Source organism: Ambystoma mexicanum, chromosome 5p, assembly GCF_040938575.1.
Source record: "Ambystoma mexicanum isolate Mex_15411 chromosome 5p, UKY_AmexF1_1, whole genome shotgun sequence".
Classification (NCBI taxonomy): Eukaryota; Metazoa; Chordata; class Amphibia; order Caudata; family Ambystomatidae; genus Ambystoma; species Ambystoma mexicanum.
In genome coordinates, this window is record NC_090930.1 from 13,711,467 (window position 1) to 13,783,555 (window position 72,089).

Consider the following 72,089-nt stretch of genomic DNA (forward strand, 5'->3'; position numbering starts at 1 on the left):
GATGATCAATGCAAGGAGTCTTGGGTGAGTGGTGTTCTCTATTAGCTGGAGAACGCTTTCCAGTGTCAAGGGAGATGAAACATGAGTGGGGGCTGTGGAAGGTGCAGATGATCAACGCAAGGAGTCTTGAGTGAGTGGTGTTCTCTATTAGCTGGAGAACGCTTTCCAGCATCCAGGAAGATGAAACCTGAGTCGGGGCTGGGGAAGGTTCAGATGATCAATGCAAGGAGTCTTGGGTGAGTGGTGTTCTCTATTAGCTGGAGAACGCTTTCCAGCATCCAGGAAGATGAAACCTGAGTCGGGGCTGGGGAAGGTTCAGATGATCAACGCAAGGAGTCTTGGGTGAGTGGTGTTCTCTATTAGCTGGAGAACGCTTTCCAGCGTCCATGGAGATGAGACATGAGTGGGGGCTGGGGAAGGAGCAGATGATCAACGCAAGGAGTCTTGGGTGAGTGGTGTTCTCTATTAGCTGGAGAACGCTTTCCAGCATCCAGGAAGATGAAACCTGAGTCAGGGCTGGGGAAGGTTCAGATGATCAACGCAAGGAGTCTTGGGTGAGTGGTGTTCTCTATTAGCTGGAGAACGCTTTCCAGCATCCATGGAGATGAAAGAGGAGTCGGAAGGTTAAGCTAAAGCAATGGGTTGGGACGGTGAGCTCAGCAAGGCCCCAGACCTGCTAAGGGCTGCATCAAAGGTTGTGACGAGGCCCTGTTCATTAGTATTCCACTTGATGTTGAGGTGCACACATGGCTTAGGAAGAGGGGGCTGCCTATTCAGGGCGGCACACATGCTTTCATTCCATATTGTGTGACCCTTAGGATAGGAAAAGAGAGGCTCGCGTTGTGGTGAGTAAAAAAGGCAGATATCAGACACAAAAGCGTTCTTATTAAGGGCGGTTCAAGCGGGCATTTTTGCTTTTCCAACTGCAATTTGGCTGTTGATGCTTTGGGAAGAACTGATTCCAGACGTGACAAGGGGGTCTTAACTTCTTACATTGGAGGTATGGCTTTTTTTACGAGAGTACATTCCCTGTTACTTGTTCAACAAATGAAGATAGCCTGTAAAAAAGAAAATGCATTTAAGCCAGGATTAACATAGTTAACGTTTTGCAAAAATTGCAAAAGAACCACGGACCTCAAGTGAGGTGGCTGATGGCTGCTCCCAGCTCAGCTAAGCAGCAAAGCGGCCTTCCACAACACTTCCGGATGCTCTCAAAGCTTAAGCTTCAAGCGGAATGCGCCGGAAAATATAGATATATCTGCAAGAGTAATAGACAAAACAATGTTGTAATGATAGATATAGTCTATAGTCCATATGTCGCAGATGCAATGGCAACAAAGTTGCAGAAAGTTTACTCGCGTACCGCCAAAAAGTAGTAGTCAGGATCAAAGTCCAGAGCAGCAAAGCTGCCTTCCACAGCACTTCCGGATGCACTTCGAGGAAGCCCTACCTCTTCTTTGTAGGTGTGGCAAAACGAATTTCCTCATTTTCTTTTCTTTCTCACATTGCATCTGTGATTCTAATCCCAAAACTGATTTTTCCACTGTGCTTTGACCAAAACCACAAAGTCCTGCCTGTTCTTTTTTAGGTGTTGCAACACACTTTTCCCATTGCTTTTCTTTCTTTCATATTGTCTCTGTGAGTAAAGCCCCAAATCCGATTTTCTCATTGTGTTCCCACTCTCTGCCACTGGCCTTCCATTCAGAGGAGTTAAGGATGCTTGGAGGTTGAGGGTTTCTGGGAAAATAGTATTCTGATCCAAATCAGCAATCACTGTGTGTGTTGAATTGTTCTTTTTCTGTATTGGTGGGTGATTTAAAAAGAAATAATTGTAACTGCATTTCTCAGTGTTATCTCTATGTTGGTGTCTTTATGGAGGTCATTTTGTTCTTGTGTTGCCCCAGCATTTGTGGCTTATGTTAATCTATTTGTGATATTTGGTTACAAACAATTAATAAATATATATATTTTGAATACACACAGGCCTGGTTCCTAGAACACTGTGGCACGGGTACTTGTTGGGGTTGGATACAAGATGGTAGAACCTTAACAAAAACAAAAAGTGCTTTATTGTGCGCGCCACATTCGTTGTGGGGAAAGGAACTCCCTGAGTTTGGTGTGACCGCGTAATAAACCACGACACAGCCTGCTTCCTTCTGGAAGGCCACAGCCTAACCAGCCTGTATCAGTCTGCTACCTTCTGGAGGGCCACAGCCTAACCAGCCTGTATCGCTCTGCTTCCTCCTGAAGGGCCATGGCCGAACCAGCCTGTATCAGTCTGCTTCGCTCTGGAGGGCCACAGCCTAACCAGCCTGTATCGGTCTGCTTCCTCTTGGAGGGCCACAGCCTAACCAGCCTGTATCTGTCTGCTTCCTTCTGGAGGGCCACAGCCTAACCAGCCTGCATCTTTCTGAAAGGCCACAGCCTAACCAGCCTGTATCGGTCTGCTACCTTCTGGAGGGGCACAGCCTAAGCAGCCTACTTCCTTCTGGAGGGCCACTAGTTTACCATCCTGTATCAGCCTGCTTCCTTCTGGAGGGCCACAGCCTAACCAGCCTGCATCCTTCTGGACGGCCATAGCCTAACCAGTCTGCTTCTTTCTGGAGGGCCACAGCCTCACCAGCCTGTATCGGTCTGCTGCCTTCTGGAGGGCCACAACCTAACCAACCTACTTCCTTCTGGAGGGCAACCGCTTTACCAGACTGTATCAGCCTGCTTCCTTCCGGAGGGTCACAGCCTAACCAGCCTGCATCCTTCTGGACGGCCACAGCCTAACCGGCCTGTATCAGCCTGTTTCTTACTGGAGGGCCACAGCCTAACCAGCCTGAATCAGCCAGCTTCCTTCTGGAGGGCCACAGCCTAACCAGCCTGCATCCTTCTGGACGGCCACAGCCTAACCAGCTTGCATCCTTCTGGAGGGCCACAGCCTAACCAGACTGCATCCTTCTGGAGGACCACAGCCTAACCAGACTGCATCAGCCTGCTTCTTTCTGGAGGGAGTGGAGCTGGAATCCACGTGAATAGCAAATCAATACACCTGCCCTGCTGCAAAGCAAGCATGCCTGTGTATGCGTCAATACATTCATAAGCTGCCTTCTCATTTAGAGCAGAAAATGCAGCATAAAGTGTGATTTATTGTTGTTTGCAGCTACAATTCCTTCATTGTGCACTAGAGAAATGTACGACTGTATACATTTATTGGTACGGCCTAAAATCCGGCGAGTGACAGTGATTACCCCAACCCCATAGGACTGTCGCTTTCTTTCCTGATTCTATGCCCCCCATTCCCCTTGGTTCTGCACATGTTGCATTGGTTGAGAACCCACATTGGATCAAGTTGAAATGATTGGTGTTAGGCAGAATCATGTGCAGTACCCTTTAGGAACACTACACACAATTAAGACTACAAGTGACAGCACACAATCACCTTTGGTACAAGCCTGTACTACAGAGTAAAGTGGTGGCAGTGGCTGAGCAGCCAGACTTATCTCAAGAGTAAACTGAGCAGTAGAACAAGTTACACAAAGGACCAACCAATACAGTGATTCAAACAAACACTATTCAAGGTTTCTTGGTAAAAGAATATACATTTATTTACGCAGTCAGTTGGGAAACATTCCACTAGTAAGAAGCAGCTCAATATCACACTATAATACACTACAGTACACAACCAATAGGTTTCTGAACAAGTTAGGCTCCCCTGAAGTGGGAGCAAAATGGCACATCAGTAACTTTTAAAAGGGGTAGAAAGACAAAGGTTAAAATAATTAAGCACAATTACTTTCATTTGCAGGGCAAATAGTTTCAGTTCACTACAACTAGCAATTCAATTCATTAGGCCTGGGCCAAAGTCAATGGTTCAGAGTCTTGCATAGGATAGCACAGTTCTGGTAGTAAACTGTAAAGTCTTTGCCAATGTTCGAGGAAGTAGTTTGCCAGAAAAATAGTTATATGTCGGTTTAGGAGCGAACAAGACTCCAAAGATGGGAAAGTTTCACAAACTTTCACTGCGGCAGAAAAGATTTCCACACCGCGTTTGCACAGTACCTTATTGATGAAGAAAAGCTGTAGCTGAGGCAGCTGTTCCTGGCAGTTCAAGCAGATTTCGCTGTTCCTGAGCTTCAGTCGTGGGGACAAGAAGGAGGACGTCAGGAGGCTCCTGCACTGCCCAGGGAAGAGGCCACAAGCTTGGCTAAGCGTCGGTTTTAAGATGTGAGTGCCTTAAATTCCACAAACTGGTATCCTTCTCACTGGCTTTCCGGTTTTCATCAGCACTCTGATGAAAATTCGACCAGTATGGAGACGGTGTCCAGGTGGCTTACGAGTTAGTTGTTCCAACCAGCTCAAGGGAAGAAGTCGTCCTTGAAGGACTTCTCTGTCAATGGAGTTTCAGGCAATTCGGACCTGCAGCAGGGCTTCACAGGGCAACCCAACGGTCCAGGAGTTGCAGCTGTCGTCTTCCTTCAACTTGTCTTTGGTTCTTTCATTCCAGTGGTCGACTCTGCCTTCCAAGTCCCAGAGACCTGCTTTTAAACAGTTTTCTCCCATTCATTCCAGCCTAGTTGTCAATCACCCAGCAGGGTGGCTGTCCTTGCCGGACAGTCAGCCAGCCAATCACGCTACAGTGCATTCAGGTCTCCTAGGAGACTAAGCATAGGGAATTTCAGGCACCTCCCTTACTTCCTTTCCACCTCAGACACTCAGGCGCCAGAGGAGGGCTTCAGCACCGAAGCTCGCCAAAGGGCATCGAACAAAGTGACCAAACCTGGTTTGGCGCACAGAGTTACACACAAGAAGGACTTTTCCTAAAAGAAACGGCGAAAAAAAGATGACCAGAGTCCGTTTTTACAGAGGGGTCTTGGGCGCCATATTGAAAAACATGGCTGACCCAATTTTTAGCTACCGGTGTTCGCGGTCAGGAACAATCATGGTAGTTTGTTCTAAAACCACTGCCACCAGCCATTTCAAGAAGAAAGGGTAACATTTGACACAAGCAGCCTGTAGCATTATTTCAAGCTCCCTCAACATTACATGTACAGAGCTCTCAAGCTTCCCTTTGTCATGCGTGAGAAGTGGCCAAGCAGTCCTGGTGTTGCCAGGAATTCTGAATTTGTAGCTTTCTTACATTTCAAATGGCAAATAAAAATTTCAAGTCCCAGAATCGAAATGGGCGAACAAACAGGACTGGATGGGCCTCTCACAGGCGTGGCAGGGGAAACTGGTGAGCTCTCGTTTTTAGATGTTTGATTCTCGCTGTGCCCACCCAGCCTTCCACGGCTCGGTTTCATCACCCACCTTCTTTCTTTTCATGCAACATCCACATGGTTTTCTTTCGATTGCATGGCATCATTTGGCGGTGGACGTCTGCTTGCATTCACAATTATTTGGTAATATGGGCCTATACGCACTGATATTAACGCTACATATATTGATCCATTCTTGTATGAAATGTATATCATATTACGGTGATATTGTAAACATATTTTTCTTAGCGTACTGAAGAACAATGTTATGTGATACCACGGCCTGATTTGTCAAGGGTTGAAAGGTTGCGTGCTACCGCTTCCCATGATGTTACTCGGGTGTGGGGTCAAATGACATCACTTCCTGGGATGTCACCAGAGGTCAAGGGTCATGTGATGTCACTTCCGCTACGTCTGGCATTTTGTTGATATGATGTCCCTGTGGTGGAGGCTCGCTGAGGTACTTGGCTGGACATGTCGCGTTCTGAACATGTAGACTAGCTGATTGTGGTCTTTGAGCTGTGTGTGGCAGTGGCCATAAAGTTCAGGTGAATGTGTGCTTCCAGCTCTTAGGTCTAGTAATGGGTCAAGTGAGGACCGAACATGGGTCAGTGCATACCATCTCCGGTGGCACAGGGCTTCGAAACATGGCATCTCACAGGCTCTAAACATTGGCTACTCTACAGCTGCATTTGACTAATAAAACAGTATTTGCAATATGTATCTTCTTTATTTTTAATGGATATTTCTGTTTGCATCGTTCCTCAGAGTAGGATCTCCCAAGTTCCCTTAGGTAACACCTCCTATTTCCAGAGGGTGCAGCTGGGCATTACCTCTCTATCCGCCCCTTCTATTAGCATCCTCTTAATTACAGTGTACAGTGCCCAGACATGCCCAGGCCTCTGGAGCGAAAAGATCAGTGCTGAAACCAGTCATTAATTCTCCATTTATATGGCAAGTTGTCTGGAGAGTTTTGTGGTGATACTGGAGAGTGACATTTGTCGGGTCAGAGAGAGATCAATGTGTGCCTGTAATTTAAGGTGTATGTCTTGCGAACCCAACATTGTGCATATCTTGCTCGAGTTAGACCCAGCGGCGACTGGTGATCTGCACTGATTCCGGTGTGTTCTACCATGACAGTGCTTTAATGTGACACAGGCTGTCCTGCTGCGACCCAGGCTGTCCTGCTGTGACCCAGGCTGTCCTGCTGTGACCCAGGCTGTCCTGCTGTGACCCAGGTTGTCCTGCTGTGACCCAGGCTGGACGGGGAGTTTCTGTGGTTCCTCCATTATTGGATCACGCAGTGCAAAGTGATTCACTGTTGGCGCTTTCAACCAATGTAGGATCTCTCTCTCTCTCTCCTAATATGGAGCTTCACAGGTACATGCTCCTTTTCCTCGCCATTTCTGCCCTGAAGGAGATGGTGAAGACCGCCTGCACTCTGGCATCGCTGGGACTCGAAGCACTCTTCAAGCCTGGAGATGTTCTCCTTGGAGGCCTGGTGGATGTCTACTCTGGAGTGGCGGTCATGGAGGCCAGTTTCAGGGACAGGCCTGTGCCACCCTCCTGTCAAAGGTAAGGACAGATCTCGGGAGGAGAACTGCATAACCTGTCTCTTCCTCAGGACAACTGCAGTTTCCTGCCCTTTCCTTGCACAGTATGGTTCCCTCAAACCCATGGCTTCTGAAAAATAGAAATGTCCACATGTGCACCATCTCAAGTGCAGGCCTTAGAAACATGTATGGCGCTTAGCCCTGCTCTTTATTCAGGCTTTGCAGAACACACATAATCTGAGAGCATGAACATAATGTATGCACCTCATCCCCAGAGCAAACCTGTACATCCTTCTGAGACAGGCACCGTAGAGTGCCTCCTCTATCAGAAAGCATGATTGGGATCCCGATATAGAACCAATGTATGCACCTCCTCCCCAACGCAAACCTGTACATCCTTCTGAGACAGGCACCGTAGAGTGCCTCCTCTATCAGAAAGCATGATTGGGATCCCGATACAGTACCAATGTATGCACCTCCTCCCCAACGCAAACCTGTGCATCGTTCCAGAACAGGCACCGTGCAGTGCCTCCTCTATCAGAAATCATGATTGGGATCCTGATACAGAACCAATGTATGCACCTCAACCCCAACGCAAACCTGTACATCCTTCCAAGACAGGCACCGTGCAATGCCTCCTCTATCTGGAATCATGATTGGGACCCCGATACAGAACCAATGTATGCACCACATCCCCAGCACAAACCTGTGCATCGTTCCAGAACAGGCACCATGCAGTGCCTCCTCTATCAGAAATCATGATTGGGATCCTGATACAGAACCAATGTATGCACCTCAACCCCAACGCAAACCTGTACATCCTTCTGACACATGCACCGTACAGTGCCTCCTCTATCAGAAATCATGATTGCGATCCTGATACAGAACCAATGTATGCACCTCAACCCCAACGCAAACCTATACATCCTTCTGAGACATGCACCGTACAGTGTCTCCTCTATCAGAAATCATGATTGGGATCCTGATACAGAACCAATGTATGCACCTCAACCCCAACGCAAACCTGTACATCCTTCCAAGACAGGCACATGCAGTACCTCCTCTATCAGAAAACATGATTGGGACCCCAATACAGAACCAATGTATGCACCACATCCCCAGCACAAACCTGTGCATCGTTCCAGAACAGGCACCGTGCAGTGCCTCCTCTATCAGAAATCATGATTGGGATCCTGATACAGAACCAATGTATGCACCTCAACCCCAACGCAAACCTGTACATCCTACCAAGACAGGCACCGTGCAGTGCCTCCTCTATCTGGAATCATGATTGGGACCCCGATACAGAACCAATGTATGCACCACATCCCCAGCACAAACCTGTGCATCGTTCCAGAACAGGCACCGTGCAGTGCCTCCTCTATCAGAAATCATGATTGGGATCCTGATACAGAACCAATGTATGCACCTCAACCCCAACGCAAACCTGTACATCCTTCTGAGACAGGCACCGTGCAGTGCCTCCTCTATCAGAAATCATGATTGGGATCCTGATACAGAACCAATGTATGCACCTCAACCCCAACGCAAACCTGTACATCCTTCTGAGACATGCACCGTACAGTGCCTCCTCTATCAGAAATCATGATTGGGATCCTGATACAGAACCAATGTATGCACCTCAACCCCCAACACAAACCTGTACATCCCCAACGCAAACCTGTACATCCTTCCAAGACAGGCACCGTGCAGTGCCTCCTCTATCAGAAATCAAGATTGGCATCCCGATACAGTACCAATGTATGCACCTCATCCCCAGCACAAACGTGTGCATCGTTCCAGAACAGGCACCGTGCAGTGCCTCCTCTATCAGAAATCATGATTGGGATCCCAAAACAGAACCAATGAATGCACCTCATCGCCAATGCAAACCTGTACATCCTTCCAAGACAGGCACAGTGCAGTGCCTCCTCCATCAGAAATCATGATTGGATCTCGATACAGAACCAATGTATGCACCTCAACCCCAACACAAACCTGTACATCCCCAACACGAACCTGTACATCCTAACAAGACATGCACCGTACAGTGCCTCCTCCATCAGCAATCAAGATTGGGATCCTGATAAGGAACCAATGTATGCACCTCATCCCCAACGCAAACCTGTACATCCCCAACGCAAACCTGTATATCCTTCCAAGACAGGCATCGTACAGTGCCTCCTCTATCAGAAATCATGATTGGGATCCCGAAACAGAACCAATGAATGCACCTCATCCCCAATGCAAACCTGTACATCCTTCCAAGACAGGCACCGTGCAGTGCTTCACTCTATCAGACATCTTGATTGGGATCTTGACACAGAACCAATGTATGCACCTCAACCCCAACGCAAACCATACATCTTTTCAAGACAGGCACCGTACAGTGCCTCTTATATCAGCAATCATGATTGGGATCCCGATACAGAATCAATGTATGCACCTCATCCCCAAGGCAAGCCTTTACATCCTTCCAAGACAGGCACCGTGCAGTGCCTCCTCTATCAGACATCAAGATTGGGATCCCGATACAGTACCAATGGGTGTGTGTGTAGGCGAAGTCTATTGCCCTCATGCAGGTAATGGCAGGAAATCTAGGGTCTCATCACTTTGTCGTTGGGCACAGGATATCAGAAGGCCAGAGCCCATTGCTCGGCGTAGGTTTGTTTAAGTGCCATGATGACAGGGAAGAAATCAATAGTACCAATGGTGAGTATTGCATTTACATGCCATTGATTGCATGACATGGGTTGCTAACTTCATGTCAAACTCAACCAGCATCCTTGGGTCGGTGGCGGCTTCAAGACAATACTGTAATGCATATTGCAGCATAGAGTGGCATAGTGGGTAACACTGCCACTGCATGTGACAGTCAGAAAGCTCAATGTCTGTCATTTACTCAAGCTTCCGGTGCTGGCTGCTGAACACTGATAGTCATCTACAGCTTCCCTGTTTCTCCGTGCGGCTAACCCATAGGCAACATGCCACGACAACAAAGCTCACCAGTTAACTTATGCTATTCAGCATTTGTAAAACACAATGCTGTTCAGTTGGTGTTGATGCCAGCCCCGGTCAGCAGAATGCGTTTTACCCAAGGTGGATTGCCCTCTTGGAAGAAACCAAGGGCTAAATGGGGCCAGGTTCTCCAACAACGTACACTGACTGGGGAGGGTGGCTTGTTGGCTCAAGGTAGGCACACTTTGGAGTATCAGTGTGAGGTGGTGTACCAGTGTTGTAGGCGACAGTGGGTCAGGGTGGACAGTCTGTGAGAACCCTCGCGATTTGAATGACAGTTTTAGTATCCAGTAGATAACAGTAGAGTCATAGGAAAGCCACATATTGTACAGAGCTATCTCCTCCAGACACCTGCTCCAAAGACAGCGCTTGGTGCACAAACATCCAAGAGGATCGCTTGGGAAAAATTACTACGCTCCAAACCAAAATCAATGAGAAAAAAAAACAGTCTACACTCCTTTATAGCACAGCTTGCCCCTCAGGCTAACTACAAACCGAATACTGCACCTCAGCAACCCTTCTGCTTCTCACCCCTCTCTATTTTTGAAGTTGAACTTATCATTAACAGTCTTAAGCCATCTAACTGTCAGGGAGACTACTGCCCTGCCAATATTATCAAGGAGGCCTCACAGCACCTGGCGCCTTTCATCACCACACTCATAAACTCCTCCTTCAAGTCGAGGATCGTCCCTGACAACCTCAAGGACGCCTGGGTATTCCCTTACTGAAAAAACCTACCTTGGATGCTAACACTCCTACCAACTACAGACCTATCACAACGGTGCCATTTCTTTTAAAATTTCTCGATCGAGCGGCATACCTGCAGATCCAAGATTATCTTGAATCCAACAACCTTCTGGGTCTTAGGCAATCGGGCTTCCACCCTCGCCATGGCACAGAAACTGTGTTACTAGATTCAAAAACACAAATAGAGGACTTAAAATATAAGGGAAAATTGTCTCTCTTACTCCTTCTAGACCTCTCCGCAGTATTCGATTTAGTCAATCATCAAATCCTCTGCCACCACCTTAAATCAGCAGCTAACTTCTCGGAGAAAGCCACAGCTTGGATTACATCATTCCTGGACAGTAGACCTATGAGGGTCTTCTCCCCCTCTGCCACTGCTGAACTTTCCCCTGTCACATGTGGTGTCCCCCAAGGGTCATGTGTGTCCCCGACACTCTACAACGTTTTCACAAAACCTCTATTTGACATACTGGACCGTATGGGCATCACGTACACCAACTACGCTGACAATACCCAAATACTTATTCCCATCACGGGTGACCACAAAATTGACTCCATAGCTATCAACGCCATTGATCAAGTCATCCAGGCCTGGATGTTGCAGCATGAACTGTGTTTAAATAAGACTGAGCTCCTCATCTTAGGTTCACCCCAAAAACTCAGTAAACTTGACTCCTCATTCAAGTCCTTCAGCATCGATGGTAACTCCATCAAAGTGGCCAAGGTCACCAAGACATTAGGTATTTATCTTGATTCCACCCTCTCCCTATCCCAACAAAAGAATGCAGTCTCCTCAGCCGCATCTTACACATGCAAGCTTATCACAACTTGCCGCCCTTTTCTGTCTCCTGCCAATTGCACAACTCTAGCCAGGACTCTTGTCATCTCCAAAATCGATTACTGCAATGCCCTCTATCTGGGCACTAATCAATGCAATATCAGAAAACTTCAAATCATCCAAAACAGCACTATTAGAGCAGCCCTCAACATTCCTAGAACTGCACATATCTCCAAATACAGACAGAGCCTTCGCTGGCTCTCAGTTACCCAAAGAGTCTCTCTTAAAGCCTTGGCACTCACACATAAAAGTATCGCTAACCTAGCCCCCAGCTACCTTTCCAACAGGTTCACCTCGCACTCAGCTGCAAGACCTCTCAGAAGCGCACACACTAATTGCCTTCTCATCCGACGGTTCAACCTCCAAAAATCTGGAGGCCGCGGTTTCCCCGTACTAGCAGCCAAGCTGTGGAACACACTACCTAACCCACTCAGAGCTGAACCTTCTCTCACTGCCTTCAAGCGTAATGCCAAAGCTTGGCTATCCACCCTCGACTAAGGATGACTATTGACTGTAACAATATTCTATGACACCACAGGCTATTTTTATGTCTCTGCCATTGCATTCTGCCCTATCCTGTAAACTGTATACCTTCGATTATGTCACTTGTATATTGTAAATTGTATACCTTTGATGTCACATGTATATTTTGTATATTCTAAATGTAAATACTTCTATGTAAGCTGACTGTAACTAAATAATGCGCCCGGTTGCCCTCGGGCATTGTGCGCTGTACAAATAAACAAAATAGAAAATACTATCAGGTCCAGCTTCGAAATTCCTGCGGGAGTGACGATAGCCCACCAGACCCCCCCAAAGCCTGCCGATCCAACAGTCTTTGAGTTATAACTATAGAGCTGGCAAACCCAAGGGGAAAGGGGAAGTGGAGAAAACAACAAACACAGGTTTTCTTCTGGCCTGGACTTCAGTATCTGACCTACTCACGACTGGATTGCTCAGAAGATACCCAAAAAGTCATTACAACAGGTTACTACTTCTCCTGTCCACTAGAGCTATAGTTTGCCCAAAACCTCTCCTGCATACCTGCTGCCTATGCTAAACTGCTGATATGCTATGTAATGTAGATGATTGAAGTTGTGCTTGATTACTGAAACTTCCTTTGAAATCCGCTTGGGTCTTTCTACTTTAAATCTGTTACACCTTTTTAATTCAAAGCTTCTGCTTGCCAAAGTCTAAGAATTGTTATCCTTGCTGCTGTGACAGCTTCTCAGCACTCATACTATTGCTTCAATTTAAAAGCTTACAGAAAAAGTCTGGAGATAAGAACGTCTCATCACTTTACTTACAATTTGAGTCTTCACGTTTTCTTGAACTATGTGGTCTCAAAATGCCCATAAGTAGCCTTGCACTTCCCTGGGAGGGTTTGCTTTGTTTAATGTCATAAACATTTGCTTGACAGCTGACTGTAATCCGAATATATCTTCGCGCCGCAGCCCGTACCGAGAAGGCGTATCTTCACAAGAAACTGACTCGAAAGACGTAGTCCGTGTCTCGAGCAGAAAACTGCATACCGCGCATGCGCTCGCCTCAAAAACACAGGTCCTTTTATCTAATGGCCAACGGTAAAAACTCCTCGCGCTCTCAACGACGAACGCGAAAAGCCTCGCAAATATACACAAGTTATTAACGCGTGCAATGTTACTTAGTTAAACACATTTAACAACGACCCAGCAACGCTTCGTTTTCCGCACGCTTGTATTAATAAAAGAATACGTGGCAACGCGCTGCAACTGCATTAACTCTTTGCCTGCTGGCAATCAAAACTGGTACAAAAAGAAAACTGTATTCACAAGTCCTTCACTGGCATTTCAATTTCACTTGCTAGAACTTTACTGTAAACATTCTCTGCAACACTGAACACTGATAGATTCACTTAGCGTGCTTCTTCTGTAGTTGGGATTTTTTAGTCTCCTCATGATCTCTGTTCTCGCCATCACTCGCCTCATCTGATGAAGTATTCTTTTGCTGATCGGATTCATGCTTTTACTGTTGGAGCTATTAAAACTCTAACCTGCTCTAGTGATATCTTGAATGAAAGGCAGTTTAGAATTCTAAAAAGAATTCCAAACTTCCTCACACCAAGCCACAGACAATCAATGCTGCTGCACAGAACCTCCATCTTGCCCTGGGGAAACAAAGGCCTCCTGAAGAATACATTAAGGAATCTTCATTGTCACTCATGTTAATTTCACAAACCCATTAACTTTCCCAAGGAGCAGTATAATTCTTAGACAATCCACCCCTCCAAACAGAATTTCTCAACCATGAATAGTATGGGACCTTGACAGATACACCCGTCACATCTTCTCTGATGGGTACACTTAATTTCGGGCTGAAAGAACACACCACAACAGAAAGCATGGGAAGGTGTGAGTTAGAGTCTTGAGTTAGGTGTGAGTTAGAGTCTTGAGTTCCCCTGCTCGTCAATTTTCTTGCCCCCTATCAGCACTACTCCCCCAACTGGTCTCTATGGACATCTCCCATTTTTACTGCCTCGCTCTTTCACTCTCTGTCTCTCTCCCGCTCTCTCTGAAACCCCACTCATAACTGCCAATCGGCCAACATAGTGTAACTGTTATGATGTAAGAGAGACCAGCCGGCATTGAATACCTGACGTCTTGACACTGGGGCTGTGACGCGTGTCTGTGTGTAGCGCATTATCGAACCCAAGTCAGAGAAATACAAATATGCACCACTGAACAAAGCTCTTCACCCCAATCTCTTCACAGATGCAACTCTTGCTGAAATGTGGGTGACCCACATTGAAGCAAGACTAAACAATGTTCCCGGACATTAAACCATCTGGGGAATTTGGAGCTTCAGGCTGTGAGCCATGAAAATATATTTTCAAACATATATTCAAAGGAAATTCAAGCCACAGGGTGTTACAAGGGAGAAGGTAAGAGACAATGGTAAAGAGATTAGCATAACATATGTTCAAACATCAGGTGATACTGTACTGCATATTATCATTACCACAAGACCACCCCCTAATCTTCTATAACTCTGCAGTGCCTGCCTCATATAGCACTGGAAATATTATTGCCAAAAATAGGAAGGCCGCAAAACCAAATAGAGGAACAGGTGTCACATCTATCTTACTCTCTCATCCAACTCTTGAGGCTGTCAGACAGAGAATATATCATTCAATTCGATTTAGGATTGGGAAGATTGGGTTACAGCTGTTTCCTTGTGGATGTGGAGAGAGAAGAACATACCGTCAGGCAGCAACGCCGCAACTGCTGCATCTCTAAATGAACAGCCTGAGAGCAATCCCATTAATAGCACTGAACTCTTTACCATTACGGCAACAAACGATGGCCGGTGTAAGGCCACGGGGTGGTGATAATGCTAGGTTAGGTAAAGGATTGGTTGAATGCTGGGATTGGCTGCCTAAAGTCTTACAGCTGCGGAGAATTCCATGTCCCTAATCGTAGCTCCCAGAAAAACAGGCATCATGCTGGAAAAATGTCTCTCTTCCCCCAACCCACCCCCTGGCCTTCTTCCCTAGCACCCCCACCCTCAGTCAGATGCATCCACTGCAGTCAAAAACCTGAGTTGCACCAGGGACACTGACCTGACGCTCTCTTGCCACACTGTGTCTAAATCCTGCAAATGACACCCTCAGATTTTCAGACGCATCTTCCCTTACCTCTTCTACCCCCACAGAGTCACAGTAATCTTGTCCATTGTCCTCTCCCACCTACACTATGCCAACTCTTTCTACCAGGGCACCCCTGCTTATCAACTCAGTAATCTCCAAATAGTCCACAACTCTGCAGGTAGGCCCCTTCTTGCCCTCAACCTCAGAGAGCACATCACCCCCACCCTCCATGTCGTCCACTGACTCCCGGTCAGACAGACCACTTTCAAAGCCATGTGCATCACTCACCGTGCCCTTCACAAGACAGGCCCAGAAGACCTTCAACAGAAAATCACCCGCTACCAACACAACAGAAATCTGCATCCAGACACTGCACTCCTCCTGGTGATCCTTCTTCAAATAATCCAGAATAAGAGGCTCCACCTTCTCCATCCAAGCCCCTACTATCTGTAACTGATGATGCCTAAAGTCTGATGCATAGAGGACAACTTGGCTTTCCAGAGGGCCCTGAAGATATGGCTATTCCCACTTGCACCCTGACAAACCCTGACCTCTTGAGCTACTCAATCACTCCAGGGAGACCGGGGCAGCAAGGAACCTCCATGTATTCACTGAATGACGGTGAGACTAATCTAATAAATCTCCAGCAGAACACAGGAGAGAGTCCCCAGCACATCCACGAAACCAAGAAGCCAACAACAGCAGATGGGTATGGATCACATTCCATGCTTATGGAAGATAGCCAAAGGCAAGGCCACTCACCCGCACCCATCTGCAACCATACTCAATTCCCAATGACATACTGCACAACACATCTGCCATTAGAATGTAGCTATCCCCCACAACAAAAGTTCGGTTTCGCTGGACACATAAGGAATCTACTACCCCTGCACTCTCTCGTGTCAACTTCAAAGCACGCATCCATTTGCCAGCTCAATATGGGAAGCTGGTAGGGACCTGATCGCTCCTACCCAACTTCGATTTGGCGAAAATGCACACACACATTCTACATTCGGACTAATTTCCCATATCTGGACATCGGTCCTGCGAGGGCGTTCAACCTACAGCGTGTTGGGGCCATACTAATGGTGAAAGGCGCTATACAGATGACAATCACCATACAATACAATATGATACATGACAATTGCCTTGAGTTCCTCACAAAACACAAGGCCCTTCTAACAACCAAGGGAACAAAGTTGGTCTTCAGAAACAAACACATGGCAAACACTATCAGTGTGCAGATAATCTGTGATGCCGAAATGCTCTCCATGGGGGGAGCCAGAATATCTGCCATACATGGGGATGTGTGCCACCTATCCTGGCTCCACCCATGACTCCATAATCTTGGAGGGGCAATGTGCATGCCGGGGTGATCATCAGATGCATGCCATCACACACCTGAGCTGCATGTTACCCTACTACATGTGACTGTGCACAAAGGGTGCACATGGCCTTCTCAGAGTATGTTCAGAGGTGTGAGGTCAAGGGAGAAATACCACATTGGAGCCAATTGTTCCATGTTGGCTGGGGTGGGTGCACGTGATGGACTGGTATTCAGAGTCTACCAAAGTCCTTGTGAGAGATTTTTGGGAGGTCAAAATATATCAGGATATATAGGCCAGTCCATATCTCAGGTGGATTGTAGGGGGGATGGGTGAGAGTATCTGGGAGCAGAGGCTTCAAGTCGAGTGGTAGAAAGCTGAAGGGTGGAAGCAGGGCAAGGGCATTGGCTTTATTGATTTCCATTTCTGCTTCCTGAGAAGAGGGAGGAGAGGATTTCCTGTGGATGGTTCTTAGGGCAGCAGGGATAGAGTCAAGAGAGGTGACCCAACGCTCGATGATGGCCATGGAACCCAAGTGTGAGAGCACAGGGGAGAGTACAGGGGGTAAAAACAATGGATAATATTTGAGAAAGTAGGTCGGCCTGGAGGTTATTTGTGAGTGGGGAGAAGGGCAAGCTCACGATAGGAGGTAGAGAGGAGTGAAGCAATAGATGATAGAGATGGGCAAAGAGAAGTAAGAAACGGGAGTGGTAAGGGAATGGTGAAGAGAGAGCAAGTAATAGCTGCAGGGGCAATGAAGGAGGGATTGCAGGAGAAGTGCTGTTGCAGTGGAGAGAACTGAGGGGACAGGGTTGTGGCCCTAAAAAGAAGAAAGAAGTAAAGTACTTTCACGAATTGGGGGGCTGAGAGTGTCATGTGCGCAGGTTAAATAGACAATGCACACCTATTGAAGGTAAATAAGGCATAATGAAGTAGGGCGCATATCAGCTGGATAAACGAGGTGGACATGTCCAGAAGAACAAGTTACTTACCCGTGGTAACGTTCTTTCGACTGGATGTTGCTCCCACGTATTCCTCATCTTTGATATTTGATATCCAGCTTCAGCTGCTTCTGAAAAGAAATTCGGCAGAGGGCATTCTGTGTTGATGGCGTTGACTCGATGTCCCTCGATGTCCCTCAAAGGACTTCATCTTGAGGATGATGTCATCGAAGGCATATATAGCAAGCGCAGCACCTGTTGGCTTCAGTTCTGTTTTTGCATAACCACGGGAATGACCGTACTCAGCCTTGATGGAATGAAAGCTGTAATAATATGGTAAAGTCTACTGTGGGGTATGTTGGGAGGGCAATGAGGAATATGAACTCTTATGGTCCTTTTTATTAAGGTAACACATCGTACGATGGACGGGATGAAGATTAACTCTTACACCAATGTTAATGTAAAGGATATTTGTACCGCCCGCTATCACCACCGGAGTGGTCCCCTGGCGCTCTGGTGGCTCTGAAAAAGGGAGGGGTGGATGAGTTAGTGGGAGTAAGCTGGAAAAGTGCAAGAGAGCAGTGATGTGCTGTTGGCAGCCTCAGCCCGGTGGGTCGTTGGCTGGGCTTGAGGTGTCTTAATATTTACGAATAATAAGACCGACTCAGGAAGTTGGCAAAATGTCTCTGTTTAATTATCAAAGATCTAAAACAGGGACTACAACGGACATCAACGGACGTCTCACAGCATGGTCTTAAAGAATTTCATAAAAAAACAGTACTTTTATATCAAAAACTCATCATACGTGATGTCATGCTACGTGGCAAACTAAGAAAACCTATGCAGGATTGTGATAGGACTAAGGCGAGTATTTAAGTATACTTTCTATAAGGGGTTGGATTGTGATTGGGTCTCTATAATCAGGTGGACAATGTATGCCCTCTCTTAGTGCAAGTCATCTTCAACAGTTATTAGAAACACAATACATCATTGGCTCTCAAACTACAAGGCCCTTAGTTATATGGCCCTCTACAGTTGGTTGGCATGCTTGTACATTTCTCGAACATTTGATTCTTTAGCAGCACGTAAGCCGGTAGCCCAGGTGCCGGTGGGTAGACTTGAGCTACCCTCCCACCCAATTAGCCCAACATCTCTCATCGCTCATGCCTTCTGCCATTCAGATAGTCTTTGAACTTGGCCTTGTAGTAGCTTTTTGTTGCTGGCAATATAAGGGAGTGTGAGCATGTTCTTATCAAGGTTTAAGTCTGCATGCCCACTTCTTTTCCCATACTGGACTCACGTGATCATTTAATTGTCTCGAATAAAGACACTTGGCACTCATGCAGTTCTCTCTTTGCAACTTAACAAGGGATGCCTCGGCGCCTCACATTCACTGTTCTTCAAGGACTGAGAGCCCGTTTTGGCTGCCTAAGCCTTTGACACAAGGCCAAGCAGTCTTCCTTTGGTCCATCTTTGAGCTTCAACTTATTTTTTTGCTGCGACACACACACACAGCTATCAAGCCTCCTTTCTTCATGGGTTGACCTTACTAAGATTGTAACATTGAATGTCCAGATTCTACATACATATATATATTGGCGGCACCGCCTGCAGTCTATTCACTACGTATAGCCAGCCTTTTAAGATTACTTAGTCTACTTGCGTTACAGCATCTGTACAGTTTATTTTTAGGTTTTTTTGCATTTATAAATCGCGCAGGCGCCCCTCGTGCATTGTGGCGCTGTTACAAGCCGGGCTTACTTAGTTACAAGAAAACAGAAGGAGAAAAAACAGAAAGGCAAGACAGCCTGTCTGTGGTTTGTGGTTACAGTGAACCCAATACCAGACAGGTGGTAGATAATCGAGACATTGTTACAAAGGGTGGGGGGCTTCAATGTTTACAGGGGAACCGGAAACAACTCATAACTTCTTGGACATGGAATCTGGGTGTATCTGGGGGTGTGGTACAGACTAGTTAAAGAGTTTCATTTTGAGTGCTTTGTTATGAAAACGGCTTGCATTTTCTGCAGTGCTCTTCACATGTGCAATTTTCACTCCGCACGTGAAAGTCTTCTTGATTCCTTACTTTGCCATTAGGGAGAAGGCCAGGAGAAAAGGCCTCCTGTGCTCTTTGCAGCTCCGCTACGAGCATGTTTCCCCACACGCCAGCTGGATGTTTCATCAGCTATTCTCCTTTCATTCGGAACAACCGCGTGTTCCAAGGAAATCCCTGCCGCGTGGAGAAGCCCCAAAATGGATGCCGTTGCCATGGAGGCATCCACATCAACAACTGCTGCCGCGCAGTTCACCGCCGCAGGCCCAGGTTCCCATTCGCTGTGTCCGCCTGCCCGCCCCTCGCCTCCTGCTTTAAATGGAGGGGGAGAGGGCCGAGAGGCGAAGCCGATGAGAGAAGGCCACGAGAAAAGGCCTCCTGTGCTCTTTGCAGCTCTTCGCTGCTCGTCTGCCGTCTGCCCAAAACCTATGCCGCACCCAGAAGGTAAGAAGCACTACCCTTGCAAGCTTCTCTCTAACCCATGCACTACCTCAAGGCGTTTCAGGTTGCGCGCCCGTACTTTGCAAGCCGCCATCAGTTCACAGCCCATTCCCACGAGCACCCGTAATACACGGCTATGCTCACGTACTGTCAAACCCTCTTTACTCGCTGATAAGGCCAGGCACCCCCGCAAAACCTCAAAGCCTGCATCCACTTCAAGTACTACCAACACAGCCACCAATAAAGTACTTAACTTTTCGTACAATTATACCGCCTCCATAACCAATGTGATTACAAATGTGTCCTCCACCACTGAAAATGAGCCCCCAGTGTAAAATCTGTGATGTGCAATTCTTCTACCACCATTTTGAATGCTAGTGTGCCAAATGCTATGCCACCTGTGTCCACCACCTCTGAAAATGAGCCCCCCAGTGTAAAATCTGTGATGTGCAATTCTTCTACCACCATTTTGAATGCTAGTGTGCCAAATGCTATGCCACCTGTGTCCACCACCTCTGAAAATGAGCCCCCCAGTGTAAAATCTGTGATGTGCAATTCTTCTACCACCATTTTGAATGCTAGTGTGCCAAATGCTATGCCACATGTGTCCACCACCTCTGAAAATGAGCTCCCCAGTTTAAAATCTGGGTTGTGCATCTCCCCTAACACCCAGAGCTCAACCCCCCCTCCACCAAACCCTCTCTCATCATGAACCCCCACCCAGCCACTACTGAACCCCTCCTTAAATGCGCCATGATTAACGCTAGGTCCATCAATGCCCACACCCTAGACATCCACGACCTCCTAACCTCCCACGACCTAGATCTACTCATGATCTCAGAAACATGGCTACATGAGGCCTCCGGCCCGGCGCTCTCCCTCGCCCTACCCCCTGGCTATTCCATAACTAGACAAGACCGCCTCTCCAAAGGTGGAGGTGTAGCAATTATTGCCAGAGACTCGCTCTCTATCAGAAAGGTAGAGAAATCCCTGACCAACAACAACAGCGACTACCTCCAAGTCAAAATAACCCTCTCTCCCCACTGCACTATTACTGTGCACACTGTCTACCGCCCTCCAGGCCCAACAGGAGACTTCCAAGCCTCTCTCATCCACCTCGTCTCTGACAACCTCAAAAAAGAGTCTAAAGCCATTCTCCTCGGGGATATCAACCTAGGGCTCCGGGATAGTAAGGACGTAGCAGCCAAATCCCTTGACTCTGCCCTCAATGCTCTAGGCTACAAGAACACCATCCTTTGCCCAACTCACACTCAGGGCAGAACGCTCGACTGGATAGCACAGCACAACTGCCCACTCATAATCACAGGTAACAATCCCACCCCGTGGTCTGACCACCACATCATCACCTTTAGCATCCTCACCACCAGCTCCCCTGCTGCTCCCTTACCTCAACCGCTCCCACCCTGCCTCCCCAGAAGCTCCCGCCAGCTCACTAAGGAAAGGCTACTGCCCTTCCTCCAAGGCCCAGCCTTCAGACCACCTTTTTCATCAGACCCAGAAACACTCGCAACAACCTATGATACTGCCATCAAGCAGCTATCAACTCCATTGCCCCTCTCAAACCTCGCAAATCCAAACCCACTACCCATTCCAACTCTTGGTTCACCCCTGAGCTCCTCACACTCCGCAACGAGAAATAAGCCGCACTCACACAGTGGCAAACGTCCCACTCTGAAAAAGACAAGATGATCTTTAAAGCCCTATCCACCAAATACAAAAAGGCAACCACCCAAGCAAAGGCCAAATCCTTTGAATCCAGAATCTCGGAAGCCCAATCTAACACAAAAGAAATCTTCGCCATTTTCAGAGAGCTCGAGACACCCACTCCCGCCCCCCAGAATTTCACCAAAGACAAAGACTGGTGTGACGAAATACAAACGGCCATGCAAACCAAATTAAGCCTCCTCAAAAGCAAAATACTAGCCACTAAACAAGCCCTACCCAGTATGCATATCCCTATCCCACCAACTGCCCCGGATCCCCCCTACCCTTCTCCTTCAAACCCATCCAAGAAAAAGACATCATCAACATTATGAGGAACATCAAGCCCTTTAACTGCAAAGGTGATGCATGCCCAGCCTCCATTATCAAAGACTGCACGGAAGCGCTAGCTCCCTTCCTAACAGCCTTCGTTAATGCCTCCTTTACCACAGGGAAAGTCCCCGCCTCCCTCAAGGAAGCTTGGGTCCGACCTCTCTTGAAAAAACCAACTCTCGATCCCACCTCCCCCAACAACTACAGACCCATCACCACTGTCCCATTCCTCCTCAAAATATTGGACAAAGCAGCCTACTTGCAGGTCCAGCACTTCATTGAAGAGAACAAACTCCTTGGACTCCGCCAATCTGGCTTCCGCCCCAGATACGGGACCGAAACCGCCCTACTTGACCTGAAAAACCAGATGGACGATGCTAGAGACATGGGTAAACCAGCACTTCTCCTACTCCTTGACCACTTCACCATTGACTCCATTAAAATCCCGGTCTCTGATTCTGTCAAAACTCTGGGAGTCTACCTGGACTCCAGCCTATCCATGGATAGACAAGTCAACGCAATAGCATCCGCAGCTGCATATCATGCCAAACTTATCAACGCAATCAGACCCTTTCTCGCCAAAGAGAATTGCAGCAACATAGCCAGAGCCATCACCGGCTCCAGGCTAGACTACTGCAACTTACTCTTTCTAGGAACCTCCAACAAAAACTAAGAGAGACTACAAGTAATACAGAACAATGCTCTCTGGGCAGCCCAAGGCATTGCTAAAAGAGAACACATCTCTGAAGCCAGAAAACCAGCCCACTGGCTCCCAATAAAGGAAAGGATCATATTCAAAGCCCTAACACTGACTCACAAGTGCATTCACTTCACTGCTCCAGCATACCTCTCTCAAAGGATCCACCCTGTCTCCACTACCAGGCCAACCAGATCACCGTACACCAACATGCTCTCTGTGCCACTAGAAAAAAGCGTAAAAGCGGGCGGATCCAGATTCCCCTATCTCGCGCCCACTCATTGGAATGACCTACCTTCCACTATCCATGGTGAGGACTCCCTCACATAAAACCCGACACATCAGCACAAATACTTATCATATATGTTGTAATATACGAGCAAATGCAATATCTGTAACAACAGTATGACTTCTTGTAGTATTCATAATGTGTCAACAATCACTATCATGTGTACCATGTAACTAAGTTATTGCAAGTAACAGTGCCTCAATGCCCCTGGGCTGCTTGCGCGCTATATAAATATAAATAAAAAAAAACCCAAAAAATATTAGATTCCATAAGGTCTGTGGGGGTCATTACGAGATTTGCGGTAAAAAACAGTTATTAAGGGCCTGGAGGCAATACCGTGCCCGTGTGGCAATGATGCCGCTAAAAGCGGCTGATTACGAGTATGCGTGCACGCGCGTAGCGGCATGCCGGTATCGACAGCACCGGCTTGCCGCAAAGGTCCCAAACACCTCCCTTAGCGGCATCATGGAAAGCGCAGACACCCCTTTCGTCTCCCTCCACCTCTAAATAACAGGCCCGGCATTAACGGGTCCGGCATTAGCAGCCACCGCTAATAGCGGCCAACACTAATAGCGGGCAACGCAAATAGCGGGCACCGCTAATGCCAGAACCGGAAATAACATCATCGCACCGGAACGGGAAACGGCAAACGGCACAGCGGCCATCTTGAAAAACACAAGCCATTGCCATCCTCGATACACAGGACCTGGAGCCTCAATCCAACATCAGAACATCTTCCACAACACCAGCACCATGCCGAAGGCTGTTAAGAAAGGGGCATCCCGGCGGCGGAAGGAGCGGTTCTCTGAAGATGAACTGACCATGCTTGCTGACACTCTTTGCCAATGATGTGAAAAGAGAAGCACAGCTAAAACAAAAAGAGATTTGGGAGCCAGTAGCCCAGAAAGTGAGTGCGGTTGGCAACACCCCCCGCACAGTAAAGGACGTCCGAAAACGTTGGGACGAACTGCACCTCAGAGTGCGGAACATCTTATCTGCCAACCGGAACCAGGGCCTGGCTCCTGGCGGTGGCTCTAACTCACCAATAAAACTCAGCCGCTGGGAATAAACCTGCACCAACACTATCGGTCTGGAATCAATAGAAGATGTGGGAGACATGGAATATGGAGCCACGTCATCGGCTGATGGAGGTGAGTGTCCTAAGAAAACACTGTATTGCAAAGTATGAAGATAGTCCACCAATGTAACTGTACCATGAGGTAATGCTTGGGCCATCACACACACATGGACACATCCCTGCCTAGATGCCGTCCCCAGCACTTACACATCCACATGCATGCAGCATTCCTATGCCATACCTGACACACACCACAGACAGGGAAACGGCATGTGTCACACTGCACGCAGTCCACAACACAAAGCCATGTCTCACAGCACACACCACCTCACACATGTGTGAACCTAACGTATGCCTGAGCAACACCAACAAATGGCAGATAACCTGTATGCCACAAGAGTAGGACAGCAAGTCATCAAATGTGTACAACTGCACTAATACCATTGTATGCATGATGCATGTAAAACCATCACTGATGCCGTCCCTCTTATGGTCCCCCACAGGCGGAGATACCGACAGCAATGCAGAGGACTCTGCAGCACAGGCCACCACACCTGCCAAGAGGGCCAAGCCCAGGGAAGAAACCAACAGGCCTTCCACCTCCAAGGGCACTGGCAAGGCAGATCGGCCCCAGAGGACAAGGCACCAATGGATGGCATGGAACAGGGGCTTCATAGCTCATCCACTACTGCACGAATTTGAACACCTGTGATATCTGCAGCTGTAGAGCCGGTGGCAGACGGGACCCTGTCTGCAGCCACCAGTTCTGTTGGTGAGGCAGCTGCCACTGCGCCACAGAGTGGCGATGAGGTCCTTTCAGGAGGCGAGGTCTGTGTCCCCGAGGAGGACTCACGCTCCCTGGAATTCCTTGGTACACCCAGCCCCACCCAAGAACTACAGTTCACACCTATCAGCACACCCGATGGCACGTCTCATGTCCAGTTGGGAAGAGAGGCGGAAGCAGAGGCCTGGAGCCCCACACAGGACACACAAGATATGGGCCCCTTGCCACACCAGCCATCCACCTCCACAGGGGTCCGGGACGGGGAGTTCAGGATGACACAGATGGAGGCGTGCCAGCAGGAGTTAACTGGCCTAGTGAAGCAATATGTCACTAATGGTGATGTGTCGAGGAGGGAGGCCAGAGACAACACTGCAACCATGAAAGGTGCCATAGAGGCGAGCACACAGAAGATCTGTGAGGAGCTGTCAGCAGTGCGGCAGGTCCTTGGCAGGATTGCGGATGCCATGGAGGCTCTGCGTCCTGCCCCGGCAGTTGAGCATGCGCCCACGGCGTCTTCCTCAAGCTTAGCAAAGACAAGCCCCCTGCGCAGGTTAGTGCGCACCATGCCCTGCTCCAACATGCCACCCACGGAGTCAGACACAGGCCATTAGTTGCAGGCTCAGCCTGCATGTGAACGCCTATGCAGACTGGAGTGGCATAACATTGCATGCCATGTGTGGAGGAGTTGTGGGGGGAGATGGAAGGGGGATGGGGTGTGTGGGGGAGTTGTGGGGGGAGTGGGAGGGGAAGGGGTGTGTGTGAGGTGGAGAGCATGAGCACTTTTTACTGTTTAATACACCCATTGTGTACCAGAAAAAAAACTTGACTGGACATTCCTTATTGTGTATGTGTCATTTATTGGTTTATAGTGCATAGTGTCCATGTACTCCCACACCTGGTGTCCTCAGTCCGACATTCATTGCACCCTCTGCACCCATGTGTCTTAGAAGTATTGGCCAATCACAGACTGGCGCACAGCACATCCCTCCTGTGCATCGCCACCACGATGATGTGCGCCCACATCTTCTTCATCTTCTTCATCATCACCTGGTGGTTGCTGTTCAATGTCAGGGAGCAGAGGCACATTCCGTCGGATGCACATGTTGTGCACCATGACACATGCCATGATGATCTTGGCCACCTTCTCATGCCTGTAGAGGAGTGCCCCACCCGACCGGCTAAGACAGCAAAAACGTGCCTTCAACAGGCCAAAGATCTGCTCGATGACCACACAGGTACGGGTATGGGTATGGGTATGGGTATGGGAACAATTGTAGTCCTCTTCGTGCCTGTTTTGTGGGTTCCGGACAGGGGTGAGGAGCCAAGTCTTCAAGGGATAGCCACTATCACCTGCATGGGTGCAAAATAAGGTATGTGTTAGTCAATTCCTGATGGACACCTGTACTTATCACACATGCCTGCAGATATTTGTTGTTCACATGCACATGTCCCTGGTTGTATGCACACATTTTACCTTGCCACAATGTGTGCTGTGCCATGGTCTTATGGTGTGGATTGCGTCTTCAAGATGCTACACGGTGTACAATCCCTTGATGTTGCTCATGCACTGTGGACTTATACCGCTGTGTTTGTTTTCAATATGTGATGTGTTGTGATCAGTATGATTTTATTACTGGCAGCGTTGGCAGTAGCCTCAGCATTATTTATCATTCAGCGCTTATTATTCCCATGGTGACGTGCAGCACTACTGTGGTGGTGGCCCCATGACAAGCAGTGTATTCCCTTGGTGGTTTTGATTTCTGCACTCTCATGGATGCTTGTCCTGTGTAGTGAATTGCTGCGGACATTTACATTGTACATGTTGCTAGATTGTGTTACGGAGGGTGAGGTCTGATGATGGGTGGTGGACCTATTATGGGATGAGGGGTGGTTGAAAGTTTGGCATGTTGTAATTGGTGTGCAGCTTCCATCATTGCTATGGGGATTGGTTGTCATGTTCAGTTTGGGATGCTTTGGGGCACAGTGTTTTGCGATGTGGACTTTGTGCTGTCACCACATCAATGACGCCATGGTGGTGTGTGCATCTCTCCCCCCATTACACTGCCATGTGCCTGTCATGCAACTTACCAAGCAGCCAGGCATGTCGCCCTGCATGCCGCTCCATGTATCGTGGTAGTGTGGAGTTGCACAGGATATTGAGTCATGAGTTGATCCTGTAAATTGGGCACAACAATGTGTGCTGATCCTGTTTGAGTCACATACCATCTGTAGATTGATGGAGCGATATAGCTTACGATTGCGGTACACCACCTCCGTGGCATGCGGGACCACCAATTCAACATGGGTGCAGTAAAGTGCACCAATACAATTTGATATGCCTGCCAGCGCATGGAAGTCAACTTTCGTGTCAAAGATCTCCTGGGAAGTCCGTGGTAGGGATATGTAGTTCCTTGAGTGCTTCAGGAGGGCATCCAGCACTTGGTTCAGCATGCGAGAAAATAAGGGTTGTGAAATGCCATGCATGTGCCCCACTGTGTGCTGGTAGGTGCCTGTGGCCAGGAAGTGGAACACAGACACTACCTTCAGCAAAGGTGGGATGGCGGTGCGTATTTCAATCAGGCTGACAATGTTGTTGTGTATCATGTCCACAATGGTGGTGATGGTGTCCCGGTCCAGACGGTACAGGGTGTGGACCTGCTCAGTGTTTAGGTTGGATGGACTGGCTCTGATGCGAGGGATTGGGGGATGCCTGCGTGGTACCACTGGCTGCACTGGTGGGGCTTGCTGGGCCTGTCTCACCCTCCTTCTCCTCCTGCGGCTCCTCTGTGGTGCCTGTTGTTGTTGTTGCTGGTGTAGCAATGCAACATGTCCTCCAGCCCCAATATTGCTACTGCAAGTGGAATCCTTTTGGTGTGGAATGGGGTGTGGTGTGTGGGTGTGCTCCTTTTGTGCAGGGCCAGACTCCATTGCCTCCACCTGTGCTGATTGTGTGCACCTGTGGCAGTTGGGTACACTGCACATTGCTGTTTGCGGGTGGTTCACGATGCCGGTAATGCCGGCATCCCGGTATCCCTTATTACCGCCTTCATGTTGCCGGTATTTGCATGTCCACATGACTTGTGATCTCCTCCTGTTTGCGCCATCCCAGTATTGCCGGGCTGAAGAGCTACGTGCCCGCGCGCATGCCGGTACGGGGGTGCACGGTATCTGCGGTGGTGCTGATACCGTGTTGCTCACTCGTAATAGGCCGGAGCTCTATGCAGTGCCGGTAATCCCTTACCAGCATTGTTTTTCCATTACCTCCAACCTCGTAATGACCCCCTATGCCTTCTCTTCTCCGGTCATCCTTCTCAGTGTGTCATGCTCATTTCTTGTGACGTCACCAATCTCCTCCTTTTCACATCTTCACACTTCTTCAGGGACCTCCCTCAGGAGACCGTCATCTCTTCAGAGATACATCACATAGGGTGTTTGGAGTGGATCCCTCGTCTCAAAGGCGTTATTCCTGTAATCGGCACCATCACTGGCGCTGCACATGACGCAATTTCCGGTCTCTGACCTATAGGCAGAATATGGGCGGGTCTTCCTGCAGAGGCATTCCGCTGCTCCTCTACAAATACGTGGAAGGAACATCCAGTCGAAAAAACATTACCAGGGTAAGTAACTTGTTCTTCGAATGGATTGTGTCCTCCCACGTATTCCTCTTTGATAGACCCCCAAAGCAGCGTTTGATTTGGTGGAGGGAGTTGAATTGGATTTGAATTGGTTTCATGAAGCAGGTGCAGGACTGCTTCTCCAAAGCTACCATCCTGACCGATGGATGATTCCAGGCAGCAATGCTTTGTGAACGTGTGGATAGTAGACCACGTTGCCGCTTCACAAGTACCTTTGCTCAGTACACCCCTTTGCAGGGCTGTAGAGGTAGCCATGCCCCTGGTGGAATGGGCCCTTAACCCTTCTGAAATGGCCAGAATGATCCATCTGGATAAGGTCTGTTTAGTAACAGCCTGACTCAGTTTGTTGCCAGTATATCCAATGAAAAGTTGATAATCAACACAGAATTATGACAGTCTAGATATAAAAAAGCTCAAAGCTCTGCGAGGGTCCAGCCTATGTAACTTCTCCTCCTCTACGCCAGGATGAGGTGGGGGATAGAAAGAAGGTCAAACAATGTTTTGTCCTACGTGGAAATCAGAAATGATTTGGGGTAAAAATGAAGACTTTAACCCTTGGAACAACCCTTTCCTTATGGAAGATAGTAAAGGGTGTCTTGGATGAAAGTGTCTGCAACTCACTCACTCTAAGGGCTAAAGGTAGAGCTTCCAATAGAATGGTTTTAAAGGTTGACAACTTTAAAGGACATGAGTGTAAAGGTTCCAAAGGTGCATACATTAGGAATTGTAGAACCAGATTAATGTCCCAAACTGAAACCTGGATAGGAGACGCTGGGAACACATTAGTGAGCCCCTTTAGAAATTGTGTCACCAGTGGAATTTTGAAGTATGAACATTCCTCTGACAAGCGCTTAAAGATGGACAGCGCCGCCAAGTAGCCTTTAATAGTATCAACCTGGAGGCCCATATTGGCTAAAGATAGTAGAAAGGATAAAACATCCAGTGTTTAACACAGAAAAGGATCTACATTCTTCTCTTTTCACCAGTTGCAGAATTTGTTCCAACGGCAACGGTACAAAGATTTTGTTGCTGGACTTCTGGCTGAAAGCAAAATCTCCATTACGTCATCCATGAGGTCCCAATCCTTGTATCTCAGCCTCTCGGAAACCATGCGTGAATGCTGGGTGTTTTGCCCTCTGGATGGAGAACCCGATCCCCCTCTCGCGAGAGAAGGTCCTCTCTTTGTGGAAGATGTATCGGAGGAGAGATGGACATGTCTAGAAGGTCCTGGTACCACATCCTCCTGGCCCAATCCAGGGCAATTAGGATCATGTGTTTCCCAAACTTTCTCAACGTCCTGATCACGTGAGGAATGACAGGGAATGGAGGCAATGCTTACAGGAGTGGAAACTCCCAGTCCACCACAAATGCGTCTCCTAGAGCTCTTCTTGGGGGAAATTCCCTGGTTCCCTGTAGCAATAAAGTTTGCACTTCCCGTTGACACTGGTTGCAAACAGATCCACTTGAGGGGTTCCCCAAAGGGTGGAGATCTCTTGATGGGAGACTGTGCTCTGCCTGCTCAGAGCATCCGCTGCTGTGTTCTCTTCTCTGGCTAGGTGAACTGTTGATAGAGAGATTCCTTCTTGAATTGCCCAGAAACAGAGCTGCATTGCTTCTCTGCACAGTGGTAGTGACCCTACACCTCCTGTCTGGTTGAGGTAATACATGGCCACTGTGCTGTCCTTCATTATCAGAACATTCTTCCCCCACACAGAGGGCAGGAAGGCCTTCAGCGTAAGTCTGATTGCTCTCTGCTCCAATAGATTGATATGTAGTTTGGACTCTGATGGAGACCAACCACCGCTGACTGTCAGATCGTTGGCGTGGGCTCCCCACCCCATGAGTGAGGCGTCCGTCACTACTGTTATCTCTGGACATGGTTGCCAAAAAGGTTCTACCTTCAGAATCTTGTCTTTGCAGGCCCACCACAGAAGATTCTGTGCGACCCTGCTTGGAACCTGAAGTAGGTCCAACATCTTTCCTGGGAACTGCGACCATTGAGTTCTTAGAGCCCATTGAAGGGATCTCATTCTCAGGCGGTCTTTGGCACCAGAAAAATGCAGGAGGCCATTAGGCCCAGCAACCTCAAAAAATCAAAGGCCGAGTGACACTGGGCACTCTGAAATTTGGTGGCCATCTGTAAAATATCTTGAGCCCTCACCTCGGGTGGCGAGCTCTTTCCCAAGGATGTGTCCAGAACAACTCTGATGAACTGGAGTTTTTGAGAAGGCGTCATATTAGACTTCTTGTAATCAAGGGAGAAGCCCAGTCTGTGACGTAGAGATGATCCAGGACTTGTTCTGGAGAATGTGCCCAGATCAGCCAATTGTCCAGGTAGGGGTAGATGGGAATCCGCCTCTCCTGAGCCTCGCGGCCACCACCGCCATCAGTTTGGTGAAAACCCTTGGGGTGGAGGTCAGCCCGAATGGCAGAACTCGAAATTGATAATGAGAACCGCCAACGGCGAACCTCAGGTACTTTTTGTGCTTGAGATGGATCGGCACATGAAAATAAGCATACTGAAGGTCCAATGACACCAACCAATCCTGGAGTTGGAGGGCCTGAAGGATCTGAGAAAGAGTGACCATCTTGAACTTGTCCTTCCTGAGGAACTTGTTCAAGTGTCTCAAGTCCAAGATGGCTCTCAGTCCTCTGTCATTTTTGGGTATTAGGAAATATGGGGAGTATCATCCCTTGTTCCTCTCCGCTACAGGCACTGTTTCTATAGCACCTTTCTCTAGCAGGGTTACAATTTCCTGCACTAGGAGCAGATCTGGAATCCTCAAAGAGTGGTTCCCTGGTGTATTGTTCTGAGTTCTCTGAATGAAGGAGAGGCAGTAACCGTGGGCTATGGTTTCCAAGGCCCAAGCATCCCTTGTAATGTCTCGCCATTCTTCTAGATGCTGAGACAGTCTGCCCCCCGCTGGTGAACTGTGACTCAAGACCTCAGAGAGGTTATGAGGCGGCTGATGCAGTGGCCGATGGTAAAGATGCCCCTGCTTGAGCTGACTTCGCACCTCTCCCTCGTCCACCACGAGGGAATCCTCTTTGGCACCTTTGGCCAGCCATTCCTCTCGCCCTTCCAACTGAGGAGTAGTAGTGAAAAAATCTACCCCTCCAAGGTTGACAACTCGGTCAAAAAGGCTGAGGTTGCCTAATAGCAACACCTAAAGATTTTGTTGCAGCGTTTGAGGTCTGCAACTTCTCAAGGCTCTCGTCAGCCTTGTTGTCAAAAAGATGAGACCTGTCAAATGGCATGTTGAGGAGTCTGGATTGCACACCCTGTGCAAAACCCGGCTTCCTCAACCAGGCAAACCTGCGCATAATGGTGCTAGTAGCCATGGCTCTGCTAATGCTGTCAGCAGAACCCAGCCCCGACTGAAGAGACTCACACATGGCTTCTTTGCCATCTCTAATTATGGCTAAGAGCCCGTCTCTTTCATCCCCCTTGGGAATGTGCTCTGCTGCCATGGAAATGCAGTCCCATAGAGTGAATGTACATTTTGCAAAGGGGACATATGGAGTTTGCTAATTTGAGTGCAATACTCCCTGCAGAAAATACCTTCCTTGGCCATCCATCTACACTTTTGTCGTCCCTATCTTGGAGGGATGGTAGGGTAAGCTGCTTGCTTAGAAGTTGCGGTAGCTGTCTGTACCACCAGACTCTCTGGAGTGGGGTGTTTAGACAGGTAGTCAGGGTTACTACTGGAAGGGTGGTATTTCTTGGTCAAATTTGTATTCACAGCCGGATTGGTTTCTGGTGTCTTCCAATTCGCTACCTCCCTTTTTTGCATAGCAATGTGAAAAGGTAATATAGGATCTGACTGAGCACCCTTATCCAGGATGTCTGTCAGATTATCCTGTTCAAATGGCAATGGAAGGCTACTCCACCCCATGTAGTCCACTACCTTGGACATGAGCTGTCTTTATGATGCATCAGCATGCTCTCCAGCCTCTGGCCTCCCAAACTCCAAATCAGGTGAGGTGTCTACCCCACTGGCCGTCTGCAGGTTGTCATAAAGGTCTCTCAACCTTGACTCCTCTGAGATAAAAACTCTCTGGGACATTTGGCATACCAAATTGGAGGCCAAATGGTGCCTTATTATCTTAGAGCTCGTTCTCCTCATATATAGAGGGAAGGGACTTAAAATAGTCCTTTCTTGATAAAGGCACATAGGTCTTCTCAGGTATCAAAGGTTTAATAAACAATGGATTCGACGCTGGAGGAGCCATTGACATTTTTTTCACTGGCACCATAGGCTTTAATGGGGCGCTCGGCATTGATGGCGCGGCTGGCAATGATGGCGCAGCTGGAGTTTATGCCTTCGGCGTTGAAGTCGACGTTGAGGGTTTGGCTGGTGTCGAAGGCGTCTCCCGCATTGAGGGTGTTGATGTTGTCGACGACCTCAACCTTGACATATTCTTGTGCTTTCAGCTCGACGGATCCTTCAATGACAAGTCATCGGATCAAGGCCTCAATGGCTCCCGATGAGGATCAGGCCTTCGTCCCGGGCTCAAGGGTGTGCAGGATTTAGGTCAAGCCCTTTCCTTCCTGTCTTCTTTCGAAGGCGCGGTTGGAGCATGGCTTGGAGGCTTTTGTTTTTCAAATATCTTTAGCATCTCTACAGCCGGTGTGGATTTTTTTGTGGAGCAAGATACCCTCTGAGGGGAAGCGTCCGACGATGAAGTCAAAGAAGGCAACCTATGGTGCCTCCTATTGGACTTCTTTGACGACAATGAGGAGTGGTGGGATCCACTCCTCGATCTCGACCTCTTAACCTTTTTCCTCCTGAGGAGACACTCCTCTCAACTCGTCGGTCGAAGGTTATTTGGTCGGGGTAGATGATTTGGGGTTTTGACCAACCCTCAATTTCCACCTTTCGTTTCTTCAAGGCCTACTCCTATAATGGTCTACTCCGAGGCACCACAAACATATGCAATGAGGATCGGTCAATGACATTTTCGACCCACAATCACAACACTTTTTGAACCCGGTCTTTGGTGTTCTCGGTGTCGACGAAGAAGACATTCTCGATTTTTCAAAGTAAAGAAGACGTCACGAAGTAAAGAAACGTGCCATATTTCTTGAAGCGATAGCATTCGCTGAAAAACAGAACTGAAGTAAACGTGCGCTGAGCATGCTATATATGCCTTTGATGACATTATCCTCGAGACTGAGGCCTTCGAGGGACATCGAGTCGACGCCATTGATGCACAGCACCATCTGCTGAATTTTGTTCCTGAAGAGGCTGATGCTGGATATAGAATATCAAAGATGAGGAACACGTCGGAGGACACAATCCATTCGAAAAGGAAAGCCCATGGGCCTAGTAAACCTCAACAAGGCGGCACACGCCTTGCCCTCTGCTGAAAGGCCTGTTTCAGCGATGGCAGGTGCTGGGACATCTGGGCACCGGTTGTATGTAGTTTGTATGCTACACGGTTAGCCTATCATGTACCCAACTGGTCTGCAATGGCTCCCAAGCAGTAAAGGAACAGGCAGGTGAACAGGCCTGTAGTATGAGAGGCAGATGGCCTTTTGAGGAGCTACAGCCCTAAGGATGGAAAGGGAAGGCCTCTCTAGCATGTTGGGCAAGTCCTGGATCTTGTGATGTCAGGCCTCTCTTGTGTCCCCTATGCAATGTGTGTGTAGGGCTTCCAGTCCAGATACCTTTCTCTGCACTCTGTGACTAGTAGTACACCATGGGCCTCATTACGACCCAGGCGGTAATCTTCCGTCATTACCGCCATGGCGTAATGAGCGTTTACGCCGTGGGCCGATGGCGTAAAGAGCGCCACATTACGACCCATCGCGCACGAGCATTACGCCATGGCGGTAATGCAATTAACGCCATGGCGGAAAAGGCCCCTATCGGCATCGTAAAGCGAGCAAGGTGCACTTCCGCCACCGTAAGTAGCGGCCACCGTAATTAGCGGCCACCGTAAGTATCGGCCACCGTAATTTGCGGCGGCCGTAAAAAGCAGAACCGGAAATAGCGTCATCGCGCCGGAACGGGAAACAGCACGTCGGCCATCTTTAAAAACACAATCCATTGCCATCCTACCGAACAACACCAGATCCAACCCTGACACCTGTCCCAACCAATCACCCACCCATCCAAGTACCCGAAAATGCCTAAAGTTGTAAAGAAGGCATGTGACCGCCAGCGCCAGGAGAGATTCAGCCGGGAGGAACTCTGCATGCTTGCAGAGACCCTGCAAGACAACGCAGGTGTCGTTTTCTCCCCGGAAATGACCAGGACAGCGATAGCGGAGAAGAAGGCCATCTGGGCCCTGGTGGCGGAGCGCGTCAGCGCGGTGGGGACCGTACCCCACACCCCACAGCAGTGCAGGAAGCGCTGGGATGACCTACGCATACGGGTCAGAGCCGTCATCTCTGCAAACCGCAACCTTGCCCTGGGTACCGGTGGAGGGTCGGAATCCCCACTAAAACTCCAACCGTGGGAGGAGATCTGTGCAACCACGATTGGCATGGAATCCATTGAAGGCGTCGGAGGGATGGAAAGGGGAGCTCCGACATCAGGCGATGAAGGTAGGTGCCTCAAACAAGACATGCCATAGTCACTGCAGTCCATTCATGTGTAGCACAAGGTTGCCCTACAGTGTAAATGCAACACATTTCAACACTGCCCATAGCCACATGCGAGCACCACCCTGTATACACTGCTGGCACCCGCATACCTGCATCCACATTCCAAACTAAAAGGAGACAACCTGCATGGCCCTGCCTGAAATCGGCCTCATCTACTGACCAGAATAATGTCAATCATTGTCATTCCAAAGTCCGCAGACCCATCAATAACGCCCTCCCTCCTTTGCTCCACCACAGGCACAGATTCACACCCCGAGGACCAGGACACCCCTGCGACGAAGAGAGCCAAGAAGGCCAACAATACCGTCCCCGCACCCTCAACCTCAGCTGCAGTGAGGCAGACCCCACAACAAGCAGGACCCACTGCGACCATACCGGACGTCCCACCAGCAAGCACCCCTGTAGGCAGCAGGCCAGCAGCAGATGCTCCACCTCTACCGACATTGCCTGCCACAGAAGGCACCGGGTCAGCGGCCAGCAGCAACATCGGTGAGACAGCTGCAATAGCTGCATGTTCAGACTCAGACATGGAGCACGAGGTCAGAAGCCCCACTGACCTACTACATTCCCCCTGTTTCTCAGACGCCAGCCCCCATGAGGATCACACACAGGGGCACACAGAGGTAGAGGAGTGGCCTTCCACCCCATGCCCAGTCCTCACTCCACAGGAGGGGAGCAGCCCCTCCATCACACCACCAGCACTGGCCATGGGCCAGCAGTCCATCGAGGACATCACAGAACGGCAGCAACATCTGTCCACGATGCTGACTGAGCATGCCGCGGAATGTGTGGGGGCTAGGGCAACCATTGAACAGGCCACGGAGACCCTAAGGGACGAAGTAGCGCTGAGCACTGCCACCCTGAGGGATGCCATGCAGGCCATGTCCAGGGACATCTGTGCTGAACTTGCCGGCTTGCGTCGTGCGCTCACTGAGCTCACCCACACCCTACAGGACGTGCATGCACGGGGGCAGGCAGGGACATCCTCCACTGCCAGTTCTGCACAGAGCAGCCCCGTGCGACGGTCCGGACGTAACCTGCGCTCCACAGCCAGGGGTGGCCCGGGGGCCGGGAGAGGGGGCTTGTAACAGCCTGTGGCCACTGTCACAGGCATCTGTTGACACCTACATGGGGTGTGTTGGGGTGTGCAGGGGGGAGGTGGGGGGGGTGTGTTGGGGTGTGCAGGGGGGAGGGGGGGTGTGTTGGGGTGTGCAGGGGGAGGTGGGGGGGGTGTGTTGGGGTGTGCAGGGGGGAGGGGGGGTGTGTTGGGGTGTGCAGGGGGGAGGCAGGGGGGGTGTGTTGGGGTGTGCAGGGGGGAGGTGGGAGGGGGTGTGTCACGACGTTTCATAGTTTGAATACACTTTTTTCTTTCCGAAAAAGAAATGTGTGGACATTTTCATTGCGTATGTGTGCTTTATTGGTGTACAGTCCACAGTGTGCATGTCCCAGAGCCACACAGTGCCCCAAGTGCAGTCACCATGTGATACACACCAGCCGTGTGTGCTAGAAGCAGTGGTCGATGATACTTTGGCGCATTGCACGCCCCTCCTGTGCATCGCCTCCTCCATGGGGTGCCGCCCCATCTGCACCCTCCTCATCCTCATCGTCAGGTGGTTGCAGTTCTGCGTCAGGGGGCAGGGGCACATTCCGTCTGACGCACATATTGTGTAGCATGACACATGCCATGACGATCTTTGCCACCTTCTCATGGCCATACAGGAGTGCCCCACCAGACCTGCTGAGGCTTCGGAACCGTGCCTTCAATAGGCCGAATGTCTGCTCTATGACCACACGAGTACGTGTATGTGCACGCCTGAAGTCCTCCTCGTGCTGGTTCTGCGGGTTCCGGACTGGTGTAAGGAGCCACCTCTTCAGGGGATAGCCTGCATCACCTGTATGTAGGCGAGAATGTATGTATCAGTCATGTTGTCTGATCAAGAACATGATGTTCCACCATGGCTTGCATCCAACTGTTACTTTGGCACACTTCTACATGCACTAATAGATTCACACAATGCAACCAGTATATGCTCATGGCTCCCATGGCCTGTTTTGCATGCCATCACCCAATGTATGCAGAGGGGTTGTGTGCATTGTGAGTGCCCATCCTCTGTCTCCGTTCTCTGTGTTACTCACAGCCAGGTGGCGTATGCCTCCCCCCCTTTCAGCCAGGTGGCGTATGCATCCCCCCCCCTTTCAGCCAGGTGGAGTATGCATCATCCCCCCCCCTTCAGCCAGGTGGAGTATGCATCATCCCCCCCCTTTCAGCCAGGTGGAGTATGCATCATCCCCCCCCCTTTCAGCCAGGTGGAGTATGCATCATCCCCCCCCTTTCAGCCAGGTGGAGTATGCATCATCCCCCCCTTTCAGCCAGGTGGAGTATGCATCATCCCCCCCTTTCAGCCAGGTGGAGTATGCATCACCCTCCCCCCCTTTCAGCCAGGTGGAGTATGCATCATCCCCCCCTTTCAGCCAGGTGGAGTATGCATCATCCCCCCCCCCTTTCAGCCAGGTGGAGTATGCATCATCCACCCCCCTTTCAGCCAGGTGGAGTATGCATCATCCCCCCCCTTTCAGCCAGGTGGAGTATGCATCGGTACGTCATTCACCTGCCCAGTTCCATGACATTGGACTCACCGAGTAGCCAGGATCTTGGCCCTGCATGTCGCTCCATGTAGCGTGGTATTGTGGAGTTCCTCAGGACCATAGAATCATGGGTTGATCCGGGGAATCGTGCACAACAATGTGTGATGATCTTGTTGGAGTCACAGACCATTTGCACGTTGATTGAGTGGAACTGTTTCCGGTTGCGGTACGGTACCTCCATGGCACGTGGAACCACCAATTCCACATGGGTGCAGTCGATGGCACCAATGCAACCGGGTATGCCGGCTAGTGCATGGAAACCCACTTTGGTGTTTGCAATCTCCTGGCCAGTCCGTGGTAATGAGATGTGGTCGTCTGTGTGCTTGAGGAGGGCATCGAGCACTTGGATGAGTGTTCGTGAGAATAATGGTTGTGAAATGCCATGCAGGTGCCCCACTGTGTGCTGGTAGGTGCCTGTGGCCAGGAAGTGGAGTACAGACACTACCTTCAGTAGGGGGGGATGGCGGTTGGAGTTTCTATCATGCTGACGATGTCGTTGTGTGTCATGTCTACGATGGCGGTGATGGTGTCCCGGTCCAAACGGTACAGGGTGTGGATCTGCTCAGCAGTGAGGTTGAATGGATTGGCTCTGATGCGTGGGATTGGGGGCTGCCTGCGTGGTGGCACTGGCTGTGCTGGTGGGGCTTGCTGGGCCTGCCTTGCCCTCCTTCTCCTCCTGCGTCTCCTCTGTGCTGCCTGTTGTTGTTGTTGCTGTTGTAGCACATGCATTGCTATCAGGTCCTCCAGCCCCAACATTGCTAGTCGTATTGGTATCATTGTGGAGTGTGACTGGGTGTGGGAAGGGGTGGGGTGTGCTCTTTTTGTACTTCCTGAGTCTGTATTGCCTTCACCTGTGCTGTTTCTGTGCACCTGTGGCAGCTGCATTCACTTAACATGGCCCTTTACGGTTGGTTCGCGATGGCGTTATTAGCACCATGGCGGTAAGGTACTTAACGGGCTGGGTGATGGCGTTAGGTGCATGTCCGCTTGGGTCGGCATTTGCGTACCTTTCCGCCATGGCGCTAAGTACGGTGTGGCCGGTCGCGTGCGTGCACCCTTAGCGCAGTTAGCGGCAGCGTTAACTACGATGCCGCTAATGGCATCGTAGTTAACGGTCACGGGTCATGATCGGACCTGGCGGAAAACGATGGCGGTAACCATTTACCGCCATCGTTTTTCACTTAGCGCCAGGGTCGTAATGAGGCCCCATGTCCTTTAAAGCCATTAGTATATTCCAGAAATGACACGTCAAACAGGAATTTCACAGGAGACCTCAGAGGCATGAAATCCAGATGTACTGCATGTGACCCCTAACCACACCCCACTCACCACTGTCTATGTGTGTGTCCTGCATACATTGATGAGTCTCACGTGTCTTCCTTGCACTGCTCATGGCAATGGCAATAAGCAGGTGACATGCCAGAACTACTGAAATGCATGTTCTTTACACATGTCTACACAGGTATGCTACGAGAATTCCATCCTTGAAACTGTTTGAATGACCACCACTACCATACTCTCTGCTCTGCGGGTGACGCCGGCCACCCCATACATCCTTGGCTCATAACACCGGTGCAAAAGCCCACCAATCCAAAACAGCACTGCTACAATGCTGCTCACACCTGCAGCCCTTACCCCATTGAACAGGACTTTGAGGTTCCGAAGTGTTAGGCAGAATCCTGTGCAGTTCCCTTAGGGAGCACTACAGAAGATTAAGACTACAGGTATGAGCAAGAAAATTCCCCTTTGGTATCAGTCCGTACCGCAAAGATTTAGTTGGTAGCTGTGGCTAAGCAGTCAGACTTATCTCAAGATGGAGATGAGCAGTATTCAGGGTTTACACAATAGGTATTACAGTACTATGGCACAAGGAAACACTGACCAAAGCTTTGTATTAAAAAGGGAATATATAGATTTATTTCATACACATCTAGTTCAATACATAAATCACATTTGATAAAGCAAGTTAAGATTAGTCAAGGAAAGTATGTACAGCTCCCTAGTCAATTGTAGACAAGTTTGCGGTAGAGTGAAAACTGAGCAAAACGGCACAGTGAAAACCAACTACAAATGGCACCTTAGCAATTTAGCGAAAGGGAGGGAAAGCACAAGTTAAACCGAAATATCTTCAGACACCCCCTAGCAACACTTCCCGGAAGTTTGGTGAACAAGTAATGCACAGTAGTACTTTAGCAAGAAGTTAAGTAATTGAAAACTTAGCAAAATGGCACTTCACAAGTTAAGACAGTAGGAAGGAAGGGGTGTTTAGAAGATTCAGGTGCATCAACACATTTCTCATTGAGAATCAATCTAGTGAGAGCAGATCTAACAAATCAGCCAGAGTCAATAGGCCTGAGCCAGAATCAGTGGTACAGGACCAAGAGCTTAGGAGCAAAAATGTTCTTGTAACTGCAGTCAAGTCTTTGGTTAACGAATATTGAAAAGGTAGATGCAAGGTGAAAGACAATGGTAGACGAAAGGGTGGCCAACCCAAACAGTAGATAAAGGATTTAAAACACCTTTAGGGCTACCGTGCAGAAAGGGAGGCCTGGCGGAACAAAGTACCTTTAAATGAAGAAGTGGCTCCTGCGGTGGTGGTTGTTGCTGGTAGTTCCTGCAGTTTGGGGGATCCAGCAGAGGAAGAGAGGCTCTCGTCGTGAAGGAAGGTTTGAGTTACTGCACTACCCAGGGATGAAACCAGCCACAGTGCTGCCAAACGAAAAAAAGGTACGCTTCTTTAAATCGCGGTCCGGGTGGATGGCTGCCTGGCTATCCGCCCTCCAAGTGCTGGGCACTGGCGATTCAACCAAGGCAGGTCCGAGGAAGCGATTGGTGAACTGGTTGGTCCCACCAGCTCAAGGGAAGAAGGCTCTTGCGAAGAAGATCTCCTCTCGTCGTGTGGAAGAAAAGTGGTGAGACACTGCAGCAGGGCTTCACCGGTGGTGCAGGTGCTGAAGATGTCCGTGGCTTCTCTCCCCTTCGGTTCCGTAGTCCCATTGGCGACGTCTTGTTCCTTTCAGTCCTCAGGACCCTGCTTTTATGCAAAAAGAATTCCATTCATACAGCCTAGCTGTCACTCACACAGTGGAGTGGTCATCTTGGCGGGAGACCCTCCAGCCTATCAGGATAGAGTGCAACCTGGGTTGCGGAGGCAACCCTGTCCGGGGGAGTACTCCCCCTCCCACACAATGGACCCACCCCTGACTCAGTGGCGCCGAAAGGAGGGCTTTTTGGCAGAAGCCCGCCAAAAGGACGAACAAAGGATCCCGACCTGTGTTAGGAATTTAGAGTAAGACACGAGAAAGAATTTATATTAAAGTTCTGGCAAATAAAACCTACCGGAGTAAAGTTAATAATAAAATAGACAGGCGGTATGTAAGAGGCTGTCAGAAAAAGTGGTAGCCTCGAAGAATGGGAAAATCCCATAAGGAAACTTCGATGTCGAATATTTATGGTAGTAACCACTGCCACCAGCCAGAAACTTTAGAGAGAGGGACTTTGCAGTGCCCCCTCGAAAATGAACCCAAGGGAAAAACTATTAACCCTTTCCAGTACCTCCATAGTAAGATGGGTTGTGCTGGTTAAGTTCATAAGAATTGACTAGTAAGCCAATTGGGACTTTTCATGTCCTGGGAGACAGTAGTCAGTCCCAGGGTATGGAGTTTATGTTTGGGGGTTGCTGCGACACCCCTGTGTCACTGCACTGAGGGTACCTTAAAGTCCCCCTCTACAAAGTTTCTGGCTGGTGGCAGTAGTTACTACCTTTTATATTCGACCGCAAATATTTTCCTATGGGATTTTCCCATTGTCGAGGCTAATAATTTTACTGACAGCCTCTAACATACCGCCGGTTTATTTTATTCTTAACTTTACTCCGGTAGGTTTTATTTGCCAGAACTTTAATATAACTTCTTTCTCGAGTCTTACTCTAAACTCCTAACCCAGGTTGGGGATCCTTTGTTCGCTATTTTGGCGGGCTTCTTCCAAGAAGCCCTCCTCTCAGCGCCTCTGAGTCTGGGGTGGGTCTGTTGTTTGGGAGGGGGAGTAGAACCCCTGGACAGAGTTGCCGAAGCAACTCAGGTCGCACTCTAACCTGATAGGCTGGAGGGTCTCCCGCAAAGAAGACCACTCCACTGTGTGAGTGACAGCTAGGCTGTATGAATGGGTCCCTTTCTGCATAAAAGCAGGGTCCTGATGACTGGAAAAGCAAGACATCGCCACTGAAACTGCGGAACCGAAGGGGAGAGAAGCCACAGACATCTTAAGCATCTACACCACCGGTGAAGCCCTGCCGGATCGTCTCACCACTTTTCTTCCACACGACGAGAGGAGATCTTCAGCGAAACAGCCTCTTTCCCTTGAGCTGGTGGGGTCAACCAGTTCACATATCGCTTCCTCTGACCTGCCTTGGTCAAATCGACAGTGCCCAGCACTTGGAGACCGGATAGCCAGGCAGCTATCGACCCGGACCACGATTAAAAGGAGCATACCTTTTAAACTTCGTTTGGCAGCACCGCGGCTGGTTCCTTCCCTGGGTAGTGCAGGGACTTGAACCTTCCTCCACGATGAGAGCCCCTCTTCCTCTGTTGGACCCCTCGACCTGCAGGAACTTCCAGGAACAACCTCCACCGCAGGAGCCACTTCTTCATTTAAAGGTACTTTGTTCCGCCAGGCCTCCCTTTCTGCACGGTAGCCCTAAAGGTGTTTTAAATCCTTTATCTACTGGTTGGGTTGGCTGCCCTTTTCGTCTACCATTGTCTTTCGCCTCGCATCTACCTCTTCAATATTCGTTAACCAAAGACTTGACTGCAGCTACAAGAACATTTTTGCTCCTAAGCTCTTGGTCCTGTACCACTGACTCTGCCTCAGGCCTACTGACTCTGGCTGATTTGTTAGATCTGCTCTCACTAGATTGGTTTTCAATGAGAAATGTGTTGATGCACCTAAATCTTCTAAACCCCTCTTCCTTTCTACTGTTTTAACTTGTGGAGTGCCATTTTGCTCAGTTTTCATTCACTTATCTTTTGGCTAAAATGTTACTGTTCATTACTTGTCAACAAAACTTCAGGGAAGTGTTCCTAGGAGGTGTCTGAAGATATTTCGGTTTAACTTGTGCTTTCTCTCCCTTTCAATAAATTGTTAGAGTGCCATTTGTAGTTGGTTTTCACTGTGCCGTTTTGCTCAGTTTTCACTCTACCGCAAACTTGTCTACAATTGAATAGGGAGTTGTATATATTTTTCCTTGACTAAACTTGACTTACTTTATCAAATGTGATTCATGTGTTGAACTAGATGTGTATAGAATAAATATATTCTCTTTTTGATACAAAGCTTTGGTCAGTGTTTCCTTTTTCCATAGTACTGTGATACCTATTGTGTAAACCCTGAATACTGCTCATCTCCCTCTTGAGAAACGTCTGACTGCTCAGCCACAGCTACCAACTAAATCTTTGTGGTACAGACTGATACCAAAGGGGATTTATTGCTCTCGCCTGTAGTCCTAATCTGGTGTAGTGCTCCCTAAGGGAACTGCACTGGATTCTGCCTAACAGAGCTAGTTACGGAAAGTGCATAGTACTGTTCGTAAAGTGCAAGTACACGCATATGCGTGACAGACAAAATAGGTGTGTGTACACGGACTGGCAAGCCTCACCTCATGGTACGCGGCTCCTTCAAGCGTGCAGACAAGCATAAAAGACAGAATATGTGTGTGGTTAGGTTACTGTCTACATGCCATTTGGACACCCTACCCCTTTCCCTGGATTTTAGCCCTTTCACACATGAGACGGTTGACTAAAATTGCCAAAACATCAATGTGGTCGTAGAAGGACCGGATAAAGCTCATTTTAAGTGTCTCGGGGAAAGGAACAAAACTTAAAACTCAAAAACCACATTTTCAAGGCCCTAGGATGCACTGTTTCTTGGATATTTGCACCGCAAAGCGCAGCACCGCGCCAGATAATTTTTTATATAATGTCATTTCTTTGCTTTTCTCTTTCCAGAAGCCTCCCAAAAATTACACTTTTATTGGACAAATGAATGCAAATTCAAAGAAAGAGAGATAATTACGGGCCTGTCTACAGAACCCATGCGGTGTGCGGGTACATTTTACTAGTATCTATTCCCACCAAGACTGAAATCGTACTCCTGGCACACCTCTCCATGCACGAACCCGCATAAAGGTGGCCGGACAAAATGGGCTTGCATGTGTTCGACCCCTGCCTCACCGCCTCAGCAAAATCCCTCAGTGTCATTGTGGATAGCCATGTATCCTTTCAACAACAAAACAATACAACAAAGGCTCAAACTTCTTGGTATCAGATCTCTCAGCTCTGCAAGACCAAGCCCTTCCTCCCATCTCAGGACGTCCGAATGGTGGTACAGGCCCCAGCGATCTCGAATCACCCTCCTCACAGTGTGCCCGACTGCTCAGTTGGCACCACTCAAGGTGACCGCCAGCTCAGGAGCTCCTCTCATCACCAGCTCTAGGGATTAGACTAGCTCCCCATCCCAGCTAGGATCTGGCTCAAAATAGCGTTCCGCACCTACAAGGCAACCACTGCTGGCACACCGGCCTGTCTGATGGCCAAACTAGATAGCGGCCATCTTGTGCACCCCAATCCTGATATTCTACTGTGACGTAGACAGCGGCCATCTTGTGCACCCCAATCCTGATATTCTACTGTGACGTTTACCAATATTATGGAGGTATAGGTAACTAAATGATAGTTTTTAGGCCTGTGTAGGTCGCTGCCGTTTGCCGCGTTTGGCCCTCAGCTGCAGACGCCCCTGCTGGAGAACCAGAAGGGACTCAATAGAAGGTAGTCAGTGTGTCACATGACACTCTGGGAGCCGAACAGAGTGCGCAGGATGGTTTCCAGGCTTGGAGGCAGGGTCCTGTGCATTGTAAAAAAAGGGAGCTTAGTTTTTGAGGCTGGACCCTCAGAGGGTGGGCGGGGTCCTCTGGGAATGCAGGATCACTCCCATGAAAAAAAGGGGCAGCACAATCCGCAAAGAGTGCGCACATTTATACGCCATTGTTAACTCCTTTTCTGCTTCTGTGCAAATAGGAGAGCGTTTCTGCGCACATCAATGTGCACTTCGAATCCATGCATGGGACACACTTTGAAATGCACAAAAATGAAACACCTTCGCCTGGAGCACTTGGACGGGGCTCGGGGGAAGGCGCAGCGCATGAGAGGTTCGTGCAGCCCTGCCCCCCCCCCGCTGCTGCTCGCACAATGCATTTCATCTTTCATTAAGGATAGAAATGGCGTTTCTTTTTTGCGCCATTTCACACTGACAGCTCCTTTAAGTCTTTCCAGGCCCATCACTCTGAAAGGAGTTCCCCACAAGCACGTGGCTGCTGGGAGCCAGGTGCACACTAGTGTTAAGAGTGCACTTTCAGCACTACTGTATGCAGGGGCTGGCCAGCACAGCTTTGCACTACTGTCCAGTCCCAGCTGATATGCTCAGATCACCTTTGAGAATAAGGTCACCAGCGCATTTCTGAATTGAGTGCAAATGAAACCGACGCATCTTCTGCGTTTTTTCATTTGTGCTTATTTTTGGGAATCGGTCTTATTAGGATTAACAGAATAGCTGTGCTATGATTTTGAATCCATGTGTTCTTTGTACGTCATGTACATTCCACGCGCTGCTCGTCCTTATAGGCTATTACTAGGAAGCAGTGCCTTCACAGCACACGAATGAAACCTCCTGGAAGTCTTCATGTGCACTGCGGGAAACATGCATGTTAAACGTCATAGAGCTTGATGACTCTGCAGCGTCCTGATTGGCTGAGTATACTGACCATCTTGGGCGGCCATTGCCACACTTGGGCCTGGAGGAGAGCTCAGGGGCAACGCGCTCGCCTTGGAAGCAAGATGACGCGGAGCAACACAGGTTCAATGGTCTGCGTTTATATAAATAACCAATAATAATCCCAAGGGTAAAAACCAAGAAACGTTAAAGGATGAATATGTAATTCAGATCTGCTCTTGCCATGCACCCATGCACCCATGCTGACAACAAACATCAGTCTTGCATTTCTGGTAAGAACTGAGCATTTAGCGAAATACCCAATCCATTATCTGATTCCTTTGCTGCCACCATGAAATGTTACCTCTCCTACAGTTGTTTGTCAGGTATAGGCACCAGGTCATGTGACTGTCTGGCCTGCATTCTATGGGTGTCGTTGAGGGCTTCCGCAGGGCATGAGGGTGTAAAGGCAATGTATGCTTCACAAGAGGGGCCTGTTTGAATAGAATGCAATTGTTTCCTTGCATTCTCACCCATAATATGACTACATAACATAGGATGAGATATTGAGAATGGCAACATGAAGGGTACACAGGAATGGCCCTTTCCGAAGGCTGAGGTAGTGTGGACCTGTATGATAAGTCCCAGTTCTTCCAGTGGGACATTGCAGCTCTTCACAGAATAATCATCTAATAGACAACTTGTCCTGAGGGTCCAGCAAGATGAATAGTGTAGGCATCGGTTCAGGAACCACGTGCAATAGTGTAGGCATCGGTTCAGGAACCACGTGCAATAGTGTAGGCATCGGTTCAGGAACAATGTATAATAGTGTAGGCATCGGCTCAGGAACCACGTGCAATAGGGTAGGCATCGGCTCAGGAACCACGTGCAATAGTGTAGGCATCGGTTCAGGAACCACGTGCAATAGTGTAGGCATCGGTTCAGGAACCACGTGCAATAGTGTAGGCATCGGCTCAGGAACAATGTATAATAGTGTAGGCATCGGCTCAGGAACCACGTGCAATAGTGTAGGAATCGGTTCAGGAACCACGTGCAATAGTGTAGGCATCGGTTCTGGAACAATGTACAATAGTGTAGACTTTGTTTGTTTTGTTTTATTGATTTGTAGGGCGCACCGAACCCGTAGGTAACTGGGTGCAACGAGTACAAGAATACTTAAAGCTTAGGTTACAAGGTGAGACAAATATAGGTTACATTGTAAGATGGTTACATAGTGGGAAGGTTACGTAGTAGGATGTCAAAGCAGCAGAAATGCTTCAAGAGGAATACAAAGAATTATGCAGTAGGTACGTAGGACAGGTGCAGCGAGTAAGTACAGTAAAGATCATAAGTCATTGGACCGTAGCCAGCTCAAAGTGTTACGTCTAAAGCTAAGGAAGGACTGGTCGGCTCTGAGAGAGAGAGGTAATGCGCTCCATGATTGGGCGGCTTTCACTGAGAAGCTACTTCCTCCAGATTATTTTAGCTTAAATTTGGAAATGTTCAGACAGAAGGAGTAGGGCGCTCTCGAGGTGCGGGTAGAGGTTTTCCTAACAATTCTCTCTGTTAAGTAGGGAGGTGCTGCATTGTTAAGGCATTTGAACATAAGGGAAACTGTTTTAAGCAAAATTCTGTCGCTGATCTTCAGCCAATGGTGTTCTTTTGTGATTTCTGAGCCATGTTCTCCATTGGGTACGTTCAGAGCAGTTCTTAGCACAATGTTCTGTAGGATTTGGATCTTGTCTGGGATATACTTGTTGGCACCTAAGTATAGGGCATTACAATAATCCAATGTTGGGAGTATTAGTGCGTTGGCGAGGATAATGCAGCTAGCTTTGGCTAAGAAAGGCCTACAAGCCCTGATAAGCTTGCACGTGTAGGCGGTTGAAGATGCCATGGAGTTTACCTTGTTTGCTTAAGGAAAGAGTGGAGTCAAGGTAAACACCTAAATGTTTTTACTTCTTTGATTACCTTCATTTTGATTCCATCTATGATAAAGGCAGAATAGTTGGTGTCCAGTTTTTTTAGGTTGGCAGCTGATCCAACAATCAGGAGTTCTGTTTTGTCGTCATTCAGGCAGAGGCCATGGGTTGCCATCCATGCCTGAATGAGGAGGTAGATTTTATTCACCAAAGCCATGTCCTTGCCATAATTGCTCAAAAGGGGAATGAGGATCTGGGTGTCGTCTGCATAGTTAGTGTAGGTGACACCGAGCCTGTCCAATTTGTCAATCAGAGGCTTTGTAAAAAAATTATACATGATCAGCGATACACAAGATCCTTGTGGAACACCACATGTAGTGTGGATGGGGTCTGCAGATGCTGATGGGGAGAAAACTCTCATTGTTCTATTGTTTAAGAAGGATTGGACCCAAGCTATTGCATCACTCGAGAAGTGGGCCGCCGAGGCCTGGTGTTTGCACAGAACTTTGTGGTCAACGAAGTCAAAGGCGGCCGACAAATCGAGGAGGAATAGCATAGCAGTTTTCCCATTGTCCTTGAGCTCCTCCATTTGAGTTTTTAAATCAATTACTGCTGTTTTCGTGCCATGTTGTGGTCTAGCCGGATTAGCGGTAACCTAAGAGATTGTTAGCCTCAAGGTAGTTCTGCATTTGTAAGTATGCTACTTTATCAATTATTTTGAGAAGGAAGGGCACCGTGGTGATAGGCCTGTAATTGGTTGGGATGGAGGGGTCCAGGGTCTGTTTTTTTAGCAAAGGTAGGACCCAGGAGTCTTTTAGGTTGCTGGGGATCATGTTAGTCGCAAAGGAAGAGTTCATTAATTTCGAGATGAATTTGGCTAGGTCTCTTGCTGCATCTTTGATTATTTGGCTGGGGCAGTTGTCTCCCTGGCAGTTAGAAGGTTTCAAAGATGAGATAATTCTTTCAGTTTCAAGGATTGATATTTTGGATAATCTAAATGGTTCTCGGATGCTGATTGTGGTTCAAGATTAGACAGGGTGGCTTTTTTATAGGGTACCTTGTTTTGGAGTAGTGTTATGTTGTTAGCTAATGCATTTTGTATGTGTGTGCACCACGGTTTGTTCTTGGGCACGTTGTCTGTGGGAGGGATGGGGGATTCCATTTCTCATAGGATCATAAATAGTTCCTTGGTGTTGGAACTGGCATTGGTGATTCTTTCGTTATAAAGTTCTTTTTTTGTTTGAATTATTTCCTTTTTGTAGTTGTTTGTGAAGTCGGTCAAGTGCAGCTTGTTTTCTTCTGTGGGATTATGTCCCCAAACAGATTCTAGTTTCCTTTTTTGTAGTCTAAGGGTTTTAAGTTGTGGTATGAAGCAGGCATTAAGGTGTGCACGCTGTTTGCTTCTGCGCATTTTGAGGGGTGCAATGATGTCTAGGGCCTTGGACTTGGAGTTGTTATATGCCTCAACAAGGAAGTTAGGGTCAGAGGCACTTGGGAGTAAGTTGAGTGATGGTAGGGTGTGTGGGAGTAGCCTTTCCGGTGTGATGGTTTTTTTTTGCTTCTGGTAGGGAGGGTGGTGCCATGGCATTGTTTCTGGCCAGTTGTCTGTTTATTACTTAGGTAAAGGCAATCAGGTGGTGGTCAGTCCACAGTTGTGGGATGATCGTGGTGATAGAGGTTTCGCAGTTCAGGTCTGCCACCCAATCGAAGGTCCTCCCTTTGACGTGGGTCGGTAGGGACACTCTTTGGGTCAGTCCTTGTTCTGCACGGATGTTGGCTATTGCCTGAACATTTTTGTCAACAGGATTGTTAAATCCGAGGATAAAGTCACCCAATAGTAAGATTTGAGAGGAATCTTTGGTCTTATTGGCAAGAAGGCTGGAGACATCTTCCTCGAAGGTACCAATAGGGCCCAGGGGTCTGTAAAGTAGGCAAATAGTTAGAGTGCGGCAGTTGGAGATAGTGGAGGTGATGGCATGAGTCTTATAGCGAGGTTGGCTTTAGCTAGGAGGGCTAAACCGCCACCTCTGGCATTGGATCTATCTGCTCTGAATATTTGGTAGTTGTCGGGTATTGCTATCGTTAGGGCAGGGCCAGCTGCGTCATGTAGCCATGACTCAGTGACAGCTAGAATATCAAGGTCGTCCATGGAGATCAGGTCTGCTATTTCAGTGGCATGTGCCATAAGCGATCTGGCGTTGATTAGAGCTCCAGAGGTCCTGGTCATGTTTTTAGGAACCTGTGGTCTATTGAAAGCAGGTTTAGGTGTTTTAGGTTTGGTCTTGTAAGGAGGGTGGGCCACCATGATCGAAGTTCTAGATAGGATCTCCTTGTCAGGACTAAATGCACATTCAGGTCTGGGGGCATTTGTTGTGGTTAAGGCGGGGATTCATATTCTTACTGCCCCTAGGCTCATAGAGGCGGGATAGTCTGGCCCTCAGTCTGTTGTTTCTGGCAGATAGAGGGCAGCGTGAGCTCTTATTGTCGGTCATTGTAGGGACTATAATCTGCAGGATGATCTTTTCTATAAAGAGAGAAAATATGGTCGGCTGGGTGTTCTTAGGGATCATGTTTCTCAATTATTTAATTACTCAGGTTCCTCGAGTCTGGTGGACTAATAGTCAGCCAAAGGATCAAGGCAGTCATTTGCCAATGCTAATAGTTGGGCAGGAAGTGCTACAATCTGTGCAGTGGGCAGGTAATCAAGCAAGGACTAATTATTATGCATAGGCTGATTGTGATCATGAGGCATTGGCTGGTGCAATTTGGTGCATAGGGCTGGGCTTCCCACATAGACTAAAGCAGTACAAACAATAGGCTAATCATTAGGCATTTGGCCTGGTAGGTTTAACTGTGGAATTCAAGGCCAGAGGTGGAGCTGTTAGGCTGGTAGGAACAAGCTCAATTTTGACAAGAGGGCGTAACTGCTACGGCACATTTGGCTAAAAGTGAGCAGGGTTGCAATGGTCAGAGTGCAAGGTGAAATTGGTTAGCTATAGCCCATGTGTAAGCAGCAAATCACAGTGCAATATAGGGCTGTTGTGATGAGGAAGCAATACAGAGATCGGGTTTGGCAGCAATGGCACATGTTAAGGATATGATTCAATTGCAGTAATCCGAGGCAAATAGCAGACTGCTAGGAAGCAGCCAACAAGTGTGCAGAGTAGTACTGAGGCAGATGGTGAGGGTTAACACTAGCGACGGCAGTGCAAACAAGTGAAGAGAAACAGCGACATATATAAAACGTTCAGTCAGAAGCCTGTGCAATTTTGCCAGACAGAACATGCAACATTTTGCAGGAAAATGCTGTTTACGTAGGCAATGTGGTATAGGACGAGGCAAGTAAATCGTTTGAAGTTTAAAGACAGCGGAATGCATTTAAATGTGGTAACGACTCATATCAACAGATGTGACTAGACTATAGATGAATGCAATTGGTGGTATGACTGGCGAAGATAAGGGGTGCTCACGCAAAAGTTACATAGGAGCTGCACTTGGGACAGTGGTTCTGATGAAGAATAGGATTCTATGGGTGGGTCTCCAACGCATAGGTTCTAGATATCAGGTTACTCTGCACACTACCTGGCAAAGTTGCCGGTCACCCCGGCACCCACAGGGGTAAACAGGGCCTTGTGTGTGGGCCTTGGGTGGGAGGCCGGCGTTCACCTGCCGGCTCCCAATTCGTTCACGTTTAAGGCAGAGGTAACCAATCACGAAGGTCGAACGTAGATGGCGGAAGGTCAGGCAGAGGCTTGGACGATCACCTGTGCCTTGTGGCAGGGTTAGCTGCAGATTAAAGATCCAAGGTGCAGAAATCACGGGCAACTGGCATGGCATATCAAAACCCATGCAATTCGGGGTTGCATGTCAAATTTAGGAGGAGCCTGTGGGTCATAGGCACTTTGACATATGTGGAGCCCCAATGGGCTTACCTTTAGTGCGGCGAGTTAACAACCCTTCGTTGAAGCAGCGGAGCAAGTCAGGCACATCTTGTGCGAGCAGGCGGTCGGAGATGTGGGAAGGAGATCGGTTCAGGAACCATGTATAATAGTGTAGGCAACGGTTCAGGAACCAGGTATAGTAGTGTAGGAATCGGTTCAGGAACCATGTATAATAGTGTAGGCATCGGTTCAGGAACCATGTAGAATAGTGTAGGCATCGGTTCAGGAACCATATATAATAGTGTAGGCAACGGTTCAGGAACCAGGTATAGTAGTGTAGGAATCGGTTCAGGAACCATGTATAATAGTGTAGGCATCGGTTCAGGAACCATGTAGAATAGTGTAGGCATCGGTTCAGGAACCATATATAATAGTGTAGGCAACGGTTCAGGAACCAGGTATAGTAGTGTAGGAATCGGTTCAGGAACCATGTATAATAGTGTAGGCATCGGTTCAGGAACCATGTAGAATAGTGTAGGCATCGGTTCAGGAACCACATGCAATAGTGTAGGCATCGGTTCAGGAACCATATATAATAGTGTAGGCATCGGTTCAGGAACAATGTATAATAGTGTAGGCATTGGTTCAGGAACCATATATAATAGTGTAGGCAACGGTTCAGGAACCAGGTATAGTAGTGTAGGAATCGGTTCAGGAACCATGTAGAATAGTGTAGGCATCGGTTCAGGAACCATATATAATAGTGTAGGCAACGGTTCAGGAACCAGGTATAGTAGTGTAGGAATCGGTTCAGGAACCATGTATAATAGTGTAGGCATCGGTTCAGGAACCATGTAGAATAGTGTAGGCATCGGTTCAGGAACCACATGCAATAGTGTAGGCATCGGTTCAGGAACCATATATAATAGTGTAGGCATCGGTTCAGGAACCATGTAGAATAGTGTAGGCATCGGTTCAGGAACCATGTAGAATAGTGTAGGCATCGGTTCAGGAACTATGTATAATAGTGTAGGCATCGGTTCAGGAACCATGTATAATAGTGTAGGCATTGGTTCAGGAACCATATATAATAGTGTAGGCAACGGTTCAGGAACCAGGTATAGTAGTGTAGGAATCGGTTCAGGAACCATGTATAATAGTGTAGGCATCGGTTCAGGAACCATGTAGAATAGTGTAGGCATCGGTTCAGGAACCACATGCAATAGTGTAGGCATCGGTTCAGGAACCATATATAATAGTGTAGGCATCGGTTCAGGAACAATGTATAATAGTGTAGGCATTGGTTCAGGAACCATGTATAATAGTGCAGGCATCGGTTTATGAACCACGTGCAATAGTGTAGGCATCGGTTCAGGAACCATGTATAATAGTGTAGGCATCGGTTTAAGGAACCATGTATAATAGTGTAGGCATTGGTTCAGGAACCATGTATAATAGTGTAGGCATCGGTTCATGAACCACGTGCAATAGTGTAGGCATCGGTTCATGAACCACATGCAATAGTGTAGGCATCGGTTCAGGAACCATGTATAATAGTGTAGGCATTGGTTCAGGAACCATATATAATAGTGTAGGCAACGGTTCAGGAACCAGGTATAGTAGTGTAGGAATCGGTTCAGGAACCATGTATAATAGTGTAGGCATCGGTTCAGGAACCATGTAGAATAGTGTAGGCATCGGTTCAGGAACCATATATAATAGTGTAGGCAACGGTTCAGGAACCAGGTATAGTAGTGTAGGAATCGGTTCAGGAACCATGTAGAATAGTGTAGGCATCGGTTCAGGAACCACATGCAATAGTGTAGGCATCGGTTCAGGAACCATGTATAATAGTGTAGGCATCGGTTCAGGAACCATGTATAATAGTGTAGGCATTGGTTCAGGAACCATATATAATAGTGTAGGCAACGGTTCAGGAACCAGGTATAGTAGTGTAGGAATCGGTTCAGGAACCATGTATAATAGTGTAGGCATCGGTTCAGGAACCATGTAGAATAGTGTAGGCATCGGTTCAGGAACCACATGCAATAGTGTAGGCATCGGTTCAGGAACCATATATAATAGTGTAGGCATCGGTTCAGGAACAATGTATAATAGTGTAGGCATTGGTTCAGGAACCATGTATAATAGTGCAGGCATCGGTTTATGAACCACGTGCAATAGTGTAGGCATCGGTTCAGGAACAATGTATAATAGTGTAGGCATCGGTTTAAGGAACCATGTATAATAGTGTAGGCATTGGTTCAGGAACCATGTATAATAGTGTAGGCATCGGTTCATGAACCACGTGCAATAGTGTAGGCATCGGTTCAGAAACCATGTATAATAGTGTAGGCATTGGTTCAGGAACCATATATAATAGTGTAGGCAACGGTTCAGGAACCAGGTATAGTAGTGTAGGAATCGGTTCAGGAACCATGTATAATAGTGTAGGCATCGGTTCAGGAACCATGTAGAATAGTGTAGGCATCGGTTCAGGAACCATATATAATAGTGTAGGCAACGGTTCAGGAACCAGGTATAGTAGTGTAGGAATCGGTTCAGGAACCATGTATAATAGTGTAGGCATCGGTTCAGGAACCATGTAGAATAGTGTAGGCATCGGTTCAGGAACCACATGCAATAGTGTAGGCATCGGTTCAGGAACCATATATAATAGTGTAGGCATCGGTTCAGGAACAATGTATAATAGTGTAGGCATCGGTTCAGGAACCATGTAGAATAGTGTAGGCATCGGTTCAGGAACCATGTATAATAGTGTAGGCATCGGTTCAGGAACCATGTATAATAGTGTAGGCATTGGTTCAGGAACCATATATAATAGTGTAGGCAACGGTTCAGGAACCAGGTATAGTAGTGTAGGAATCGGTTCAGGAACCATGTATAATAGTGTAGGCATCGGTTCAGGAACCATGTAGAATAGTGTAGGCATCGGTTTAGGAACCACATGCAATAGTGTAGGCATCGGTTCAGGAACCATATATAATAGTGTAGGCATCGGTTCAGGAACAATGTATAATAGTGTTGGCATCGGTTCAGGAACCATGTAGAATAGTGTAGGCATTGGTTCAGGAACCATGTATAATAGTGCAGGCATCGGTTTATGAACCACGTGCAATAGTGTAGGCATCGGTTCAGGAACCATGTATAATAGTGTAGGCATTGGTTTAAGGAACCATGTATAATAGTGTAGGCATTGGTTCAGGAACCATGTATAATAGTGTAGGCATCGGTCCAGGAACCATGTATAATAGTGTAGGCATCGGTTTATGAACCATGTAGAATAGTGTAGGCATCGGTTCATGAACCACGTGCAATAGTGTAGGCATCGGTTCATGAACCACGTGCAATAGTGTAGGCATCGGTTAATGAACCACGTGCAATAGTGTAGGCATCGGTTCAGGAACCATGTATAATAGTGTAGGCATCGGTCCAGGAACCATGTAGAATAGTGTAGGCATCGGTTCAGGAACCATGTATAATAGTGTAGGCATTGGTTCAGGAACCACGTGCAATAATGTAGGCATGGGTTCATGAACCATGTAGAATAGTGTAGGCATGGGTTCATGAACCATGTAGAATAGTGTAGGCATTGGTTCAGGAACCATGTATAATAGTGTAGGCATGGGTTCAGGAACCATATATAATAGTGTAGGCATGGGTTCATGACCATGTAGAATAGTGTAGGCAGGGGTTCATGAACCATGTAGAATAGTGTAGGCATGGGTTCATGAACCATATATAATAGTGTAGGCATGGGTTCATGAACCATGAAGAATAGTGTAGGCATTGGTTCAGGAACCATGTATAATATGTAGGCATGGGTTCATGAACCATGTAGAATAGTGTAGGCAACGGTTCAGGAACCAGGTATAGTAGTGTAGGAATCGGTTCAGGAACAATGTATAATAGTGTAGGCATCGGTTCAGGAACCATGTATAATAGTGTAGGCATCGGTTCAGGAACCACGTGCAATAGTGTAGGCATCGGTTCAGGAACCATGTAGAATAGTGTAGGCATTGGTTCAGGAACCATGTATAATAGTGTAGGCATCGGTCCAGGAACCATGTATAATAGTGTAGGCATCAGTTTATGAACCATGTAGAATAGTGTAGGCATCAGTTCATGAACCACGTGCAATAGTGTAGGCATCGGTTAATGAACCACGTGCAATAGTGTAGGCATCGATTCAGGAACCATGTATAATAGTGTAGGCATCTGTCCAGGAACCATGTATACTAGTGTAGGCATCGGTTCATGAACCATGTAGAATAGTGTAGGCATGGGTTCATGAACCATGTAGAATAGTGTAGGCATCGGTTCAGGAACCATGTATAATAGTGTAGGCATTGGTTCAGGAACCACGTGCAATAGTGTAGGCATGGGTTCATGATCCATGTAGAATAGTGTAGGCATTGGTTCAGGAACCATGTATAATAGTGTAGGCATGGGTTCAGGAACCATATATAATAGTGTAGGCATGGGTTCATGACCATGTAGAATAGTGTAGGCATGGGTTCATGAACCATGTAGAATAGTGTAGGCATGGGTTCATGAACCATATATAATAGTGTAGGCATGGGTTCATGAACCATGTAGAATAGTGTAGGCATTGGTTCAGAAACCATGTATAATATGTAGGCATGGGTTCATGAACCATGTAGAATAGTGTAGGCATTGGTTCAGGAACCATGTATAATAGTGTAGGCATGGGTTCAGGAACCATATATAATAGTGTAGGCATGGGTTCATGAACCATGTAGAATAGTGTAGGCATGGGTTCATGAACCATGTAGAATAGTGTAGGCATCGGTTCATGAACCATGTATAATAGTGTAGGCATGGGTTCATGAACCATGTAGAATAGTGTAGGCATCGGTTCAGGAACCATATAGAATAGTATAGGCATCGGTTCATGAACCATGTATAATAGTGTAGGCATGGGTTCATGAACCATGTAGAATAGTGTAGGCAGGGGTTCAGGAACCATGTAGAATAGTGTAGGCAGGGGTTCATGAACCATGTAGAATAGTGTATGCATGGGTTCATGAACCATGTAGAATAGTGTAGGCAGGAGTTCATGAACCATGTATAATAGTGTAGGCAGGGGTTCAGGAACCATGTAGAATAGTGTAGGCAGGGGTTCATGAACCATGTAGAATAGTGTATGCATGGGTTCATGAACCATGTAGAATAGTGTACACATGGGATCATGATCCATGTGTTGTGATCTTGCTGTGTTGACTGCTTAGACAGAGACAGCTTCTCTTCCTCCAGCAAGAGCGTGCCTCAGGGTGAAGGCACCTTTCACTGCACTCTTTGCTTGACGTTGCTTGATTGCCATCGCTTGGTGCTCTGTGCTATTCATGTCATGTATTGTGGGTTGTGAGTACCGAGAGCATATTCTTCCCATACCTACTCTTTCTTTGCCTATTCTCTGTTTTTTAAAGTTCTTCAACCACAATTCTATAGTAGTCTGGGTAATGTTGAGCTCTTGGAGACCTGACGTCAATGGAGGGGTTGGTTGGTGTTGAGAGGTTTGAGTGCTACTTCTGAGGGCTCTCTCATTTGGATCACTCGCATTCCTAATATGATATGATGGTTGTCTCTAAAAATGCCTTTTTGGAAATATTCCATGTTCTATCACCATGCTGTACACATGGCCCTCTTGTCACTTGTTGCAATGTCACAGTGCTGCAGCATTAACTCTTCATTAGTTTTCAGATCCGCTATTACCGGGACGTGCTGGGGATGCTACTGGCCTCATCGGAGATCAACGAGGACCCAAACCTGCTGCCGAACACAACCCTGGGGGTGAAGATATCGGACTCATGCCTGTGGGAGACAAGGGCTTTGGAGGGAATTTTGTCCATCATAACTGGGGCAGAGGAGCTGGTCCCAAACTTTCAGTGCCAGGCTGATCCCACTCTGATTGGTTTCGTTGGAGGCAGTGCGTCGTCGATTTCCATAGCGATGGCTAGCATATTAGACTGCTTCAGGATTCCACAGGTACAGCATTCATAGACATTGGCAGCATGTACAATGTGGCGCTATTCTTTACCTGCTTCTGAGTTATAAGTCCATTTGAAATGTTAAATATTAAATGTTAAATGTTAAAGGTATTTGTACCGCGCACCGTCACCAAGGGAGTTGGTCCCCAGGTGCTCTGGCAGATCTGCAAAAGGAGAAGGCGGGATGGGTTAGTAGGTTAAGGAGGGAGTAGGATAGTGAGGGTGGTGGTGTTCTGTTGGCAGTTTCATCTCGGTATACACCCTGCGATAAGCTTCGGTGCAAGTATCGGAGCGATGTCAGTCCTCGTGTGTTGTAGGGGTGGTTTATGTGTTGTTGCGGTGTGGTGAAGTGCATGCGGCTTGCGGTGCGAGAGGTGGTTGTGTGAGTTTTTGAGTGAGTTAAGTATGCGGAAAGTTTGAGCTTTTGGTTAGTGGGTTATATGTTTGAATCTAATCTTCACAGTATGGCTATTTGCCTAGATTTCGGGAGTCCTGCATGGTGCGAAAAACGACTAGATTTGGGGTCCTGCATAGTGGGAAAGAGGCCCACATCTAACAGATCAATTGAGTATAGTACCATACACAGCTGGATTTGAGAGACAGTTTGAATAATTCAGTAGCCTCCTAAAGCCCGACTGGATTTGAGGTCCTGCACGGTGGGGTAAAGGCCAACACCCAACAGAAATGTTGGTTTGGGCAGCGCACTCCTGTTATAAACTAGAACTATGTGTAGTGTTGTATTTATAGGGATATCGGGGTGTCTTTTCTCCTCCTTGAGAGTCGCAGCAGGGGTTGTGTTCTCCTCTTCCATGCTGTCTTGTGAGTATGTGTGCCTGAACTTCGGGTTGTAGTGGATGACAAATGAAAATCAAGAATCCATCACAATGATTCCAGATGACCAAGACATTCTGGCAGCATTTGACCATCATTTCAGTGGCCTTAGAAGGGGCCTCTCTAGAATTTCCAAGGGGGGATGGTACGACACACCATATTGGGAGACAGGTGTAGGTGTGCATGCCTTAATTTACTGCTTGGCCCACTCCTTCCCTGTCCCCAAACTCTGCTTTCGAGATCATCCCTGTGAGCCATGCCGTGGCGTGGAGAAGGGATGGACAGGCAAAGCTTAGAGCCGGATGGATTTTCCCCAAAACCCCTGAGGAGAAAGACACTAGGTTAAATAACTGACACACAGAAGAAAAGGCGGACAGGAATGCTGGCCTACGGTTCCTAAGCTATTCTTTGGGTTATCTGTACCTTTCTGGTGCGGTGCACCAATAGGGTTTTTTAAGTGTTTCTATAAAAAATGGGAAACACAAGATAATGTATAAAACTAATATAAAACCTAAGCAGCTGCATAACAAATATTCACAAATATAAAGAGTCCTTTGTAAAATATTTAAAAACAGTGCTTTAAAAAAATAAAAAAGAATTAAAATATATCTACCAAGTATCTATACAGTTCCCTGAACAAACCCTATATAGTTGCCCTACTTTGGAGACAGCCGGGCCAGGGCAGTCTGAAGGTCCTTGCTGCTGCTGAGTGATGTTCTTTCTCTTGATGGATACTCTCTGTTTTGATGGGTCTCCCGCTTACAGCTCTTAGATAGCAGCACCTCTGTGGGGGCCCCGAATTGCCTTTACTTGGCTGGGCTGCTATGTCGGAGGCAGCCCAGCAATTGTCAGTAGCATGAGGGGCGTCCTTTCAATAAATGTAGCTGCGCTGCGTCTGTCACATGCAGCCCAGCATTGACTGCAGCCGCATGGAGTGTCTCACTACACTCCTCAACTGGGCCTGTGTCTGCCAGGTGCAGGCCGAGCAGTCCTCGTGGGCTGCTTGTCACGGGATGGCTGTAACTTTGGGAACTCCCTTCTGAGGGGAGCACCAGCATTTCCGGTGTGCCCAGGACCTGGTGGTGAAAGGAGTCCACCTGGGCAGTGGTGGTAATGATTGCAGGCACTACCCTGCTTGTCAGGAGAGCGCCACCCTGAGGGCTCGCCTGCAGCGGTGAAGGGCTTAGAGCAGAGCGCTGCTCAACACTCCTTGAAGAGGGTTGAAAGGGGTGTCCTCCAACGGCACTCCGCTCGCAGCGGCAATGGTCCTCTCAAATTCTGGAGACACGAGCAAGGGTCGTTGATTTAATTTTTTGTTTACATTTCAAGGATCCCAGCACAGCTTCTCGGGCTGGGGATCATTTTTTAAATCTATTCAGTAGCACCACAGCCAAGGCTACACTCACTGCTGACATCAATGTTGCAAGCAGAGACCTTGAAAGTGACCCGGAAACAGCAATGCCTACCATGACCTCCAATTAGTGAAATTCAGAACCATACCAGTGGACTACAAGTAAGATGGGTTGAGGCATGACCTCGTCTGAATACATCCAGTATCAAAAGTCTGCCCCTATGCACCAGACTCTTCCAACCACAGTAACCTTTTTCCTACACCTACCGCCAACAAACAAAAAGGCATCTTGCATCCACAGGCTGACAATAAACAACTCCAACATCACCTGTTCCTTCCTGAAATATGGTTTAATTCTGTATCCACTCCTGCCATCAGACCCTCCCTCCAACCAAACTATGGATATCATTGCAATTGATCAAATCGAGGCCGTCATGAGTGGAGGTGTGGAGAGACGAGCCTTCAAATGTTGTCACTAAATCTCATGCAAGAAGAATCCATGGGTCACATATGAAACATGTGAAAACCTTGCTGCACACATCACAGGTACATCCATGATCAGTGTACGTGCCATTCTGTAATGACCCCACGAAAAAGGAAAACGGCACAATAGATACACAAAGAGTGTGCAGCACAACACAAAGAAGCAGGCTATCCATCTGACAAATGGATTATTAGATAATTGAGGACAGAACAGCCGAGTGTTAAGGTGGGTTCCTGGCCAAGCATTACACTGACACCACTGTAGGAATAGGAAACATCTTTACTGAGTCCCAGCTCCAGGTACTGGGTACAGGAATACATATGGGCCACATCAGGTAACTTACTTGGACAGTGTCAAGGCGAGGTCCGTCCCAACGCAGAAGCAGCAAGAACTCCTACCTCCCCATGACGGTCTTGGCACCTAAATTAGATAAACGCAGGACACCGCGACCCCCACGGGAAAAGAGGGTTAGGGTCCACGGATTGGATGGGTTTGGGGTGGTAGGTAAACCGGAATGAGGGTTAGGAAGTGGTTGTGGACAGGCAAAGGGTTTGTTTGAAAGACATGCTCCTTGACTCCTACCCTGAAGAGTCTGTTTGCAGTGATTTCAATATCTGAGTTTCATACCATTCACGCAAACATTCATGTTCCATACATGCATTACCCAGGTTGAGATTTAGCACTCTGTTTAACTTCTGCACAGAGTTACACTCCGTAATGGTTTCATGCATGCACTGCCCGGGGCAAATTCTAGCACTCAGTTGGTTAGGGCACTGAGTTTGCTCAACAATTGGTACCTCTTGCATGCATTGCCCAAGGTACTCGATTTAGTTCTGATACTGTAACCTTACATAGCATTCAACAAATGTATTACACATTAAGCATGGTTTGAACACTAAGCTCTGGTTTTCCAATGAGTTTCTCGAATGTCTCTCTGCCCGCCGGCTCCGCAGTCTGTGGGCCCGTGCTTAACAGGTTCTGAATGCTGTCGAAATGCCCCTGACAAAAGAGGAAACAATTAGCCTTTGATCGTGTGCTACTAGCACTCACCGCCGGCGAGTATGAAGTTACAAGCACCCGCAACTGGCGAGTGTAAAGTTACAAACACACGCAACAGGCGAGCGTGATTTCGGCATGCAGGTTTGTTAGTATGAAATCCGTTAGCTCAGGCAGTCTCCCAAGAACTTGACCGACTCCGTTGGTTATTTAACAACAACCGGAGCCTCAGTACGTCAGTTTTACTGCAATAAATTACGTGACATGCTCCGTAACACTAGAGTGGAATAATGCACATATCTTTGATGCCGCAATGCCTGAGGATTGTGTTCCAGCAGCGAGGGCAGCCCCGTGAGTAGCTTGGCTGGAGCTCAGACGAACGCGTCTTCTCGGCTGCAATGTAGAGCGCGAACAAGCGTTCCAGGATCGCGCATGCGTACTGGCTGTCTTGCGCATGCGCGTTGCTTTGGGCATTGGCTTCTGCGTTCCCTGAGCTGTTTGCAGGCTCCGTGTGCCTGATTTCTTTCCACACGAGATCCGGGCTGCCAGGGCTGTAGTCCTGGGCCATGGGGCTGCTGGGAGATGTAGTTTTCCTTGAGCCTTGCCACCAGAATGTCTCTTCCCATTACACCTGGGACATCTACAAAGGGGGCAGAGATGACACCTGCTCAGAGAAGTTCCCCCCACAGTTCCTGCAACCACCTTGCCCCTATTCCGTCCCTGGGGGCTTAGCTTTGGCTTTATGACAGACAGACATCCAACAGCATCCTCTCACAGTCACCCCATCCTTTCAACTGACCTTCACAGAACCATTCAGAACATAACATTCTAACACGCATCATTCCATGTCATACTGAGCAATGTGCAGGGAAAGACAATACATAACATCTTCCCCCTTAAACACACAAGACACACTCAAGAAGCAAGAGACATACATACACACGCAAACACAACACATCTACATCCCTCAACTTCCCAAGTCCTTCCAACAATGCACCCACACAAAACCTCGAAACTGTCGCCCCCCAGTGGGACAATCAGCACCATAAAATGCCAATACCTTTCCACTACCTCTGATGGATACCACTGCAAAAAGGATACCACAACCAAACTAGCAAGCAACTTCAGGCTTCCAGCACCAAACACAGAACTGAGGTAAAGCATGCTGTGTTAGTATGAAAAGTGTGCCCCTGAAGGCACGGAGAACTGATCTCCCAAATACCTCTCCACTACAACATACCAGGGTACAGAGAGCAGATCTCCCCAAAACACAGTATACCACATCCTCATCAAACCATAAACAAGCTCAGCCCCCAAATACATTGTTAACCATTCTAGGTGCAACACACTGACTGCCTACCATAACATGTGCACCATTCCCAACACGGCAGGGTACTCCAATGAACCGGGTCAACCGACACCCCACTGAAAGAGCACTCTAAGTACTCTGGGTGCCGACACTGCACAACACGCCTGTGCAGAAAGGCCACATTCAACAACTTCAGCAACTCCAATTCAGAAAGCCAAGCACCACGACACCTCATCATTACACTCGCTCGCAACAGACAATGCAGAACAAAGTATTCAAGAAATGTTCACATTTCACCAAACAAAGTCACAGTTCACTAAACACATTAACATACACCTCCCTCACAGTTTTACCTAAAGCATTGCAACTATGCACTTGAAATTCAGATTCAAATTCCCTGTTCCTCAGCAAAAAGCACCCTGTAACAAAAATCGTTAAAAAACATGGATCATATCCTGCACATTGCCAAAGTACCTCAGGAAGTCCATGCCCTGACACACTTCAAAGGAATTTTAAATTGTACAATCCAACCTGAAAAGGAAAGCGTTAAAACATGTGTTTCATTACTTGTGCATCGCACCACTAACTCCAGCAGTCCATGTCCTCATTAAATTTAAAACAGAAGGTACAACCTGTAAGAGAAATATTAAAACATTGCTAAAGTGTTGTACACCAAACCTCATTAAAGCATTACCAAAATGTACTTTAATTCAAGCTAAACAGAGGACACGACTGTACAAAGGAAACCACCTCCAAACTATTCAAAAACTTCAGGATTCCAGCCCCAGACCCTGCCACTGAGGCAAAACCATTCCCTACCAGCATTCAAGCTGGTACTGAATGGCCTCCACACAATAACATGTGTTCCAAACCCACATGGGTATCAGACACCCCACAAGACGCACACAAGCGGAGCACACATCACCCTCAACATGGAAAACCAAATGGCCAACCAACACCACAGCTACAATGCACTGGCTGCCAAACATAACATGTGTTTCAAAACCCACATGAAACCTGGCACTCCAAGTACCCAGGTATCTGACACCCCACAAACCGAGCGCTCCAAGCACTCCAGGTGTCAGCACCCCACAACAAAGCTGTGAAAGTGGGGGGCTTAGAATAAAGTGCAAACATACACATCATCACTGAAGCTTAATACAGGTCAGCAGCAACAGGTCAGTCCCCCAGCAACAGGGCAGTCCCCCAGCAACATGTCACAGTCCCCCAGCAATAGGTCAGTCTCCCAGCAACAGGTCAGTCTCACAGCAACAGGTCAGTCTCGCAGCAACAGGTCAGTCTCACAGCAACAGGTCACTCTCCCAGCAACAGGTCAGTCTCGCAGCAACAGGTCATTCTCCCATCAACAGGTCAGTCTCCCAGCAACAGGTCAGTCTCGCAGCAACAGGTCAGTCTCACAGCAACAGGTCACTCTCCCAGCAACAGGTCAGTCTCGCAGCAACAGGTCATTCTCCCAGCAACAGGTCAGTCTCCCAGCAACAGGTCAGCCTCGCAGCAACAGGTCATTCTACCATCAACAGGTCAAATCCCAGCAACAGGTCAGTCTCGCAGCAACAGGTCATTCTACCATCAACAGGTCAGTCTCCCAGCAACAGGTCAGTCTCGCAGCAACAGGTCATTCTACCATCAACAGGTCAGTCTCCCAGCAACAGGTCAGTCTCCCAGCAACAGGTCAGCCTCGCAGCAACGGGTCAGTCCCCCAGCATGGATTTTTATCTTGAGTGGCCGCAGAAGCTAAACCCATCCATAGGAAACAAGCAGGAGAGGGTGGGGAGTGGGTGATATCTCCCATGGCAGCACTGCCAAGGAAAGGACCAGAGGAAAGACCTTCTCTGACCACCGCCACAGACTGCAGAACCTCCTCCCCTTCAACATGAGACATGCCCTCATACTTCTGAAATTCAGGAAACATTTGCCCCTCTTCAACATCTAGGAGTTCAATCCTGCTGCCCTCAAAGCTTAGACCATTTGGTCCATTTTGTGTCCTCTTCTCCTCATAGCGACTCCTCCCGCTTGCCCCGCTGCCAGTGGCTGGTGCAGGTGTTCACCCCTCCTCTATAGCCCGGTGGTGTCTTCTCCACTCCTGCCAGCCAGTGCTACTCTTCTATGTTACCTTGCCCCCGGTGCACCTACTTCCCCCTAGTGCTAGGCCAAGGCCACTGTTGGCAGCATCTCTAGATTCTAACCCCTACTCCCTCATCCTCTGGTCCCTGATCCCAAGCTATACCCCTTGCTACTACCGCACACATGTGGTTTACCCTATTACTCAGTTGTGTTCCAAAGCAATGTCTGCACTCAGTAAATAGCCAAATAATAAAAACGTCTAGACCTACGGATCATCTCTCCAGGGGTGTGGCCATGGCACCCAGCCAATGGGCAGAGCAGATAATGGGCACTCCCCAAGCACACAGAGGAGCTTTGAGATAGATTGAAATCAAGGGACCTCCCAGATGATTCACAATAGCTCCTTGAGGACTCCTTGAGGACTCATGATATGCCCATGTTCTGTTTCCCAGCATGCCAATCTTTCTATTTAGACCCTCACATACGCACTGAAGTCCCTTCCCACATGGATACAGAGGCTGGCGCATCTGGTGTTGCTAATTAAGCTCTCACGGTTTTGGGGGCCTTGGGCTCTTCAAGTTGTGTTTGGAGGGAGCAATTCCCCTCTATCAGCCCTGGGGGAAACTCCTCCTTTCTTTGTCTGTCTCCACTCAGAGCTCATCATCCCATATGCCGGGCAGTAGAGCCCAGCACTGCTCAGCAAACTGATGATATCTGCCCCCTGGGGAGGTGCAAGTGCAACTAGGTACTCATGGAGGTGCTGGCCGAACTGACAGCTATTAAGAACCTACTCCTGGCCCTAGCAAATAGTCAGGGGAAGGAGGCAAAAGGGCACAGGAGGATGCTGTCACTTTTCCCCAAATGGCCAAAGGTCTGCTGAACTCACCCTCAGATGTTTATGCCCCGTCTCACCCCGTCTCACCGTAGAGCTCACAACAGACTGTCCTCTACACCAGCTACTGTGGATAATAGAAACAAGCCCCGGAACCGTATTACTGCACTTCCTGACAAGCCATTGTTTTCCTCAATTGTGAAGCAAGATTCACGACTCCCTCTAGTAGGCCAAGATTCAACTAAATCAGGCCAACACGTGGTAGTACAAAGGGAACATATCAGGGCCACACTCTAGGGGTGGCAGCCCGCCCCAGAAACAATCTTTTTGCACAGGGTACCAAAACTACGAGAGTCTAAGCCTGAACCCAGAGACGCTTTACAGAATAAGTGCTTGCATTGGTTGCGGTCGGTGAGAGGTTGTACGTTTGTAACCAGAGAATCTATGGTGGGATGCTCTAGAATCTGTGACAAGGGCTCGAACTCCCACGACATGGTGAAGTTGGTCCTCTGGGATCGCAGAGTGGCCAAGGGGATCTTGGAAAGAACTGGTTGGGTTGATGGGGTGACACAGGGTGGGATCTTGTCAAGTTTACAAACTATTGTCACTGTATCCATGGTCTTCATAATATCAAGCATACGTTTAGTTTGCAGCCATGTGAGAGCTTTGCATTCCAGGAGTAAGTGCATAAATAGATCTCTCAAAACCCCACAGGGGAATTTGGACAGATATCAGGGAATTTGACCAATACATCTCCTTTCATAGGACACATCAAGGGATAGTTTATACCTACTCCGTTTGTATTGAGCACTGATCCAATCTTGTATTCGTATCTTGTTTTTGACCTTATCAGGGTTAGTCACTAGGATCTCCTCCGATAAGTCAAGAGATACCAGCCAGTTCAGGCATCTCTCCTTCCATGTATCCACAGGCCTCTCACTTCTCTGGTTATGAGTACTCTGCAGAAACTCAAATGGAGGCAGGTAGTCTAACATTACACATTCCCAATATAAAGCTAGAGATTTCCACAGGGCAATGGACTGGAGAGATTGCAACCCGAGTTCATATCTAATTCAGGCTATAGGGATGCTTGAGGGAAAATGTAGTACTTTTTTCTAAAAGACAAATACCACAGACATTCCACTTTGCGCTCCAAATTGTATATAATGTTCAAAAACATTTTAGAATTGCTCCATTTTTGATGAATATTGTTTAATTTTCTGATTTCTATTTGTTTGAAAATTATATAAACAATTTCATTTTCATGTCTTACTGTGGTTTTCAAAACATTCCTTCTTGGTACACTTTGTGCTGGTTATTGCATTACTATTGCATATTTTACCCTAGAGGGTACTAGAAGGTATTAGAGGGTGCCAGAAAGTAAAAATGCAATAGTAATGCAATAACCAGCACAAAGTGTACCAAGAAGAAATGTTTTGAAAACCACAGTAAGACATGAAAATGAAAATGAAATTGTTTATGTAATTTTCAAACAAATAGAAATCAGAAAATTAAACAATATTCTTCAAAAATGGAGCAATTCTAAAAAGTTGTTGAACATTATATCCAATTTGGAGCGCAAAGTGGAGTGTCTGTGGTATGTGTATGTTACATATTATTACTTACATTGGTCAGTCGCAATGTTTCCAGCTCCACATGCAGCAAACAAATAAGCCAAGCAAAATATAGATATTACTTTGAAGACCAAGGTAGCTCGCTACCGTTGCTACAGACTGAATTTTTTTTTTCAAATCATCTTTTTTCTAAAAGTCGCACGCCAGGAGATCCCAAAATTGCCAAGAGAGATTCATGGCTGCTTCCTCTCCGTACGTTAGAATAGGCATCACCTTCTGCTTGTAGAAGGTCAAGATAGGACACATAGTGAACTTGGCGTACCTCCCCTTTAACATCAAGGCTAATGAAGCCAGGGTTTTGACTTTATATCTCTTTCTGTTTGTCCATGTACCATGTAACTTTGGAGACTTTACTACTTTGGCATTGGCTAATCCATGGGTTTTGTTTTCTTTACATGGATTCTGAAGTCATTCTCCTCCATTTAGCCCTCCAGGAGTTTTAGTCTAAGCTGTAATCCTATTGCTTTCTGATCCAGCATCACAAGGTCATCAGCATGTAGGATCCAGGCGACTGGAATGCCATGTATTTTTGAGGGAATGCTTTTGCTAATTTCTGACTCTCTCCCATGTCAGACGGGTACATGTTGAATAGAGCCGGATCCAGGGGACACCCTTGGTTTAATCCCCTATATGTTTTAATTGCCTCAGAGAAGACTCTGTACTTGGATAATCTCACCTGGATTGATGTTGGAGTATATAAAATCCTGAGGATTGCATCTTTTGCCACAGGCTCTCCCTGCTCACACTGTCGAACGCTTGTTCTAAGCCAATATATGTTGGTCTTTGATCTAATGGCTCTTCATTTCAACAGGTTTATCAGGAAGAGGTTCAGCGCTGTGTCCACTCCTTTTACAAAGCCAGCCTGTCTAGGATCGAATTGGCCTGATTCGGTCGTCCATGAGCCCAGGCGGTGGAGCAGCAGTGTCGCAAAAAATGTTTTCAAAGATGTCCAGCAGTGCAATTGGATGATAGCGGTGTGAATCATCCTGGTCCCTTTTTCAAATACCGGGATTAGTAATACCGTCTTCCACGAGGCCAGGACTTCGCGTGCTGCTGAGATCTCATTAAAATGGAGAACACATAAGTCTGCCCATGCCTACGGGTTTTACTTCAAGGTTGCCTTTGCGAAGCCATTATGACCCGGAGCAAGCGAGGAGCTCAGCTTTTTTTATTGTGGGTATAATGTCGCCCCTTTCAAACTTAAATGACCAGGGTTCGTGCACTGCAGCCTCTTCTAAGAGGCACCCAGCATTGGGCCACGCAAAAAGAGTTGAAAAAATTATCGATCCAGATCTTCTCTGGGACCGTATTAGAGAGAGCCGCTAATTGATGAGATGTATTATTATTCATTAAGGCCCATAGGTTCTGCATGTTCTTACTACAGATAGTTCTTATCATCTGCTCCGCGTCATATTGTACTCTTTGGGTCTCAAAAGATATCAGCCATTTTTTTAAATTGCTGCCTTCTTTGTTTGCAATCGCCCTGTTTGTTCTTTGTTGAGCCCGGTAAATTTCCTCAGGTCGGCTCTGTATTTTTTCCTTCCTCAATCAGGGCCTTATTATATACATGTAGTCTAACAAAATCAGGCTTTAAACCCTTCTGTTGTTTTTCTCTAAATCTTATCAGGAGGCTCAAGTAGTTCAGGTTCCCCTTCCTCATTTCCACCTTCATTCTGTAGCTCTCAGTAATAGATCTAACCTCCGTGGGGTGGGTCCTCAGTCTGTTGCCTCCATAGGAGACCTGGAGCAAGAAGAGTCTGGGTCTAGCAGTTGGCTGAGCAGAGTCACCCTTCCAAGTACCCGTTAGGAACCAATGATCACTGTGTTCCTTTAAAGTTACTATCAGAGTGTCAATTAGGTCAACCATATTTCTAGACACGAAACAATCATCCAGATGTGCTCTCTGCTCCCCACGCGCACATGAATTTCCTTGGAATATCCCCCTTCGTTTGCTCATTGAACATAAGGAGATCCCGAGCTCCCATTTCCCTGAACCATAGGTTGGGTCTGGTTTTTAAACCTGAAGTCTGAATTGCCAGCCCCTCTTTATCAAAATACTCAATATTTAGGTCTCCACAGATCATCATCTTAATGTAGCACCCATCAATTAGAGATATTATACAATTGAGAAAATATTCATCCCCAATCTTAACCGAGTTCCCATACATATTTAGCAGAACCAGCGTTTAACCGTCAAGGACTCTGGCTTTTGCAATTCCAAAATCATCATTCGCACAAATGGGTTAGGATTTCTCTCTTCCAATACCGTTAAGCCCAGTGTCATTAGGCCAGAGTAGGGTTGGCCTGGCCAACCTTTTGGGGCTGAATTGAAGAAAACATTAAAACCCTCGCTGATCGGTTTAGACCGAATCCAAGTTTCTTGCAAACAAAGAATGCCATAGACTGCCAGGCCTAGGCCTTCCTTGTTCAACAGGTGTGCAAATCCTTGGGTGTTTCAGGAGCCCACTTGAAAAAGTCTTTCCGTCTTTCTTTTTTTGATGTTATTGCACACTCGATGTTGCCAATGCTGTACGAGCCATGACCATTCTTGCTGCTTATTTGCAGATGTGCTGTTGTTAACTGTCTCATTCACTTTCCTCTCCTTGTCTATGCTGTAAAGTTGATTTCTTACTTACATCAAAATCCAAAGGCAGAAGGTCCGGAGTCGCATCCAACAGGTCAGTTTTCACAAGCAACGAGTTCAAGTGCAATATCACCCAATCAACGCGGGATTCATTTATAAAGTGTACTATTTTTATATCATCCCAGCCAATCTCTCACAGTTTAGGAGAGCAGTGAAAATTAGGTCATCCCTAGAGGCTAGCAGTCCCTCAACTACTACCGTTGTTTGTGCTACATCTGGGCAGGTCAGTTTAGATATAGATTTCTCGTTTTGGGGAGCACGTAAGTCATATGGTCGGGCTTGCCCAAAAGTTGTAGGTAGAAGCACTTTCTTCAAGAGTGCTTGCCTCATTTCTTAAGGCTTTGAAAGTGTACTAGTTGTTTAGCATTTACGTTTACTCGCAAGGAATTTTTTGGTGATTCATGGCTCAAGATACTTTTACCCCCCCGCCCCCCTTATCGTGCACCGCAATAACATGGGATCCTCCTTCTGGTGAGGCTTCTCGATAACTTCTTTCCACGTATATCTGGGGCCACCATTCCTGAGTCTGCGGTATCCTGGAACTGGTCACCAACCTCTCCCTGATTATTCAGGGGACCCAGTGCTTCTTCTTGGGGGGATAGTCCTTCCTGATTGCGGCTTAGCCTTCTTTTCACCCGCCTGTTAATTTGTGGAGGATCTATCATATCTCTAAGTGGGGGAGGGGGAACACATTTCTCAAAAATGCTTGAGAGACATTGGACTTAGATTTGTTTGGCTTTTGGGGGATTTGCATTTTCTTTTCTCTTTGTTGGGGCCCTGTTGGTCCTCTTCGCCTCTCTGGCAACCCTTACTTTTGTTTTAGATTATTGAAGATTGGGAATAGGTTACCAGTTAGCTGGTTCTTCTTTGGTAAGTCAGAAGTGTCCTTTCCCTGCATTACAGGGATTTGGTAGATATAGGTAGCATAGCGGAAGTGTTTTCTTGCCCTTGTTCCTGTTTAAGGGCATTACTGACATCTAATGGAGGTATTTCCTGATCAACGGGGAGTTCCTGGGGCTCCCCCATATGCTCCTCACCAGCTCGGGGTATAGCATTACGAGATCGAGTCTGTGTAGGCCTCTGAGAATTCGTCGATTTTTGGGTCACCAGCTGTTCTTGGAAAATAGGAGACCATGCAGTCAAAGTCAGGGTGCCTGCACTGGTGTGGTATTGCTGAGAGGTGTCTTTCCCCTAAGAGGTTCTGAGCCACTTCACTGACTCTAAGATCACACCCATCATAATGTTTTTATCCCCCTCCTCTCGAATTGCCAGATCGTACAATCTAGCTTGCCATTGAGCAGATAATTCTGCCTCTCTGTCCAATCTTCGTTGTACCTCCATTGTAAAAGATTCCAAGGATATCAGTTTGGTGCGGATCATGGCCAATAAAATGGCTTGGTATTTTACCGTTTCATTCATGACTTCAAACAATTTGGAAAAGGGGTTTAAAGCAATTGTCAGTGCAGGCATTATGTTAGACTGAATCTGGGCTGTTGCTGTTTCCGATAATTGGTGATTACATTCCAAATGTGCATGGGGAGGCATGGGATTGCAGGGGATTCTGAAGACAACAAAGGCACAGAAAGGTCTAGTAGAGTACCGGAATCCCTGGGTGTTTGCTGGGATATGCATTCCTTGGTCGACTGAGGCGTCTTATCCCCCAGTTGTCCGTGAGTTCCTGCTGCCAAGTTGGGACTTAACCCAGACCCCGCCCCAATCTTATTTCCCTCGGTTGGGGACTGGGAAGTTCCCTTTGCAGGGGCACTGAGTCTTCTCTGCCAGGCAATTGTTGTTTTAATATCTGCAATGTCACTCGAAAGATGCGCTACCAAGTTTGAATGTTGGATTGACAGTGAATCAATCACCACCCTTTGTTGAGGCAGGGTGCTGGCACAAATGATAGATGGTGCCCCCCTCACAAAGCGCTCATATTCCAGTGATTCTGGGGCTGTAAAGATTTCTTCCAAGAATGCAGAGTCCTTCTCTGCCCCAGATGGTGCGTTCCATGAATAGGGCAGCTGCTGGTTTGCCCTGTCCAGCTCTCCCGGGACACGACTAGCAGAACTAGAGGAGCCCAGGCAGAAGCACTCTAGTCAAGAGGCTGGGGGTCTCCTTACTTCTAGTGGGGTTCACCTCCCCCTGGTGTTAAGTTCTTCATACCCCTGAAAGAAGGGGTTTTGTAGAGCTACTCTCCCTGGCAAGCTCGCTCTGTGTCACTGACTCAAGATCCGAGCAATGTATGGAAACTCTCCCAGCCGGTGGAATCAATCTGTGCGTGCATTAAAGAATTAAAAGTTTTAGGGGTTTTAGAGTCAAGATCCCCCACTCTATCATGCCTCGGTCACTCCCGCGGAAGGTCATAATATAACGTCTTTATTAACATCTTTGTTAACCGACAAGGTTCCTGTTTCGTGCCATGTCTCTGTGGGAAGGGGGAAAAGGAAAGACTGCCCTCCAGGTATCTCTGCCGGCTCCAGTAGCGCTATCAAACTACTAGCAGGAGGGGAGGAAGGACTCACCTCGCCCATGCTCGTAGACGCTGGGCAACGGCCTTCCCTCATCATCCCCTGGCGGAGTGTACAGGGACCATTCATTGTCGCAGACTCTTTATGTTCAGTTCACTCTGCTCCACTCTGCACACTCTGTGCTAGGAAGCGGTTCTGAGCAGAAAACACCCCCCTTCACTGTAGACAGAGCTAACAGACTAGCAGGACCTGGATAACTGCTGTGACTGCTCCACTCTGCA